General features: G+C 31.4%; 2 protein-coding genes across 2 annotated transcripts in view; both read right to left on the reverse strand.

The window, feature by feature from the left end:
• The window catches only part of LOC132725566 (uncharacterized), a 5,635-nt gene extending 4,545 nt beyond the window's left edge, over positions 1-1,090 (reverse strand). The window contains exon 1 of the mRNA XM_060710701.1: positions 685-1,090. Coding sequence (XP_060566684.1) covers positions 685-919 — 235 coding nt within the window. The 5' untranslated portion in view covers positions 920-1,090. The remainder of the gene's footprint in view (positions 1-684) is intronic.
• A 2,132-nt stretch (positions 1,091-3,222) lies between these two features.
• Positions 3,223-12,336, reverse strand: LOC132725567 (uncharacterized). Its single transcript, XM_060710702.1, has 7 exons — positions 11,762-12,336; positions 8,227-8,390; positions 7,591-7,702; positions 6,568-6,776; positions 6,171-6,333; positions 5,659-5,754; positions 3,223-3,655 (listed from the first exon to the last, which is right to left on the reverse strand). The coding sequence occupies exons 1-7, from the start codon at positions 12,275-12,277 to the stop codon at positions 3,560-3,562; spliced, it is 1,356 nt and encodes a 451-aa protein (XP_060566685.1). The 5' UTR covers positions 12,278-12,336; the 3' UTR covers positions 3,223-3,559.
• Between the last annotated feature and the right edge of the window lie 47,429 nt (positions 12,337-59,765).

Consider the following 59,765-nt stretch of genomic DNA (forward strand, 5'->3'; position numbering starts at 1 on the left):
ATAATGTATAATCTTTCAAGTTTAAAAAGAGCCTTTATCTTCAAAATCCATGTTAGAGTTAAGGGGCTTGGATTCAAATAAGTGAGTAAAGTTTCAACCCATCCCCTCAATAGTTTTGGAGACTCGCATGCAAAAACTTAACCAAAGTGTGACGGTGATGCCAAAGCCAGGTTGGGTACAATCTCTCTCCTATTCTTTGAATTCACGAGTTAAAAATCATGAAAACTTTTAAAATCATCGGGATGAATTATAGGAAATTCTAACACGACCCGAATTTTTCCCTATTGAACATAGAAGAACCGAAAGTGTGTGTTATTATGCTATAAAGTCACTGTTTGACGTTCTATATTTAGACATGTGACACAATCATTTTACACATGACGTAACCACTTAAAATGTAATGCGCTGACAATAAGTACGGAAACAAATCAGGTGCAATTTTGCTTAATATCAGGTACGGCAGAATTTATTTGTTGATGTCGTGTTAGAATCAAAATAATATATCCAAATCGGTGATTTATCGCTTGATAACATCACTGTTTGGAGTTCGGATGCGCATCATTATATCACTCAGGCTACGCCCTCGTGATATAATTCGTCGCAGCCGAACTCCAAACAGTGATGTTATTGAGCGATAAAATCACTGTTTGGGATATATTATTTCTTAAATAACAATATAATTACCTGGTTCATTGGTAAAGAAGGCTGGTACATAATGACATTCATCCAAAAGATCACAAAATTTGGCATAAAACAATCCATACCAGGCAACACCAGGTAACTCGAACCAGAAGTGAGTTGATGCTGCAACTGTATACATCACATTAGCAGGAAATAACAAAGCTAATGAGATTTTTTCATATCTTCCCATTTTGTGAAGTCTCAACATTAAGTTTGTTAAAACAGTTTGTAGAATCATTGCAAATTATGTCACATGGATGTGTGTTTAAACATCAACTTTCAACTGACAAAGAAAATTATATGTTGAATAATTGTTAATCACTTTATAAATCAACAAAAGACATCTGTTTCTTAAGTCATTGTCTTCATTTTAACTTCTTTCATCTATCACAACGTCAGAATCTAATATTATATTGGGTTGTAATAGAATGCGAAATGGACTCCATTTCGCGAAATGAACTTACCGCCTACGAAATGGACATTTGTTTGTTTAACCATGATGAGTAATATTATTTTTATTAATTTATGTTTAACATATGACATAAAACTACAGATTGAAACAGTTAAAATTACTATTTTCCTATTTTATAGTCATATTTCTGAAAATAATCTGGCCTCTACGAAATGGAGTTTTCGGCCACGAAATGTCCAGAGTTTTCGCTTACGGAATGGACATTTGCTTTACAAATTATGGTGTAACTGACATGTCACAAAGGGTATCTTTTCTATTCACTTACGTTTATTCTGGGACGACAAAAATATTTTTGTCCCAGGTTAAACATATGATATATAAAACAGAATCTTTCTATTTGAAAGACCATGTATAAAACACTGAACTATGTGGCATTATTATACGATTATACGATTATTTTCAAAATGTAAAAGCATAAATAATGAAAAAAATATTAACAAAATTGTTTAAATCGTAATTTTATGTCATATATCACTTGTTCATTATTAAAATAGTACACTTAAACCAAAATTAAAGAGACAAATGTCCATTTCGTAGTCGAAAAGTTCATTTCGCGAAATGGAGTCCATTTCGCATTCTATTACTACCGTATTATATTTAAAAATAAAAGTAAATACACTGAACATTACATTTGGTCGAAAATAACTGCTATCCGAATAATAACAAGTTTGCTAACACCTGACTTTAGTTCAAATAAGGCACAACAACCATATGTCAATAAATATCCGCTATGCTGACTGTATATAATTGGTTAATTTGTGAATTAATATGAATTTGTATCAACTAACAGCTGTTTCATTTTGATTAAATTCATTCGTTTGATACTGTTGTTGTTGTTGTAGGTTTCACGCTACTAAATATTTTTCTCGCGCGCACTATTAAACTCGTACTCAAATTAGGTCGCGTCCAGAATACCTTTGAAATCGATTTCTCCTCGTCTTGAGATATTCACTCCGTTTGAAAAATAGATAGACTCCTATATTATTAAATAACGTGAACGATATTATGCTTTTTTAAATTTCATTTTTCTTAGAATAACTAGATAACTATATAAGTACTCATTGGTACAATGAGCAATAAGACCTCAATTGTAAATGGTTTGATTATTATTTTACAATTTTTAAAACACCATATTACACGGAACATTTTTTTTTGCCGTGAAATAATTGTGTTATATAAAGGACATTTGCCTGGATCAGGTTAGGTGGTTTTGTTTGTTTCTTTTTTTACTCCTTAATTATATGCTTTAGTTCGTTTTTGTTTCAAAGTCGATGTTGTGTTAGCTGTTCATAATCGAGTTTAAGTTAGGTACATGTTTATTTAGTTATGTACATCTTGTATAATATTATTATTGTATGTCTGATAAGAACCATGATCGAAAATTACGTTATTTCTATTCTTTCTTTTTTTAAATGAAAAATAAAAATATTGATCACTACTATATATATCGCCTCTGTTAATATATTTCCCCCAGTTCATATCCCATCATATTCGCCAACTAAAATTAAAAGTCCATATGTGTAAATAATCACCATAATATCTTTGTAGATGTAAATTCTTAATTCTGTCAATATTTGACAAAAAAAAAAAAATTTTGTTTACTCGGAAATGCGTATAAATTCAACATAATTGTCTAAAAAGGAAATGTATAAAATGAATGAATATTAAGATAAAGGAAGGAAAGATAGCAATCTTTCGCTTCGTTTAATATAATTGTGTGTGTCGACAATTCATTTGAATAATGCTGAATTATTAGGATTTGTTCCTTGGCCGAAGTTCAAAATTAAGTTGATTAAGTCACATTGTCTTTCTGAAATCCATCTGTTTAAGCAAAAAAAAGGCTTTTCCAGTTTTTCATATTGGGAATGACAAAGCTAACTTTCATGTACAATCATTTTTGTAACGTAAATTTTCAATTTTATATGCATAGTACATATAATTGAAACAGTTTGTAAATTAAGACAGTTAATCAATGGGTGTACCTTATATATTTAGAAATACTGATGAATTAAACACTTTATAGGCCAAACATGTTATCTAGGTTAGGTTACAAACAGAGTGGAAACAGCTCGAGTTTTTCTACAAACTTTATTGTAAATATTTTGTAATGTACAGTTCTACGCTTACATACAGAAAATAAAAAACATATTTAAACGATATTGCAATAGTTAGTAAAGTAAAAATGTTCATACGTATTAAGTAATATTAAACACATATTAATAAATCAATTAACCATCATACGGATCCAGATCGAGTGACATCTAGACCATATGCTTAATTTGTATTAACAGCCCGATTTCCGAAATTTTTTGTAATGTACATTTTCAAAATCATTAGTGAGTCATTTTTGAAAATCTACCCGTCATGGGTGTTAACTAATACATATGACAACATATAATGACATATTTAAACATTATAGGGGCCGAGAATGTCATCGAGGCTGTCTGGACGTCGAATCAGTTCGAGTTTGTTTCCATTCACCAAAACTTCAGCCGGTCTTGCCTGAAAATACAACGAACTTGAAGTCTTCGAAAGGTTGTAATGAATAAATTAAAAATAGTACACCTAACAATGGATCAAACAAAAACATTTAATATAATCCTTTAACTTTAGATACACGAGTATACATTGTACATGTATAAGTACATGTTAGATCTGATCACGCCAAAATAAAAAACAAACATTTCAAATTATATCACTTTGGACAGATACATACACACGTTAGATTATATCACTCTAAATAAAAGTACACTTACTTAAGATCATATCTTTTAAGATAAACATGCAATTTACGTCAAATCACTCCTATTATAGGATCATTTCTTTCATGATAAAGTACACTTTACCTAGCTAATATCACTACATAGCTGTCAGTATACATATTAGGGTCATATCTTTCAAGATAAAAGTATACTATACGTTATATCACTCTAGCTGTACGTACACATAAGATCATATCTTTCAAAATAAAGTGCACTTTACGTCATATCACTCAAGATATTAAGTACACGTTAGATCTTGTCATTGTAAATAACAGTACAAACTACACTATATAACTCCAGATATAGAGTTCAAGTTAGGTTATATCACTTCAGATATAGAGTTAAAGTTAGGTTATATCACTTCAGATATAGAGTTCAAGTAAGGTTATATCACTTCAGATATAGAGTTCAAGTTAGGTTATATCACTTCAGATATAGAGTTCAAGAATGATTATATCACTCCAGATCAAGAGTTCAAATTAAGTTATATCACTTCAGATATAGAGTTCAAGTTAGATTATATCACTCCAGATATAGAGTTCAAGTTAGGTTATATCACTTCAGATATATAGTTCAAGTAAGATTATATCCCTCCAGATATAATGTACAAGTTAGGTTATATCACTTCAGATACGTAGCCATGGTCATCAGGGGCGTAGCCAGCTTTTTTCAACTTGTAGGCATATAAAAGGGGGTCTGGGGGCTTAGCCCCCATAGGCCAAAAACAAGTTCAGATTGAAAAGAGCAAAATGCGCGTTCCAAAGTATGTTCTAGGAAAAGTATCAAAGCAATGCTTTTAAACTACATGTATGAATTTGATTAAATGCAAATTTACTGGGGATGGTAAATCATGCACACATCCTTGATTATACTTAACGGCTTGAACACGCTACCAACACCTTCCTCGAATGTTTTTATTGTATTTTGGGACTTCTAAAAATGTCAATTTCTTGCCTACATGGGCTTATAGTAGCTACGCCACTGGTCATTCTTCAGACAGTCACTAAACTATAGCTATCCATAGATTTTGTCTCCGTTTGGAAATAAAATATTTTGTGCTTGCGTACACAAGACAGACAAAATAAATTACTTCTTTTGCTTCGCCGCACATACTAAGCCTAATAAGAGCGACACTGTAACAAACATTCAGTATTCAAATGGCATCACTGGCCATAAAATATTCTATTCGTTAGCTTGATTGGATACTTAAGCAGTCTGTATGATTCCTTTATGTTTTAATATGAGGTAATAAAGAAGAAGATTATTATAGTAAGAATACATGATTTCCATATTAACATTGACTTCTCGAGACAATTTACATTTTATCTGTTTTAGGTATACACATGTGATTTTAAGGTCTTCGGTCAAGAATAGACTCATATGACATGCATGACATCCGATGCACACCCATGCATACATATATAAGAGTCTGAAAGAAATTTTCGTGAGCCGACTTTCTTAAGCTTCACTGTGAATTCACCGTCTTTTATCAGAGATTTCTCCCGGTAAGTTACCTTAATGAATTCCCTTGTGGAAAAAAAATTTAAAAAAATAAAACATAAATAAATCGGAAAATATTCGTACCTAAGTGTCAAATTGGTCAATATAATTTATGAAATTTGCAAAACCTAAGGTATTTTACATGTACATATTTTCCCTTTTTTCTTTTGTTTTATTCTATATGCCAACTGGATTCTTTTGATTAAGTACATATAGGGTTTCAGGTTGAATTGAAATACATACCCTCATGTTATAGTTAGATCCCATTGATGAGCAGTATGCGCCCGCATCAAACACCGCCAGTGTGCAACCTTCGTGTGGCGTTGTCAAATATCGATCCTAAAATGAAAAAGTTCCTTCTAATGGTCAACATTTTAGAATTGCGCCGAATTAAATTAGTAAAATTAAGTCTAGACATCGCTACAGAAATAAACAATACATATTCAAGAACAGGTATTTTCTATAAAAAGATTTAATCAAAGTTATATACTCAAATACTTGTTAGATACATTGTGGGCCTCAGTGATCAAGCAACGTTTCTTAGTCTTAAACCACCCAACGTTAACTGCAGCAAGTTCGATTCCAGATGAAGACTGTAATTAACTGACGGTACAGACTTGGTGCTCGATCACTGTGAATACCGTGTAGCTAGTTACCCATCCACAAGTAGATATGCGCATAGTATATCAATTGATCCAGTGTAATTAATCAATTTCTTACTTTGCTGGTTACCCTAGTTCATAGTTCACTTTTACCTTTCCGAGAAAGTCGCCACTCTCGCAGACTGGTCCAACAACATCATATAACATTTTGTGAGCGTCCTCTACTTGTGATGGTTCACAGATATCGACATGATGGTAAGCACTGTATAACGCTGGCCTTATAACTTCAGTCATTGACCCGTCCACTACGATGTATCTACAAAACGTACAATAATATCATTTTGAAATATGATTTATTGCATCGAAACTGCGCGCGCAGAAGCTTTGCAACATGAAATGGAACCAGTGTCAGTATTTCAATGAACGGTTTGTGTCTTTCATTTCATTGTTAGCTCTTTATTATGGTGGGAAAACTTTCATCAACACTGTAAAAATATAAAGATATACAATGTATACTTCTTGCTTTCAAACAAATTCTAAGAATAATAACCGTTTTGGTTCACTTTTCTTGACTCCAAGAACTGAGGTAAGGAGAATACCAGCGTTGGCAATAAGTGATCGGCCAGGTTCGAGTATGAGGGAAATATCTTTATCCCCTAGTACTTCGTCAATGACCTTTACAACGTCTGCTGGTGTCGGTATTACGAGCGGTTTTGTTTCCATGCCGTTAATTGTTTCTGGATCCGTTGTCATAGCAATCTGTAATGGAACAGAATACCTCATTGTGATATGTCTTAAAGGTAGCAAATGTACATGTAATACATTTTTGAAAAAGATAAAAACAACAACACTTATTACCTCCAAAAAAGTAAATATAACCACGAAAGATCAAACAAGCCAAAAACAAATAAACCAGAAAAATAACAACATAAGTTAACAAAATCAAACAATGCTTATCGTTATAATTAAGCGTAGTGACTTGTAACCGATAAACTTGTTTTGTACCGAGTTGGCGACTAGAGTTCTCCTTTATATGTAAATTTGTGATATGGCATAAATAGATCCAGAACATGAAACATGAAAAGAAAATGCTATGTGGCTGGGCAATATGTTGACATTGCTGGTGGCTTCATACGAAGAAGTGCAAGGGGAAGGAACTCCAGACTAGAGGCTTCGTTCTTTGATCATTGTTCTCCCTTGTTGACATTTGAGCCGCGTCACGACAAAACCAACATAATGCGTTTGCGACCAGCATGGATCCAGACCAGCCTGCGCATCTGCGCAGTCTGATCAGGATCCATGCTGTTCGCTTACAAACCCTATAACAAGTAGAGAAACTGATAGCGAACAGCATGGATCCTGATCAGACTGCGCGGATCCATGCTGGTCGCAAACCCATTATGTTGGTTTTGTCATGACGCGGCTCATTTTATTTCATGTAATATTAGAAAATATGAAAATAGTTATTCTTCCACTTTATCAATGATGCAGTGCGTCTTTTAAACAGCATTTCGTCAATGCCATTGATTCCATGAAAAGGAAGCAAAATTCAATGTTTTTGCCAGTCACTCACATGCTTTGTGTAGTCTATGCCAAGTCCACCTCCTAGGTTGATGTACTTCATGTGTTCGAATCCCTCGTTCTTCAGATTAGAAAAAAGCTGCGACATCATCTCGGTGCACTCTCTAAAAATATAAATTGTAGTGATGTAGAAATACAACCGAATAAAACATGCAAAATAGCATAAATCACTTTTGTTCATTCAATTATGAAATATGTCAAATACCTACATATATTTTGTAGATTTGCCATGTTTTTTATCTTTGACCATGAATTGAATTGCAGAACAGAACAGAAAATTTATTACTTGGTTTAAGCATAACAAGCTAATCACCATATTACATATACAAATACAACATATAATACATAAATGACACATGGTATGAACATATTATTTTAAAGATACCTTAAAACATTATAAGTCACTGAAAATCGAACATCTCCGTTCCTTTATAGATAATTACGCAAAACTAAAACAACAATAATACATAAAATATAAACATTACTAAGTTTTCACTTTGTCTGTAATAATCCTCTGTCTATGAAATCCAACATATATTTTGCTTTAATTACAAATGTACTCAAATGATATTAATAACATAATTTTTTGTTAGGTTAGTAATTATATTCATGTTGTTCTTCATCTTACCGGAAAATTCCAATGTCTGTGATGGTTGACCCTAGATGGCAATGAATACCAACAAGTTGTAGCAAAGGTTCAGACTCGATCTCTCTGAGGACATCATTCAAGTCTTCTTTCTGAATACCGAATTTAGATCCCCCAATTCCTGTCGAGTTGTATTTGTGAACCATCTGGAAGTTAATAAATATACCTTGTAAAATTTCTTTTCTTTTCTTTTTATTTTTGCATATTTTACATTTTAATGTTTCGAAAAGAATGTGATCTATTTCATATGATTACCGTATTTCGCAATGCTTTCAGGCAAACGGTATGTTTTCATAATTTGTGAAAAACTTCTGTTAAGGTAAAAGTTTCCATTCCGATGAAAATTCAGACCATTTGCAAAATGCTTTAAAGCTCACTTATATCATTTAGTTATATCGTTAATATATTATAAGATTACCAGACTTTGACGTATTTTATCAAAATTGAACCTTTATGTTTTTTAACCAGTCGCATCTACTAACAAGCGTCATGGAATTATTTGAATAGCGCCTTGCTAATTTGAATAAGGACCACTTTGAAACAGTAACGATTGCAGTAATATATGCCAACGATTCTGATATACATGTATAAGCATTTTGTTGTGTGTTGTGGTAGCTTGTCTGATGTCAGTCTATGTTTTGCTTTGTGAATGAAACACTTGATACAAGGTTGCATAATTAAAATAGTAACAACCAAGCTAAGAATTGTAGAATTGGTAAAATAGGTTGATTGGAACATTAAAGACACATTAAGGTCCCGAAATGCTTACCTTTTTATTTCTTTTTTTATTTCTTAATTATTTTTCTTTTATCTTGTAACAGTTTCCTGGTTGTTACTCATTGGCCATATGGAAGACATATCTTTTGTTTCTTTGCTCCTTAGCAATTTGTAAAATAAACGTGATTTAATATAATTTTGTAGGGAAGTCAAAATACTACTTTGTTTACATTTTGCTACCTTTATGATGCATTACTACATGTTCAGGGTTATTTTTACTTTGTTTAACATGCTCTAAAACCATTTTTGAAACATTATTTAACAAGCTTGACATTTCTAATGAATAAAAAAATGATTGATTTCTATAGCATGTTGTGCCTTTAAAGGTCGCCCAACGAGTTCAAAATGTTGCAGACTCGGTTTAATTGAGTCTGTTCAGGTTAAAGCGCGCTGACCTACGTCTGTATTCGGTAAGATTTCCGTCTTTTTAAAATCGGGTATTGCATGCACAAACTTTGATACAGAGCATTTGTGATAACATTAAGTAAATTTCAAAGAAAATTTAAATAACATTAACACAACTATTGTTTAATTTTTATCTTTCGCCATCAGCTAGTATTTAAACAGCTATTGCATTCACTGGGATAAAAACGAATAACATGGTTATCATTCACAAGTGGTTTAGTGTAGCAGATTTATTAAAGTTGCAAAAAAAAGGAAAACGGAGTCCACTTAAGAACACTAAAAAGGCAAAATTGAACAGTTGAATTGAGACTGTTGGTAAGCTACTGTCCACGCCCCATACACCGGCTAAAGCGGTTTTCAACCGGCCATGCCACCTAGCACCGGCTGAAGCGCTATTCAACATCGTGCAAAAATTACGCCTACGCCCCAGTAGCACCGGTTTAAACGCTATTCAAAATTGTGTAAGCTACCGTCCACTCCCCCTGGCATCGGCGTAAGCTCTAATCAACATATTTATGCATTTGGAATTAAGAAATATTCGTAGCGATGAATGTGACGCTTAAACGAAAAAAATGGACAGAAAAGAAAACAAAATGGAATAATGAAATGGCAATAGATGTTTGAAAGCCTGTATTTCAGAGTGTACAGTAGTCCATTTTGTTCGCACTGATCTCTTTCGTAAAACTAAAAAATAGTAAAGTTAAATATGCAATATCTGTTGCATGAAATGAAACAGTTTCATAACGTGGTGTATAGGTACTATTACAGAATGCCGTTAGGGCCATCGCCTATGAATGTGTTGATTTAAAACGCGATAGTCGATAGTACGATGGTGAAAACGCGAAATCACGAAACTACGATGGTGAAAACGCGAAAGCACGATGATGAAAACGCGAAAGTACGATGATGAAACCGCGACAGTACGATACTACGATGATGAAAACGCGATAAACTATCGTGTTTTCACCATCGTACTGTCGCGTTTTCACCATCGTAGTTTCGTGATTTCGCGTTTTCATCATCGTACTGTCGAGTATCGTGTTTCAGATCAAACCATTCATAGGCGATGGCCCTAACGGCATTCCGGAATGCCGTTAGGGCCATCGCCTATGAATATGTAAATCTGAAACGCGATAGTCGATAGTACGATGGTGAAAACACGAAATCATGAAACTACGATGGTGAAAACGCGATAGTACGATGATGAAAACGCGATAGTACGATGATGAAATCACGACAGTACGATGGTGAAAACGCGATAGTACGATGATGAAAACACGACAGTACGATGATGAAAACGCGATAGTACGATGGTGAAAACGCGATAGTACGATGGTAAAAACGCGATAGTACGATGGTGAAAACGCGATAGTACGATGATGAAAACACGACAGTACGATGATGAAAACGCGAACTCACGAAACTACGATGGTGAAAACGCGACAGTACGATGGTGAAAACACGATAGTTTATCGCGCTTTCATCATCGTAGTATCGTACTGTCGCGTTTTCATCATCGTACTTTCGCGTTTTCATCATCGTGCTTTCGCGTTTTCACCATCGTAGTTTCGTGATTTCGCGTTTTCACCATCGTACTATCGACTATCGCGTTTCAGATCAACACATTCATAGGCAATGGCCCTAACGGCATTCCGTATACTATAGAATTCACACACTTACTATTTTGGTAGTATGAAGACAATATTTTATGAAAAGCGTATTTGCTCCTCTAGTTAGCATTTAAATAAGTGTCTTTATTTGTGCTCCACTTTGCCTTTGCACTTATTGAATAGAGTATACATTAACTGAAATTGGCCTATCGCTTACTTGGGTTCAATATGTAAGTATAACATATGGCGATTTATTTATATGTTAAGCTGTAACTGATGATACATTTTTTTATTTATATTACATGTAAGTCTATTATACTTGTATTTTTGCGGCATACAAGTTAACGATATCTACTTGTACTTTGCGATATTCACAACGTATAGCAATTATCTTTATTTCTTATTTAGATTGCCACTGAAATGTTCGATCAACAGATAAAAAGGTGCTTATAAATAAACATTAACATGTGATGGTGTACAATATTGATTTACATGCTATTGAACACTTTAATGATTTATTAGGTATAGGAATGTTTTACCACAATCAGGGATATAAATAGGCACTTGTCACAGTGCAATATATAAGGTATGCTATTGATCGGTTATTTCCAAGAAATTGACATTTGTAAATGCACTATGTACATGTATATTGTAATTGTTCATTGTCTCGTTTATAAAGCTGCAATAGTGAACACATATATCTGTTAAGCTGAAAGAACACTCACAGGATCTATGTTTGGGTTAATCCTCAGCAGAATCCTTGCTTTTTTCTGGAGTTTTCTACATACAGATGTCGTCTGCGTCGCGTTGAACATACCATCGATGTTGAGGAGACACCCATTGCGCACAGCAAGCTCAATTTCCCATAATTCCTTTCCATTACCATTCAGCACAATATTCTCAGGTTGGAAACCTAGCTTTAACGACAGTTCAAGTTCAAAGCCACTTACCAAAGTTAACGAACACCCAAGACTTTTAATAATCCTCACTAAACTTGGGTTAAAGTTCGCCTTCAAGGCGTAATTCAACTGGGTATTCCTTTTTAAAGCACTCAAGGCATTTTGGTAGCTGAGCACATTTTCTTCTATTTGTGACTTGCTATACACGAAAGCAGGCGTTACACGAGCTATTCCTTGATTTTTAAGCCACACTTTTATTTCACCTACAGATACATTTTCACAAAATAAAAACCCATTTTGATATTTAAACGCTTTAGAAAAATAATAATTTTCTTCCTGCATGATTATATAAGTTGGTCAATATCAACCATTAACGGTTATTTTAAATCATCAGCATGTTCAAAAACACGGTATGGAGTTCATACGTACTGTACAATGTATATAGTTGAAAAAAAACTATGTAAATCAATTCGTTATTGTAAAACGCCTGTGACAATGAAAAACATATTTAATATCGTTGTGAAAATGATATAAAACATGTAAAACAGCTTGAAACAGACATTAAACAAGCACGTGCACTCAAACGCAAGCATCAATGCGTTATATATAGACACAAAGGCAGAGAATATATACATATATATAGTATATTTAAACTTTCAAACTTTTCATGATCATATAAACATCTCGTGAGAAAATGGAGGTTTCATATATCTGACTTTCCTTCGATTTCGTGTACAAAATTTTAAGAACTTGGTAAATATTCATTCATTTATTTGAGACATAAGCAAAAATGTCAAATTATACCATTTCATAGTTTGTTTTATGCAAGCAAATGTTATAAATTATCATTTCATCATACAAAGAGATAAACCTTCCACAATTAAATGAATCATAGTTAAATCTTATATAATTATATATAGGGTATGTTTACGTTTGATGCCACACCACCAACGAGTTTCAAATCGCGTATTGATACCTTTACATGTACTTATATGCTGTCTGTCTCAAATTTGTATCACTTTTTATATTTTTAATGTTTGCCCGATAAAAATGCATAGTACACATTGTGTTAATGTAATTGAAACATACGCTAATTGAAAAACAAATAACTTTATCACTGACATTTCAAACCGAAATAACAGAGTAAAGTACAGATAACATTTCATGTTTGCGATTTTAAAAGGCGTATTATAGATATGCACACATCTGATAACCTGAAATACGTGCTTCCGGGATCGGCTCGAAATCATAACTAGGTCACCGATTTCTTCTTATAAATGTACACGCACACATAATTTGTTTGGCATTATGCCGTATGTAATTCGTTCAATATATACATGTATATGTGAGATTTATATGTTTTATATGATCCGCCCATTGATGTAAGTACGTCTACGTTAAAGTGGATTGGTCTAAACTAGGCAGATTTTCTATAAGTAAATTTCAAATATTGATACAAACAATAGAAATGTACCATTTGAACATTCTTAAAAATATTGCTAGACAAAAATGTATATAAATTTCTAAGCGATTAAATTTGAACATTTATATGATAAATAATAATATTTTGTTCTAAATCAATTTATAATCTGCTATAAATATATGTGACATCGGATCACATGTGTCCGTTTATGATTTTATTGGTTTGTAGTTATGTCTGATGTTTTAAGAAAATCTATCAATTTAATAAATCATTGTTTTATTATTGCCCTTCCATCATAGACCAATTCACTTTAATGTCATAAAGGTTAATGTCAGCATAAAGCTATTTGCCTCACTTATTGTACAGATATGATTTAAACCAGATCAAGTTATGCGATTGAAAGGAAGACCTAGTTTAAATGACATAATTATTGAAGCATGATCAACCTCATAACCAGTGAATGAGATATGTCCAGACACCGTTTCAGTTATGTATGTCATGTACTCGGGCTAACTTAACCTCAAGGTTAATGTGATCTGCCCTATAAAGATAATCGGTCATGTTGTATTACCCGTACTTAACCCTTATAAACTGCTAATTTTATAATGGATTTGAGCTATTTTGAATTTGGAAAAGTCCATTGAAGGTTTAAGACAAGTATCAAATATTAAAATTAAGTTACCAGACTGGTCAGACTATACGGACGTACAGACTGGTGCTGCAAAGGCTGATCCATCCTCGGTAACCCATGCGTATACTTCATTCGAATGTAGTCCAGCAAAATCAGTACCTGTAGGTTCCGACGATGAGACTGATCACGTGGTAAATTATTATCAGTCCTAGTTTGCTTCCTTACTTGTTAACAGTATATAAACATGTCTACTCCCTGTTAAGCAAGGCTCCAAGGGAGGTATAGTGATCGGAGGTTGAAGGTGCATGTACATGTAATTGCCAAACAGGGTGCACATTAGATTGTATAGGCTCGTAAGACAGGTTACAGTGATTTCGTTTAACTATTGTATTATTATCTCTACATAAAACAAACAGTAATGGTGTACATTTATTATCTTTATATATACAGTCTATGCAGAAAAATGAAACGGATTGAACGCCAACCCTGAACTATATTTCAGTTTAAACCGAAACAGTTGTAGAAACCTTAGTAACAAAATATTTCCATTCAAATAATCTGATTTTCTATTTAAAAACAAAAGAACCCCGACATTGCGACAAACAAACAAACTAAGAAACAACTATGATAAAATAGCTGAAGATGCATAACTCGAGCAACAACTAATATTGTTGATTAATGGAGTTGCGGCCCTTCCGTTATAGAACTGAATGCGTCCAGGCCTTTATACGAAGCTGCTTATGGCCACGTGTCTTTTTACGTAGATAAATGTGGGGAAAAACATTGTAGAAGATCCCTCACTTAAAACAAAATACTAATTCGTTGCTATGTCGGAGAAAATAAAGAAAAGTTCCTTATGGTGCAGAAAAATAAAAGAAAGTTTGTTAAATTCGCTTGTGCACAAATAATGTATTATTATAGCAAGAATATAATGGCGAGAACTTTATATATATTCTAATGACCAACAAGAAATGTATGTAATACATGTATATATTATAATGGCGAAAGACTAATATATATTGTAATGGCGAAAGACTTACATATACTCTAATGACGAGAATCTTATGTGTATTCTAATGGTCAGGGCCGTGTTTTATTGAGTTGCTCCACCAATTTGGTAATTATATGTGCTAAATGTATTTTACAGACATTTCATAGTTTTATCTTTACGTTTATATTTACTTATATACTATTCCGTATGAATTATTTTCAACACGCACAAATGATGAAAAATTCGCCTTTTTCTGTATTGAGTCCATATTTTGGTAATTGTGCGCCAGACGTATTGTAAAAATAGTCACCTCTAAATACCCATTACCGAAACGAGGAATGACACGAATTCGCCACACGATTCTAGATTCATTATTTATTAACTTTAAGGTGCAGCTTAAGAGTTCAGTGTCATAGACGACTTGGTTGTTTCCCTATTTGTTCTCCAATTTACAAACTCACGTGAAAACTAATAATTACAAAAATGGAATTAGAGACGGCGTGGAAGCAGTTTCTTTAAAGAGCATGGACAAGAATATGGGCATAAGTGAGAAAAGCTTTTACAAAAATGTAAAAGCTGTATAGTACTTAAGGACGGTATCGAGCCCTTCCATTTGAATAATTAAGCACATGTGCGCTCCATATCTCTTATCAAGAAGTTAGTGTCTGTAAATGGTTTTATAAACAGGCTTATTCAAGGAGCAGGTAGAGGATGTCATATTCAAGCATTGTTCGACGTGTTCAAGTGAAAAAATACATTTCCAAGAGGCTGTATTTTTCTGTTTAGTATGATGATATGACTGAAACATTCTAGTAGTTTCATAATACCATGCACTGTCGGAAAATGATACATCTAGACGATTCCATTTAGAGTGAGGCTGCGTCATACTCCTTACATAACTTTACTTAGAACGAAACTAAAATGGCGTAAATCTTTCGTATTCCTTTTTAAACGGCATATCAAGCTGTTTTCTTTCATATAACCTTACCTCAAGGCAAGAAAAAAATCCGAAAGATTTTTCCAGAGAAACATGTAAAAATGGTTAGAAATGAAAATCTTAAAGAACGGCCAAAATGTTACAGGCACTGTTACTTGACTTATTTCATTATTTCTGAAAAATTACTACATGTGTGATTTGAACCAAATAAAATGTGTGGCTATGTAAATGTTACGCAAGAAACAACGTAAAAATAAGTCTTTTTTGTCGAGTTGTATACATGGATAATAAAAAGCCATTTTATGTAAAGAAGGTAGGAATTGATTAACAAATAAAGATTTTTTATATATAATTTGGTCTATAAAATATTTATTTTCTCCCACGATTTTCTTTCAAACGTGCATCAGTGAGCAGTAAGTATGACATAAGTCGATTATGAGATTAAACCTGACAAAAATTATAAACCATTTTATTAGACAATGTGTCGATTCCTGTTCCGAAATTATTATTCAAGTCAACGTGAAGTTCTATTGGTAATCACAGATATCAATTCATCATGATTGAAAGGAAAATTGCTAAAATACAGATTATAAAAAGCATTTTTCATGTTGTGTCGTTATTATAACGCCGTTGAATAACATCCATCAATCTGAAAGTGATATGAGCAAAATTGCAATTCTCTCTGGTAATGAATTTCAAATCCATTTTTGGGGGACAATCTTAAATCATTAAAATTACCTTACTTCTAGTTATACATGTACTATTAATTTTTAACATAGTATGAGAAAATATTTCCAGACTGAACAATATATGAGCCGCGTCATGACAAAACCAACATAATGGGTTTGCGACCAGCATGGATCAAGACCAGCCTGCGCATCCGCGAAGTCTGATCAGGATCCATGCTGTTCGCTTAACAACCCTATTACAAATAGACAAACTGATAGCGAACAGCATGGATCCTGATCAGACTGCGCCGAAGCGCAGGCTGGTCTAGATCCATGATGGTCGCAAACGCACTATGTTGGTTTTGTCATGACGCAGCTCATATACAAATACCATGTAAAAATGAAAACACAGATTAACGAGGAAAGGTGGCCTTCAATAAACGCATCTTTCAACACAACCCAGCAACACAGGACCACCGGCACGGAACTCAGCAGGACACCAAATAAAAACGGGAAAGGGAACAAAGGAAAAGCAAGGACACGTAGTATTACATTTTCTTTCAAAATAGGAAACCATAGAAACCGACAAGGATATAAAAGGAGACAATTGATTAAAGAAAACCCAAAGAATCAAGATGCAGGGAAAGGGCCAGAGGATGATGCAGGTAAGGGGGACCTCAGGGGCATTTTCATGCATTATTTCAGGCACGACTGGACATTGTGGAACCACCAATCTAGCTGGATAGCTTCCTCACATGAAAGAATCTAAAAGAACCCATAGCGGCGGGAGACAAGTGGTTTGAAGGTAATGCTCTAAACAACTTGACCACGGACGCCCCTATTGCAGTGATAAAATGCAATTGTGTCAGCCTATTACCAATTTAAATATCTTTGTGCTGGTATAATATATTCAATTGACGTGGACCAATCTATACTTAAATTAAATTTCTTCTTAAAGTATCCTTTAAGTTTCGATAATGATACTGGTATTACCTAGTAAATTCATTATTTTCGAGAAACGATGGAAAGTTCTTTTTCTTTGACTTGTTCACCCTGAAAATTCAGTTCTAGTGAGCTATAAACTTCAATAAACGTCTCAAAGGGAGAAATGAGCCGTGTACAAAATTTCAATAAATTATGCTTGAAGAAGCAATGTTCAAATGCGGAGAAAATTCTGGCAGTAATAATGAAGGAAATGATTTCCGACTTCCGATTGCCGTCTACTTTATTGAGAAATCTTCAGTTACACATATCTTAAATGTTTGACCGAGAAGAAGAGTTCTTGTCGTAGTATAAGAATCGATATTATGGAGTGCAATTATATTATTCTGGAGACAGTAATCAGAACGTAATTAGAATCGAATTTCACTCAAAATGTCATTGGTTTATTGTTTCGGCAGAATATTTGCTTAGTATTCATAAGACATAAAGTTTAAAAGAAGATTTTGAAAATTGTGTCAACCACATGCAACGTAATGCATGTTTATAAGTGTAAGATATGTCAAAACTAAATTACCAGCTTTTTTAAATGAGAAGAACTGGATTGAAGAACAGTATGGCTTTTATGATTTATTTGTCTTAGATACACATAATAGTACATTATATAATTTGACAGAAACTGCGTGTTTAGGAAATATTTGGCGTGTCACTGTCACATTTCATCTTATCACTGGTGCGCCAAAATGTTATAGAAAGAGAAAGAACATTTAAACAGATAGGGATTTAAAAGCAAATAAGTTAGGAACATTTTAAAGTAATTACTGCACTGTTTTGTCAAAAAAAGACAACATCTTTCAAATCAGCCTACGGATTGTATATTTTAAAGAAAATATGAATTATGTTGTTTTTTCTTTGTTGTTGTTGTTTTTTTTTGGTCTAAAATACTTTAAAAAGGGCAGGCATTGAATCTGGCATTCATCTGCTTAAAATGGTTCACATGAAATGTTGTTTTTGTAGAATCAAATTTAATTTAATCTTTAAGTTTTAAGCTTCCATGAAGAATACCCATTTTCATGTTTGTTTTTAAATTGCTTTAGATATACATATTGTATGAGCGTTAAGTTCCTTTGCCCTCATAACTCCAATCTTAAAATAAATACTATCTCACATGAACAGGTACTGACAAATATCAATTTTAAGAATTTCAAAAGCTAAATAAAATATTACAAATTGATTTAAAACGTACTTCATCGTTTTGAATTTTTGTATTTTAAACGAGAATCAATCTAGATTAGTGACTTGACATCTAACATTTTCAAGCGCACCACTGACGTAATCAGATGTGACTTAGTCACGGCATTTTTCCATAACACGCACGTTTTTATTGTAGAAAATTCATCATAATCATTTGTCTACGCAAACGTAATGTAAGAATCGCATTTTCCTTGTTTTTCGTCGATAAATTATCTGTCATTTGAAATATTTTTAGGTACAACATTAGGTACTATTAGGTAGAAGTTATTCGTGACAAAAATATTATAATATCTCGACACTGTTCCAGATAAAGTTTGATAAATCTCTAGAATAGGGAATGTTTGAAAATAATTTATTTGTACTGTATTTGCAAAACAGACCAGCTGCTTCACTTTATTTCAAATTTCAAAACTGTTTCCTTTTATATATACATGTAGATATATATGACAGCTTTTGTTCGTATCGTGATTGTAGTTGACCAAAATAAAAATTAAAGTTTGATGTTATACATATAATAAGACTCAATTCTGACTTTCATACTTTGATTTAAAATTTAAAAAAAAGTTTATCAATTTATTTGTCACAATATTGTCTTCATGGTAATAGAACTGTTTCTCTTGAACTACCGCTTGTTGTCTACAGAAGAAAAGAAGAAAATAATAGCACACCGAATTCCTTTAAAATATTTAATATGACAGAAAAGCAATTTATAAACAATATTATGTTCCTTTCCTTGTCAAGAAATCACCAATTATGTAACTTTCAAGATAGATAAAATATTCAAGGCATGTAACATTGTTTCTCTGAAATCTATCATGCTATGAGCCAATTTGTTTGCTCTATTGTAAAGTAAAAATCAAAGGAAAGTGACTGAATCATTTGTTGAAATTTGAGTTCAAAAACAAGAAAGGAGAATGATGTTCGCGGCACTGATAACACGGCAACATCCAGACAGAAGGGACCACTGAAAAATGAAATAGGACAGAAACGGGACAAAAACTGAAAAGAACACAAGGAGAAAAGCAGAAGGGTTCTTATAATATAAGTAATAAATAATTGCAACATATTCTTCAAAAATTATATTCTGATATTAAACTAAAATATTGAAAAGACACTGAATAAAAAAAAGACTTCTTACCGCAAAATTTACACTGTGTTTATACAATATTCAAAAAGCTATAAAGGCATCGAATCGAATCGAGTCAGAAAACAGGAAAGCAGAGAAGGTCGAATCGATTAATAAATGCATTCACTGATCAACAAACACATAAAACAAAAAACCACTTTTATTGTCTGTTTTCATATTTTTCTTCAATTAATGGAAAAAACTAAGTAATACCAGGAGAAGACTTATACCACCAATTGATACAGTTCTCTATATGCCAAAAATCTTGGGGTAATGTCTGACCCCTGTGGCTCGAGTTGCAATTACATTTAAATATTTTGTTTTTCATCCTAGTGTTTCATTCAATTATGTAATTATATAACTAATGCCATTTATATCATAGAAAACATCATAAAGTTCATTAGCCGGTTTTATCGACATCGTCAAGGTTAAAAAAACGCAAAGGAGCGGACTTTAATTAAAATTGGTCTGACGTAAAACTTTTTATGCTGCGATATTTGATACTTGATGTTGTGTTTTTTCAGACAATTAAAACCACATCGGTGACATCTTATCCTGATAAACGCATGATAAATTTTCCATAACATGCAAGTCGATTCCATGTATTTCTTTCATTACAGTATTTATTATGAATTAAATCCATTGAGAACCAGAAAAATGACACTGCTGTCATTCTTTTCTAAAGTATTTCCGTCTTGTTACAAATTATTTTGAAAATGACAATTGCAACGTTTATTAAAAGGAATGACCCTTTCAAGGATTAATATCCCATTAATAATTGCTTAGTATTTGTTTTAAATTCTACATTATTTATAATTTGTATTTAGATTTTATTTCTTACATTTTACCTCCATTATTTAAATTACATTTTCATAATTTCGCATGTTAAGTCAGTGTAATTTAATCAACTTATTTAAAATAGAAACCTTATAGCACCCTAAAGCATATTATAAATTTGGTCTGGGTGAACCAGCCCGTCTATGAACGGCAGTGGACATAAACTGCCGATATTTTTTTCTAAGCACCGGCTGTACCAGAATTCAACATTTAATCGTGGAAAGATGTTAACGTAAAACAAATCACAAAGTCATATAGTTACATACAATTTCTTGATAATATATATAATATAAAACTCTTTTAATATATTAAATCAAAGGGAAATGAAAAAATATCATTTTTATTTTTTGACAATATTTTTATTTTACTTGTAAACAAAATAAATGTTATTTCAGAGTATCGTTTTGACCGGGCACACATAGTAATAACGAGTGATAAAATTTGTAGAGGAAAGGGGATGTGGGAATATAAGGAAGTACTTGGGGGAAAGAGGGACAACAATGGAAATTGAAGGCGAATGGGAGGAAATATAATGCTCAATTGTGTTGTTTTTTGTGTATCTCTAGTAAGACCGCTTAACAGAAAACGCATAGTCATCTGTGTATAAAATTTTCTGTCACTAATATGCATAGTTATTAAGAAAGTAGTTATATAAATATCCTCAATGAATGTATTTAAAGTAATATTTTTTGCATTTTGTTTTTAAATTACCAACAACACGGTGGTCCAGTGTGACTGTTCGTTCTCGAGGCTGTATTTCGTGCACGGCACCCCCCTAGATCTTTATATTCATATTTGATAGCAACAACGCTGGTGTTATTGCATATGAAATAAGTTTCTTTTTCCTTAAGCGTATTTACTTTAATTAAGCTCTTGGTTATATTCTTCTGCAATTGCTACTATACTATTGCAATGAGCAAATGTTTTTGTATTTTTTGCATTTCTATCTTCTCAAAAGACATTATTACTGAATGATTAATGTAGATCTGTATATGATAACATATCATTTTCTAGATATTTTTTCAGTCGTTTGATATAAGACATTTGCATTTAACAACTTCTTTCGGATTTTTACAATACATAATGTGACGTTAACAAAACTTTGATACATTTTTATCTGTGTACAAACTGGCAACTGACTTTTATCATGAACGATCTATACTCTAAAGATATGTCAATGACACCACATAGAACGCAAAAAGTACATAATGCTTCAAGTAAGGAGAATAACCAGACAGAAAATGTCGTTAATTGTCTTGAGGTATTACGGACTTAATATGCCAAGATTTCTATAAAAGACGGAAGTTGGTTTACCGGAAAAAGGATGCATATATGGAGATAATGGACATGAATTTCTTTGTTGTTTTTAAATAGCTTCATTTGTCAACACGTATTGCATAAACATAAGCACAAAACAAATAAGGTATAAGCAGACAAGTGTACCTGATTTGTATTGATTATTATTATTATTTCAACGACCATTCCGTTCAAAGTAAAATACGAGGGCTGATTGATAAATTTGCGATATAGGCATGGTGAAGTGTTTGACCAAAAGACCAAGTCGGCTGACGTTAATGTGCTGTTTATGTCGAGACACATTAATGGAAACAAGACTTTGACGTTTACACAACTTTGCGTTACCTTACAGTTTTGCAAAATCCGCGAATTTATCAATCGACAATCACACAGCAATAAAAATGAAAATCGAAAACAATCATAGTAATTTTAGTATAATAATTATTTTTTATTCGAATTAGAAGATAATTTATCAAATCAATGCATTCTTTTAGTTTTCTCATTCAAGATTTCTTTCGATTTTTTAAAGAGATGTAGGAGTATAATACGTTTTCTATATTTGTATAAAGTAAAATCATAATAAATCTCTCCTCTGAAACTAGAAATGTAGAATATTTCATGTGAGAAAAATGATTGATCGTGAAATATTGCTTCCGTAAATATGGACCGATAAGTTGAATTGAATAATAAACCCCTCATTGCCTTTCATTTCCTGTTTAAGATAGATGTTTGAGAATATCAGATTGATAAAATTGACGTCATTGTATGAATGACGGTAGCATATCATACAATTGCAAGTGACACTGATAAAAATGGCAGGATTTGACAAGGATTGTTAATTTAAAATGTACCGTTATGATGCTTTTTACCTCTAATTTCAGAACTGGAGATATATACCAGAAGAATTTCAGGTGCTACCATCTAGTGATAAAAAGCGAAAGCTTGATCGCCAGAAATTAAAGAAGCAAGTGACGCTTCGTAAAAGTCATAGCATTCTTGTGCTAACACCTGGCGGAGATATTTTAAAAATTAAAATTTGCAAAGATTTGCTTTTTACTTTTTTATGTTCAACTGTATCAAATAATTAAAACTGACCTCGAAAAAATCAAGGTCACCTCCTGTGACCCAATGTTATGATGATATTTTATGACTCGGAAAAAAATACAACAAATCAATATGATGAAAGTATTTAAGTAAATAAAAAACTTAATATCATTATCATAGATGATATAAATTACTTTAATGTTTTTTTAGTTTGTATAAGATTACCCCACCCACCATTTTCACAATGTTAATAAAAATATTTCAATATATGCATTCAATATTGATGGAATGTATTAAATTCATAAAACTTTAAAATTTGACATTTTTCACATGTACATAAACCATTATGAGTATTCTGTTTTAAATCATGTAACGTACGTCTTTCAGTTGAATAGTGGGATCTTCAGCAATGTAGAAATTTAGTATTACCCCACCCACTTACGTTTTTAATAAATTTAAGAAGGCAAAAGTAGTTTCTTTAAAAAAACAACTATTTGATTACTTTATGTTATTATAGGGATAGATTAAGCTATATTTTAATGCATATTGCACAGGAAACTGATTGGAAATTTGTATGTGTGTATTATTTTGAGTTCAAATAAGGAAATTAAATACAAAGATACCCATATATGTGATCTCAATTTTTGAAAACATTCCCCAACTAAGATTTTTCTAGACTTTTGATATGTTATACAATATAGGTCTGGGGTTTCAAAACACTCAAAACATTTTCTGTTGCAATTTGTTTGAGGTTTGGCTATATTTTGAACTAGAATGACTGGACTATCAGCCACAAGGGGGATTGTGGGCTGTGTATAGGCGAAGTGAATGCATCATTTGTGTACAGTGCAATCATCTTATTACACAAGTATAAATTGTGGTGTAGACAAGTGAACACATATCGCCTCAAATAATTAACTTTGTTTGTTTTAACTAACTAAACCTAAGTCAATTAGTAAAGATCCACTGCAGAACAATTATAGTTATTGTAGCATAAAACAGCATTGACTCTGTGACTTACCACTGAACCCGGTGCTTGGGGCGTGAAAGATGTTGCACTTTTCCATTTTCTCTCAAGAACAAACTCAATCAAATCGAGTCTGCAATTTTAATATTATTTTGTTGTTCTTGGTGCTTCCGAAGGACCACCTTTTTCCACGCCTTTTGGATAATATTCTTATTAAAATAACCAAGTATGGACAGAATCACTCCTGGGCTGCTACCAACATACTTACAAATACGTTAATGAGACGAATTGTTCGCTAAACTACGAATAAAAATGTTGTTCTCAAAATCGTTTATCAAACTTATAGAAATTTGTATTAAGCAACTATCCCACACAAACATTTTGAGGTTGGATATCTGTTTCACTACTAAATCCATTTACTTAGAGTAGATAGACAAACATGCATATATCATTCCTCATAACATCGTCATAGTTACGGTAAATGTCATTGACAACTCCTTTCAGGTCTTAACCCTAAGTAAGTGTCAAGGCCCAGATCAAAAATCAGTAAGATTCCAAAGAACTCCACTGTGAAATAGCTCCCATTTTTACTTACATATTCAGGTAATTATTAGAAACATGTATCCTGCCCGATGAATGGATACTGCAACTATAACATGAGTATACACCAACGTCAATATATCTAACTTGCATAATCTCTAAATTAGCGGAGCATACAACATGAAGACATACTTTCATAATCACAATATCCTCGGCGTTTTCGCACTAAACGTATTTGCGAAACTCAGTTGCTGAGTTTCGCCCAAGAAGTCTTTCACGCAAGGTTATGAACACCGGAAAGGAAACCCTCCAGACTGCCCTTATAAACTTCATGATAAAATTCTAAAATTGCAAAGTACCTAGAACTTAATTTTACAACACACTGTAACTGGACCAATATTATAAATAACCTTACCCCAAGGCAAGAAAAAAATCCGAAAGATTTTTTTCCAGAGAAACATGTTAAAATGGTTAGAAATGAAAATCTTAAAGAACGGCCAAAATGTTACAGGCACTGTTACTTGGACTTGCATTATTTCTGAAGAATTACTACATGTGTGATTTGAACCAGTCAAAATATGTGGCTAAGTAAATGTCACGCAAGAAACAACGTAAAATCTTTTTGTCGAGTTGTAAACATGGATAATAAAAAGCCATTTTATGTGAAGAAGGTAGGACTTGATTAACAAATAAAAATTTTTTACATATAATTTGGTCTATAAAATATCTTTTTCCCCTTTAAGTTTTATCCACGATTTTCTTTCCAACGTGCAACAGTGAGCAGTAAGTATAACATTAGTCAATTATGAGATTAAACCTGACAAAAATTATAAAGATTGACAAAATACCATTTTATTAGACAATGTATCGATTCGTGTTCCGAAATTATTATTCAAGTCAACGTCAAGTTCTATTGGTAATCACAGATATTAATTCATCATGACTGAAAGGGAAATTGCTAAAAATACAGATTATAAAAAGCATTTTTCATGATGTGTCGATATTATAACGCCGTTAAATAACATCCATCAATCTAGAAGTGATATGAGCAAAATTGCAATTCTCTCTGGTAATGAATTTCAACTCCATCTTTGGGGGACAATCCTAAATCATTAAAATTACCTAACTTCTAGTTATACATGTACTATTAATTTTTAGCATAGTATAAGAAAATATTTTCAGACTGAACAATATATTCATGCAAATACCATGTAAAAATGAAAACACAGATTAACGAGGAATGGTGGCATTCAATAAACGCATCCTCCAACACAACCCAGCAACACAGGACCACCGGCACGGAGCTCAGCAGGACACCAAATAAAAACGGAAAAGGAAACAAAGGAAAAGCAAGGACACGTAGTATTACAAGTCTTTCAAAATAGGAAACCATAGAAACCGAGAAGGATATAAAAGGAGACAATTGGTTAAAGAAAACCCAAAGAATCAAGATGCAGGGAAAGGGCCAGAGGATGATGCAGGTAGGGGGGCCTCAGGTGCATTTTCGAGCATTATTTCAGACACGATCGGACACTTCAAGTAGGAAACCACCAACTTAGCTGGATAAGGCTTCCATACATTGAATTTAAATCCAAAAAGAAACCCCATAGCGGCGAAAGACCAAAGTGGTTTGAAGATTTAATGAGACTTTAAACCACTCCAGGGCCACGGACGCCCCATTGCAGTTGATTAAAAATGCCAGTTTTGTTCAGCCTATTACCCCTTTTTAAATGGGTTTGTGCTTGGTATAATAATATTCAGAGGTAGTAGGAAGCAATTCTATACTTAAATTAAAAAAATTTTTGATAGTACCTTTTTAGTTTCATAATGATGCATGGTTCTTTAAGAAATGGTATTACCAAGTAAAACCCCTCTTTGTTTTCGAAGAAACGATTGGAAAAATTTTCCGTCTTTGAACTTGTTCCCCTGAAAAAATTTCAAGTGAGCTTTTAAAACGTTACAAAAACCGTCTCAATGGGGTTTGTGGAAATGACCTTTTACAAAAAAATTTCAATAAATTTATGCTTGAAGAAGCAATGTTCAAATGCGGAGAAAATTCTGGCAACAATAATGAAGGAAATGATTTCCGACTTCCGATTGCCGTCTACTTTATTGAGAAATCTTCAGTTACACAGACCTTAAATGTTTGACCGAGAAGAAGAGTTCTTGTCGTAGTATAAGAATCGATTAAATGACTGTCAAGCAAATTTAAGTAATTTAGGTTTTATTATTTACAGGGAATGATTTTAGAGTCGAGATATCACTAACTTGTAAACACACGTTGAACAATTTAATGATCATCCCTATCATTAATGTATTATTAGGAGATCATCGATTTCATTTCCATGTTATCCTTTACTGTCTCTATTTAATTATTTCAAATTTTAGCTAAAAATAAATTTTGTGTTCCTATGTAAACAAAATGCTAATATATCGATTTTGGTAAAGCGGTATCGGTCTGGTTGTATTTTCTTGTCCTTCGAAACCATTGATCCTGCAAGTAAGTGGTAAAATTTGGGTTCTCCTTTAGTCGGTGTAACGGAGTGTGTGAGATGCTGCAATTTACCATATTCATGCATGAACAGACTTAATCAACCCGGCCCTTCTAATTTCAGTTAATTTTTTTTTTCATAACCTCCAAGAGATCTCCCCTTTTTGTCCAGATTTTATTTTTCATTTATCATAATTTACCTTGTCTGTGAGAAAGATTAAATCTTACAAAATGTCTCAAATATATGTTATGTAATGTTGGTTCTCAGTTGTTTTTATATTATTTAAGATGATGTTATGGAGTGCAATTATATTCTTCTCGAGACAGTAATCAGAAGGTAATTAGAATCGAATTTCACTCAAAATGTCATTGATTTATTGTTTCGACAGAATATTTGCTAAAAGATATTAATAAAACATAAAGTTTAAAAGAAGATTTTGAAAATTGTGTCAACCACATGCAACGTTATTTATATTTATAAGTGTAAGATATGTCAAAACTAAATTACCAGCTTTTCTAAATGAGAAGAACTGGATTGAAGAACAGTATCGCTTTTATAATTTATTTGTCTTAGATAGACATAATTGTACATTATATAAATTTGCCGAAAACTGCGTGTTTAGGAAATAATTTCATGGCATTGTCACTGTCACATTAATCTTATCACTGGTGCGCCAAAATGTTATAGAAAGAGAAAGAACATTTAAAACAGATGGGGGATTTAAAAGGCAAATAAGATTAGGGAAACATTTTTAAGTAATCACTGCAATGTTTTGTCAAAAAAGACAACATCTTTCAAAACAGCCAACGGATTGTATATTTTAAAGAAAATATGAATTATTATGTTTGTTTGTTTGTTTGTTTTTTTGTTTGTTTTTTTTTGTGTCTAAAATACTTTTATACAGGGCAGACATTGACTTTGTCATTCATCTACTTAAAATTTTCACATAAAATGTTGTGTTTGTAGAATTGAATTGAATTTAATCTTTATGTTTTAATGAAGAATAACCATTTTCTTGTTTGTTTTAAATTGTTTTTATTTCCAGATGTCTTCAGATATACATATTGTATGAGCGTTAAGTTCCTTTGCCCTCATAACTCCAATCTTAAAATATAGTTATAAATAGTCAGTATCTCACATGAACAGGTACTGACAAATATTAATTTTAAGAATTTCAAAAGCTAAATAAAAAATGATCTAAAACGTACTTTTTGTATTTTAAACGAGAATCAATCTAGATAAGTGACTTGACATCTAACATTTTCAAGCGCACCACTGACGTAATCAGATGTGACTTAGTCACGGCATTTTTCCATAACACGCACATTTTTATTGTAGAAAAATTCATCATAATCATTCGTCTACGCAAACGTAATGTAAGAATCGCATTTTCCTTGTTTTTCGTCGATAAATTATCTGTATTTTAAATATTTTAGGTACAACATAAGGTACTATTAGGCAGAAGTTATTCGAGACAAAAATAGTTTAATCTCTCGACAGTGTTCAAGATAAAGTTTGATTAATCTCTAGAAAAAGAAATGTTTGAAAATAATTTATTTGTACTTGTATTTGCAAAAAAGACCAGCTGCTCCAATTTATTTCAAATTTCAAAAACTGTTTCTTTTTAAAATATATATATTGACAGCTTTTGTTCGTATCGTGATTGTAGTTGATCAAAAATAAAAATTTTAGTTTGATGTTATATAAAAAATAAGACTCAATTTTCACTTTCATACTTTGAAAAAAAATTATCAATTTATTTGTCACAATGTTGTCCTCATGATAATAAAACTGTTTCCCATTTAACTGCCGCTTGTTGTCTACAGAAGAAATGAAGAAAATAATAGCACACCAAATTCCTTTGAAATATCTAAAATGACAGAAAAGCAATTTATAGATAATTTTCTGTTCCTTTCTTTGTCAAGAAATGACCAATCAAGTTACATTCAAGACAGATAAAATGTTCCAGGCATGCGACATTGTTTCTCTAAAACCAATCATGCTTTGAGCAAATTTGTTTGCTCTATAGTACAGTCAAAATCAAAGCAAAGTGACTGAATCATTTGTTGAAATTTGAGTACAAAAACAAGAAAGGAGAACGATGTTCGCGGCACTGATCCCACGGCAACATCCAGACAGAAGGGACCACTGAAAAAGAAAACAGAAGGGCAGAAACGGGACAAAAACTGAAAAGAACACAAGGAGAAAAGCAAAAGGGTTCTTATAATATTAGTGATCAATAATTGAAACAGATTTTTAAAAATAATTTTATATTCTGATATTAAACTAAAATATTGAAAAGACACTGAATCAAAAAGGGACTTCTTACCGCAAAATTTAAACTGTTTCTTATACAATATTCGGTAACGAATCGAATCGAGTCAGAAAACTGTAAAGGACAAAATAGAAGCAGGGAAGGTCGAATCGATTAATAAATGCATTCCATAAACATATAAAACAAAAAACACTTTGATTGTCTGTAATACCAGGAGAAGACTTATACCACAAATTTATACAATTTTTCCTAGATGCAAAAAATATTGGGATAATGTCTGACCCCTATGGCTCGAGATACAAATACATTTAAATATTTTGTTTTTCATTCCAGTGTTTCATTAAATTATGTGACTATATAATTAATGTCATTTATGTCATAGAAAACATCATAAAGTTCATTAGCCGGTTTTATCGACATCGTCAAGGTTAAAAAAACTCGCAAAGGAGCGGTCTTTAATTAAAATTGGTCTGACGTAAAACTTTTTATGCTGCGATATTTGATATTTGATGTTGTGTTTTTCAGACAATTAAAACCACACCAGCGACATCTTATCCTGATAAAAGCATGATAAATTTTCCATAACATGCAAGTCGATTCCATGTATTTCTTTCATTATAGTATTTATTATGAATTTAATCCATTAAGAACCAGAAAAATGACACTGCTGTCATTCTTTTCTAAAGTATTTCCGTTTTGTTACAAATTATTTTGAAAATGACAATTGCAACGTTAATTAAAAGGAATGATCCTTTCGAGGATTAATATCCCATTAATAATTACTTAATATTTGTTTTAAATTCTACATTATTTAAAATTGGTATTTAGATTTTACTTCTTAGATTTTACCTCCATTATTTAAATTACATTTTCATAATTTCGCATGTTAAGGAGTGTAATTTAATCAACTTATTTAAAATAGAAACCATATGGTATCCTAAAGCATATTATAAATTTGGTCCCGCATATGAACGGCAGTAAAATCACGTTATTTTTTCTAAGCACCGGCTGTACCCGAATTCAACATTTAATCGTGGAAAGAGTGTTACTTTTCATGTTAACGTAAAACAAACCACAAAGTCATAAAGTTGCATACAATTTCTGGATAATATATATAACATAAAAATCTTTCAAAAGATTTAAGCAAATGGAAACGAAAAATATCATTTTTATTTTTGACAATTTTTTTTTGGATTTTACTTGTAAATATAATATTTGTTATTTCAGATTATCGTTTGGACCGGTAGCTTGCATTTACGACGGTCATTCACGAACATGCTCTATCAAACAAATCCTGCAAAAAGTTTAAAAGCAATGAATAATGTTATAAAATAAGTGACTGAGGATCAGCAATGGAGACAATCGTTTACATTCCTACATTAGCAGCCAATGGGGCAGCCGACTTTTATTTACCAAAGGCACATATCTTAATAACGAGTGATAAAATTTGTAGAGGAAAGAAGATGATGTACTTGGAGTAAAGAGGAACAACAATGGGAATGGAAGGGGAATGGGAGAAAATATAATGATCAATTGTGTTGTTTTTTTGTGTAACTATAGTAAGGCCGCATAACAGAAAACGCATAGTGGTCTGTGTATAAAATTTTCTGTCACTAATATGCATAGTTATCAAGAAAGTAGTTAACCATCAAACGTAAATATCCTCAATAAATGATTTTAAAGAATTATTTTTGTATTTTGTTTTTAAATTACCAACAGCACGGTGGTCCAGGGTGACTGTTCGTTCTTGGGGCTGCATTCCGTGAACGGCACCCCACCCTTGATCTATATACTTTTATTACCCTTCCAGATTTTTTCCGCCTTTTTGATTGGATATTGATCCCCCGAAAGAAATTGATATAACCGAGCCAGATGGGTAATATAAACACTAAATTTCCCCGTTTGGTACCCAACGTTGTAAACAACATGCGCGGAGATGATGCGCGTACGGTTCGATTTTGCGCGGTGTAAATTCCGATTTAAAAGCACTTTTTAACTGTCAAATGATAAATATTTACCAAAGTAGAGTTATGATACATATAACCATCAGTATCGAAAACAAATATGACCTTGTGAAAGCTTGATATTAATTACAAAAAAGTGCGTTCAATAGACTACTCCTTTTCTCTTGTTTACTTTTGTATGGTACGGGAAAAATACGTCATGTATTTATGTGACGTCATGTTGTGACGAAGAGGTATCCTAAAGGGAATCTTATTTCGACGTTTCATTTGAAACAGCAATGATTATTTAAAAAATCGTCTAAACTCGGCAGGGGAAGGGTAATAAAATTATTATTTTGGTTTTGGATTGATATATGTGGATATATTACCTGTCAAGATAAAATATCACCCTCGCCTGACGGCTCGGGTGATATAAAATCTTAACAGGTAATACATCCACATATATCACTCCAAAACCAAAATAACATATAATATTTTAATAGATACGGCGCTGGAATTATTACATATAAAATGATTTTCTTTTTCTTTAAGAGTATACTTTAATTAACCTCTTGGTTATATTCTTCTGCAATTATACTATTGCAATGAGCAGATATTTGTGTATTTTTGCATTTCTATCTTTTCAAAAGAACATTGGAAAGAACAAGTGGAAATAATTCTCTCGTGTTTTATTTCCTTTTTTTTGTCTATAACAGAATGTATAATGTAGAGCTGTTTATGATAGCATATCTTTTTTTATCTTATTTTTAGGGATTTCTTCAGTCGTTTGATAGAAAACATTTGCATTTACAACGTCTTTAGGATTTTTACAATACATAATGTGACACTAACGAGTATTTGATACATTTTTATTTGTGTACAAACTGGCAACTGGCTTTTATCATAAACGATCTATATTCTAGAGATATGTCAATGACACCATATAGAACGCAAAAAGTACAACATGATGCTTCAAATAAGGAGAATAACCAGATAGAAAATGTCGTTAATTGTCTTGATGTATTATGGACGTTTCATACCAAGATTTCTATAACAGACGGAAGTTTGTTTCCGGAAAAAGGATGCATATATGGAGAAAATGGGATTGATCTTCTTTGTTGTTTTTAAATAGCTTCATTTGTCACATCTATTGCATAAACATAGTAATCCGCGAATATATCAATCGACGATCGCACAGCAAACAAACAAACAAACAAAAAACTAAAAAAAAAACAATCGTTTCTCGTAAACACTAAAATAATCCGCAAATTTATCAATCGACACTCACATAAACATAGGCACAAAACAAATGAACTATGTTCAGAAGAGTGTATTTGTATTGAATGGTAATATTATTATTTCAACAACCATTCAATTTAAAAGTAAAATTCGAGGGCTGATTGATTAATTTACGTTCAAGGCATGGTTAAGTGTTTGACCAAGTTGGTCGACATTGACCAATCTTAATAATATTTAAGCTCTATTTCTGACCCCGAGAAAGTGTGTTATTTTTATTTGCTGTCTTTTTATTTATTTATTTATTTTGGTTTTCTATTCAAAATATCGCCAGTTAAGTATTCCGCGAATATATCAATCGACGATCGCACAGCAAGAAAAAAACAAAAACAAAATTAAAAAAACAACAAAAAAACAATCGTTTATCGTAAATACTAAAATAATCCGCACATTTATCAATCGACAATCACACAGCATCAAAAGATTAAAATCGAATGATAAATATTTGAAACAAATAGCTTTCAATATTATATATTTAGATATTTAATCCTTATTAGTAGATGATTTATCAAATCGGTGCATTATTTTGGTTTTCATATTCAAGATTTCTTTCGATTTTGTTAGTGAGATGTAGGAGGATAATTCGTTTTCTTTATTTGTATGCAGCAAAATCAATATATATTCTTCCTTCTGAAGCCAGAAATGTTGAATGTTTCATGTGAGAAAAAATGATTGATCATGAAATATTGCTGTTGTAAATATTGACGGTTAAGCTGAATTGAATAATAAACCCCTCATTGCCTTTCATTTCCTGTTTAAGATAGATATTTGAGAATATCATATTGATAAAGTCGACGTCATTGTATGAATGACGGTAGCATATCATACAATTGCAAATGGCACTAATTAGAAAAATAAAAACAGGATCTGATGAGGATTGATAATTTAAAATGTACTATTATGAACAAAATAAAAATTAGCGTTTTAATATGACATGTATGACAGTGTTCCGTTATTATAATGTTTGCAGTAAATGGCAATTAATTATTTTCCATTCCAACACTTCCTATTTTTCCTACACACATTTCAGCGAGAAAAATCCCCGCATTTACAATAATTTCACTTAAGCTCACCTTTTGATTACCAGTTGACCTCTCCTTTGCCCGTTTGCATGTTTCTGCCCCTTTGATGCTCATTTGGATGCCATTGCTTTTGGGTATTGTAGCTTGTGCGTTTCGGGAGTGTTCTTCTCTCATTTTAAGAAGGGTAGGAGGAAAAAATATTTCATACTCAAATATTTCTTATGCCTGAGTCATAAAATGGCGGGAGATAGCAAGTGTAAATGTTGTCCAGTTGTAGATATGGATGGACAGACAAATGTTTGTATGATAGTGTTACACTCGTATTGCTATTTCACAAGTATCGAAAAGGAAACTGAAAGATTTTTGTACATGTATTTTTAAACCTATATTGAGACAATTTTTCTCTTATTCCATTTTGATGTTTTCTATTGATATCTAGTTAAGGTAACTTTTAAAACAATTTGTGAGAAAAATATCAAAATTAAATTGTTTTATTTCAGTTTTTGTTCATATACGCCGATAAACCTTGTAGAAGAATTTCAGCTCGGGGCTTTCGAAACGTTTTATTACTTGTACAGTTTTGTGTAGACAAATACAACAAAATATGCAATAAGTACATAATGATCTTACTACCTTAAGAAGTTTTGCTTACATCAACGTCAATTTTGACGACGATTTCCCTATAGTTGATAAATGCCATGTTCATATCAATTATCTTAGTGCCAAAGGTATAATATGTATGCTATTTGGAACATGAAGTCTAATGTGCAAACCGACATCCGCAATGTTAATACATCGATATAAGACTTTTGGACGTACTTATTTGCATTTTATTTTTTCCTTGTGTGTTAACAGTGATTTTAACATGTCAGAAACATATCTATCAGAAAAAGAAATTGTGCATATGTCAGGAAGACATTCCATTAAAAATAAAAGAAAACTGTTTCCGGTTAAGTAAGACCCCGTTAAGTGCTTTGAAAAATTTTTAAGTTTAAAAAGAAAAAGTAATTTCTTTTTGACAATATGAAACATCAAAAAACATCTAAAGTTAATGTTTTCCATTATTAGAATGGTTACTGCATTAACAAATGAAAAACAAAGCAGATATAAAAACATCTTTTACGAGACAATAACTGAATGTTTTTTTTAGTAAATCAAACTTGAGATTCTGACTCTTAGAAAATGTAATTATAACTAAATATCTTAGTATCGGAATCAGGAAAAGATAACTACGCTGAATAGCTAAAACATGTGTATATGTTAAAAAGACATTACGTTAACATCCCTTTACTTAAGGGATGGATTTCTATCGACAATATTCATTTTATTTTGCATTGACTATTGCAAAAGAATATACATTATCTTTAAATTAGAAATTTTACTTGACATCAAAGACCGCAAATGCCTTTGACATTTTATATATGTCTGGCATTTAGAATTAATTCATTTGTCAAGCCTTTCTGTACAAATACAGAGGAAAGAAGATACTTCGCATTGTAAATAAAGCTTATAAAGCAAGTAAAATATATAATCAGCATGTTTACGAAGTGCTAGAGGACACTAATTGATTTCTAGATAAGAAGTCTTAAACAAATTATCATTGCAAGGACGTTATGAACTCTACAATGTTTCTGGTTACAATTCAATATTCTCTTAACATTTTACAGTTATATGAGCAGTGGAAAGAATAAGAACAGATGAAATAAAAAACTTTAAATTCAAATATATCATACAAATGCATTCTCTTTATTCTATATTCAGTTTACTGATGCACCACAGACACATACACACACACGCACACACGCACGCGCGCGCACACACGCACCCACGTGCACACACACACACCCACATATATATATGTATATATAAATTATATTATGTTTCTTAGCGTTTCAATCGCCGACACATGGATTATAAAAGATTTTTGCACATTTAAACTTTTGATTTCCATTGGATAATTGTGCGTATTTATTTTCTATATTCACGGCTGCTGTTAATATATCCATAAATTTTCATTGTTGTAGCTGTTTAAGAATTGTGAAGGATTATTAATTCTTTAAAATATTTTGGCAGAATACACATAGCTATTGTCATAAAACACATCCAAATTGTTGCCAAGAACATGTAAAAAATACTTAACAATGCAATATACGACTATATGGCATCATTTTGAGATTTTGAAAGTGACAGTCTGCACTCGCCGACGATTGGGTTTTTAAGCAGAAGTTAACAAATACATAATTGCATAAGATAAACCCGACCAAATATGCATTAGTTCCATTCATTCTTTTACTATACCCTTTATAACACAAAACATGTCCTTCAATTTATAAAAACTGATTCCCATAATTGTCGGATATCGATATCGACCATAATTTGTCTGCTGGTCTGGCGAATCTATAAAAAAGGAAATTAACGACAATAATTGGCACGATTTCCAACTTAAGTATAACTTACTAAGCGAACCTTATTCCTTTATGATACAAGTACTTTATTTATCATAATGGATAATTCGCCTTTTTATTTGATGATTTTGCCATAATCTACCAAATATGTGTATTTGTTCATATGGCTTATATACATTTAAAAACAAGAATTTTACCCAAGCATATAACACTATATTTTTACAATACAATTCAAAAATTCACTGTTTTACAGACAAAGAGAAATAGATTGGCATTTTCTTAAAAGCAAATAAAATATTTCCATTTCCATTAGTGTTTTCTTTTTCATTTCAAATTGTTTATATAATATTTATTTCACCTTTGTCGACAGAACTAAGTCAAGTACATGTATGTTTATTCTCTAAATTCGCAAAGACAATTTCGCAATCTGTATGCCGCTGTACTTTTAAAAACCAAACTGAAATTTAGTTTTGAAACGAAACATTATAACAATACTGAAATATCAGTTTTGAAATATCAGGGGGAATAAAGTTAAGTACGTGTAGTTATTTTTGTTTGATGTCAACGAAAGACACTAATAATACTGACTGAATTTTATAATAAAACATTAAATCTGTTGACGTTATTTGCATCATCACTCTGATTTTAACAATAATCACTCTTGACAATTCATTGTTAAAACTTGTTATTTCATTCAGAACAGAAATAAATAAAGTGTAGTAAAATTGTCAATATCGAATAGAAACCGGAAAAAATTATATACTGAAGAATTACTTTATCTATTTACTTAGAGACTATAACAGAAGGTTACTGAAAAAATATGGATTCTGCTATGATAATTTCATCTGGAATTCGCTTTGTATAACAATTGTTTTTAAAAAAAAAACACATCTTAAACCGAACAAACATGCTCTCCTTTTACTACCTCCTTGGAGTGTGACGATAGAACCTATTCACTTTTGTGCTAAATATGTTGGAAAAATGTTTTTATTTTTGTAATAAAACTGTCAATTAGATAATAAAGACAACTTGGAAAACCGTACTCAAATGCTTTTTCAAGCTTGTTTGTAAAAAGGAACATTTATGTAATACGTTTCTAAATTCATTTTTCGGAATATGTTTGTGTGGTTTATTACAAAAATTACAATGCTAACACTTAGTGATATCGTCCAATGCAGTCTACCTTTAGTTGTTTATAAATCTTTTTGTACCTCTTTTATCTTAATACGTAATAGTTTCTAACCTTTTAGAGCAAAGTAACGCGATTGCGATTATACATCTAATCTTTAAATATATTTCGTGCAAAACCATACTAAATGCAACAGATTAACGTTATCAAATATTATTCAAATTCAATTTTCAAATAGAAACTAAATAGGGACTGAAATATGTTAAGACATATTTAGACGACTCATGTGATGCAATTACGTCATAATGGCATGTCATTTCTATTTTCTGTCACAAGATAATTCCCATGTAAACAAAATTAATCATTACTGAGTGCATTAAGAATGTGTTGAATATAACGTCTATCACAATTTTGATAATAAAACAAATCGATCGGACTTATAATATTGTGTAAGGTTAAAGGTAAATATAATTTGAAAGGAATGATCGGTATTTTCAAAATATATAGATTAATAAGATAACAAAAGATCTTTTTTGTAAGTCTTATCTGATAAAAGTCATATATTGTGTCCTTAAAATAGTATATTGTAAAAATCTGTATGACCCCATCCGGATCGAGAAAGTAAAAAATCTTGCCGACGCATGTTTATGGGTGTCTTCTACCACCACTTCCTTAATTTAAGAATGTTTTCAAATGCTTAAACTGAGAATTTAGCAACACGTATGTGTAAGTAAGTGCATTTCCTGTCTTTAAGTACGTCTGAATTTGATGAAAGAATCTTACACTGGCTTCCAGTACAGACCGGAATATCTATCTCGAGGTCAACTGTTTACGGCGGTAACGAGACTCTGTCGAGTTTTCGCTAAACCGTCACCCGAGAGCTAGATATTCCGGTCTGTACCGGAAGCCGGCGTTTGATTCTTTTTCTTGCATATTATATATCGATTATTTTCAGAACAGAAATTACGAAAACTGATATTCTCATTACGCACTTTTCTCATGTAGAAGCGTATGAACTTCATAACCGTAGAATGACGTCATCCTTAGAACGAAATTCATTCATAAAAGGCGCGCGGCAATGACGTCATTTAAAGCACGCGACTTGTCTTACATGGGGGTGTAAGACAGGGTTTTCTAGCAACGGTGAAAACGGTGTACAATCCTGTCTGACATGTAAGAAAAAGTATATTGTAAACCGAGAAAAAAGAATGACTACTGAGCTGGCGATGGTCATTTTGTTCTGCCTGTTTTTTAATGTAACTTTGACAAGCAAACGATAAGACACATGTATATTGAAAATGAAACAGAAAAGGTAAAGTATGTTTTTCAAATTGTATAAATTGTTTAAATTAGAATAAGTTTTTGATGATCAGCAATGGCATCATATTCAATTTGTTTAAAATATTGCCGAATCGCTTCTAATATCCGAAAAAAGGAAAATGTAGAAGGTTTGGTCTTGTTTCTCTGAGCAAGAAAACTTTACATTCATAGGTCAGCACACCCATAGCTCATTAAAGATCCAACAGGTTCTGTGTTTGTCCAGTATTTTTCTCCCTAGCTATATACTATTAATACCGATGCATGATTCTCATTTTTTGAAAACTCGGCTTCTTTAAAAAAACAACAACAACAAAATTGAAAACTGATTTCAAGCACTGTTTTATACGATTTTTATTATTTCCGATTAGATAAAAAGTTGTGTACATTGTTAATGCTCCGACTGAATTTCATACATGAATTTTAGCTGAAGGATTAACACTGATTCGATATCTTGTCGTACACTCTCCTAACTTCGTCGTCATAAAAAAGTCTTGAAAGAGTAAATTTAAAATGTCAAATCCATTTTACAATTTGTGCCACAGACAGTTTTTGACGTACGGGGAATATAACTCATGAAATAATATAAATCACACAGAGAAAAGAACATTGGAACATTGTTGGTTAACTACCGATCGGAAATAAATACTGTTAAAAATAGTGCTAACATCAAATTATCCGTCGTAAATCTTCAGTTTGAGTGAGTTTTATACTTTATCCAAATAATCATTAAATAAATGGAGGCATGCAAAACCCTTTCAACAAATTTATCCTACAGGAGACTTTGTTTAAACGCAGCAAGACGCCTGGCAGAAATAATGCAGAAAATTATTTCTGACTTCCGATTGCTGTCTATTTTATTTAAGAATCTTGAATAGCACAGACATGAAATTATTGAAAAGATAAATGAAGGAACTGTCTGTCGTCACATTGTAGTGTCTCTGAGAATTAGATATCAAGCAGAATTAGATCCTTAAATTACCAAACCTGTCATAACTTTTCATACTTTCTAACTTTACACGAACAAAATATAACTGTCAAAATATTCCCCTCTTGACTGTCGTGGTCGTGGCAAAGGTTTGTGATAGAATTTGTCGAGTAAATTCACTCACATAATTTGTCTGTGTTCTATTCAAAAACACTGATCGATTAGTTAGGGAAATGAAATTGATTTCTAATATAACTCATTTTAATAAACTCGTACCGACTCAATTTAGGTTTAATTATAAAAGTGTTCTGCAATGTATGAAAAGTAATGTTTCACTGTGCCATTTAAACCAAAGCAAACAGACAAACAATTTTATAAAATGGTCTTATTTCTAAATGGTCGGGTAAGACGTTTGTTCCATTTTGGGACGGATCCCAAATTGCAAAAGAATACTTAACTAATGATTAAATGATACTAACTAACAATGTGTTTTCTTGTGTTTTCTTTTATGAATAATATCTTTAATTAAGGGATTAAATGAAAAAGTCCTATAAGTAAAACAAACAGTATCAAAATGATTGTTTCGTTCCAACTATATATGTTGTTTAATATTACAATAATTACTCATGATCTAAACAGTGGGGGAAATGGATGTATAGCTAATTTTGAGTGTAGAATTTATATATATATTTGTTTGTAACTGAAGTTTATTAATATGATAGCGAACTATATTAAGAAAATTACACGTCAACACCATGAATGTAATATTGTATCATTATTTTAAATTAAGTGTATGATTACACACTGAAAAATTCTAACAAAAGTAAAAACAAATTGTCATCAATTTGTTTTTATTTTCTCTTCTCTATGTTACCTAAAATAAAACTTACAGTAATGACAATTATAGTCTAACACTTAAGGCAGTTTCAAAAGATTTTGTTCCTTAAATGGTACATCTAAGAATAGCATTTCAAAAGCATTGTCAAGACCAGATGTTGCAACATTAAAATTTCAAACAAGCTTCAGTTCTCCTTTTGCTATAGTTATATTGAGGATGGTTGCATGTTAAAAATATTTCATACATCATCATATATCAAACGGTAAGGATTGAATTATGCATTATATCTCATTCCCGGGTTTAAGTTTGCTGTCTACATCGTATGTTATTAATTGATTTAGCAGATACATGTAATTGTGATTGTGGCATGCAAAGGTGACATCTTCATACGTGCTTTGTTGATAATTAGTTGACAAAACAAAATATTATTCCTTCTATAAAATGTTAAAACCATTCAATTCTTTAATTTATTTCAAATATTATCAATTTCAGTACGTAATTCTCCAATCGAGAAAATTTAATTCAAAAACATTTATTATGTAAAATAATGTGAGTTGGAGGTTTAATGGTAAGTATCATCTAAACGATTGTATGTATCTGAATTTAACCCTGTTTTTACATCAATGACAGGGTCTCTTTCAATTCAGTTTAGTAAATATCATCTAAAATGGTTCTCAGGCTTACGTTTGTCTCGTGGAAGATCAAGAAAATTACGTACATGCCTATTAACCCTGAGATTGCTGACATACACTGTTTGGTTTTAAGTCAGTACTTATTTTCAAATGTTCCATAAATGATGAATAATTTTGTCCAGAATGACGGATACACAAGTCGACTCAAGCTTGGTAAGGGTTACTAATAATGTGAATGCTACTTGGTTCATAGTCTTGTGAAGAAAATATCAAACGTTTTTCGACCACTTGCTTTTCTCTCATATAAATGTTTGATTGTTCTGTATATTCTTGTTTACGCAGAAATAGGATTTTATGACAGGTATATGTTCATTGTCTTTCAGACAATAATAATTTGATGTTAATTGACTAATCACTTAAATGACTAAATTTGACAGCGTGGTGCAAGTAACTTATTTACACCATAAAAAAATATCTAGGCGCCCATATATTAATATTACATTCTAAATTGAAAATAGAACTATGCAACCTTTCGAATCGTTTGTATTTTGCTAATAAAGAGAGAATATCTGGACGACGTCTTATCTAAAAATTATTGAATTTTTGTGCAACCTGCTATTTCCTTATTATTATAAGACCTTTCAGGAAATAGAATTGTTATTTTTTATGCCATGTCTGATCTCATTTTCATGAATGTATATATATGTATATATATGTTTTTGTTAAATATATTGTTATAATATTCTATTTGCAATGAAGTTATTTGTATTATGTTGTATTTATATTGCAAGTTACCAAAATTGTTGACTTTGTGAGTTTGGTAGTATTTCTTTTCTTGTAATGATAAAATCAAATTAGAATAAATTAATTCAAGTGAATTGTCTATCATTTTTACTAATCAGAAACATTGCAAAAATCGATTTGATATTTTCTTGATTTATTACTTTGCCAGTCAATGCACTGACCAACATCACAATTTATTTCCCGAAAAGTGATACTTCTTCCTGATACTTCTTCTTGTGATAACATCATTGATTGTAAAATGTCATCGATGGAAAAAGTCATTTTAAAGCTGAAAAGCAAAACCATCATTGTCATTCATTTCCTGTTTTCAGAAAGATGTATCGGAAAATCAGACAAATGTTGATGTCGTTATAAAAATGGCGACAGCATTTCTTTTTTTAAAGAACAAACTCACTTTTTCTGAAATGTAAAATATTAGATATTAGTATTTGCGCAGGATTCATTTTAAATGAAAACAGATTTTAGACAGTAAGAACATGTCAGATTTTAGTGAAGCGTTTTTTAAGTATCTCTTTTCATCATTGTCCGAAAATATTAGCCTGCCAATTTCGGATGATAGCGGTATTTTAGCAATATCGCCAGAGCGTCATTACCATGATTACTACATCTTATTACCGCTTAATAACAAGGCCAATATCTCAGTGGTAAAATGCAGCGTTCACACGCAAACGGTTCGAGAAAATACATTTCATGATATACTTTTTTCATTGATATGAATTTGAAATATCATAGCTCTAGCTTTCTTTATAATTACTAAAGTAAACAACGCTATTGCCATATACAGCATTATCGGAGATATAATGCAAGCTTGTTTTTATGAGTACAAAAATAATAACTGAATGATAACTGTCGTATTCTTTATGTTCTTATTAAATATTCACATCAAATAAAATAGTTAACTATATTGCTGCTTTTGAACAGAAATAAAAAACAAACTTAGGGTTATATCAATACTAAACAAAGAATCATACATGTGTACTGTCAATGCAACATAATTGTTTCATAATTATTGCCAACATTTGTTACAGTTTGAAATTTTAAGCAAAATAATCATGTTCGTTGTAGGGGTAACGCTTTGTTATCAAATAAAGCTGTATATGGGCACATTCATACAATCGTCAATCCAATGAGAATTTACATTTTTATAAGTGTTTATAAAAACCTTTTTATATGATATTTCACCGAGAGCAAGCAGTAGTCCTATGGTAGAAAGTACCCTTACAGACCGAGAGGTCCCGTATTCAAGTCACGAAACACAGCTTATTTACTAGAGCAATAAGATTTCATAATTTCAGTCAAACAAATCTGAAGGGCTATATTGATATATAGAGAAAAAGGCTCATTAAGGATTGGATTCGATATAGGGATTACTTATGGTAGTCTAGTGATCAAAGTTAATGCTTTGGGTTCTAGATTTTAACAAAGCATTTCTTATTTTCACTTCGCTGGTACGTGTGATGTAAATGCAGGTATATTTCTTTTCAGTTACTAATAATAAAGGCTAAATATCCAAGAGAATGACTGTTTGAAAATTTGTAATGTAAAATCTAAAAATTTAAATTGCTGAAACTAGCTGTTTTTAGATCATAGTTGTATTCCAACTTAGATATAAATATGCATGCAGGTATGTATTTTACCAGCACTAAACTATGACGCTAGCAAGCTCATAAACAGTCTTTATGTCTGTCATTTTCCTTTTTTTCAGAATAAAAGCTTCATGAAATTAAATTGTCAAACCTGTCTCGAGTGTAAACAAATTTCGATATATTTTTGTAATGACGCCGTTATTTCCGTTCTTTAGGATAGTCTTATATTGAAATAGACAGTTTGTTATCATTTCATTAAAATTTACATACTATTACTGATTGTTGTTGTAAATCAATATGGCTGAAATATAACAATCTATACGCATTAGGAAATATAATGTTAACTGAAAATATGCGATTATAATCTGCATGGAAAGTGCTATGTTTACTTCTAAAGTTTTGTCAATGATTTAAATTACAAGTATATTTAAGCAGCAACATTTAAACAGAAAGATATTTGTAATAGTTATTGACAAAAGAAAGCCCTCGGCCACTTACATTGTTAAATTTATAGATTTATTTGTAATAGAAGAATTCAAAGGTCAATTCTATCTCATCTCAGGACAGGAAAATAAAATGTCGGGCCATTGTTGAAAACAGGAAAACTAACTTAGAAAGGTTCTTGACAATATGACGAGGCAGGTAATTGACTGCTTCATTGATAAACATGTATTTAGATTTCATTTTCTGACCAGTGACAATCATTTCACAACTATTATATGAACCATCTCACTATGCTACAATTCATCAACAAGGTGAAATTCACATACATTTCATATGATATTGGAACATGCGCTTTTTACACAGTGTTGAAAGGTTGACCACTATTTGTCTATTATAATTTAAAAACAATAAACAGTTTCATTGCCTTGTAATGATATCATTTATCTTGCGCTTTGTTTCTTTATAGCAAATCATATAGATACCAAGCATGCTTCTTCATTTATTTGCAATGACAATTTAACAAAGATTTCCAGTTGAATATATTATTAAGCATCAATTTGTGTCCCCTGACATTTTGTCAACATGCAGACTATGTAGTGATGTCTTAAGTCATAAAATCATAAAAATAAGTTGTGAAAAAATGACGTCTTTATTACTTTGTTTTCACAATATCTGATGTATTTCATAAATATAATGAATGCAAAAGAGAATTTCTAAAATGTCAAACCCATTTGTCGGCTTTCCGATCATTAGCGTCTGACAGTATTCATGTCGGTGACAGTGTGAAACTACGTCGGTAGGAAGAGCAGATATCATTCCAAAGGTAACGTTTAAAACGCAGTAACACCATGTGGCTGACTTTTATCTTTCATTTTGTTATACTCAAGATGTCTTATCATGGAAATTACTACTCTATCTCATTCCTTATATATTCGAGGCGCACACGCACACATCTACCCACATGAGGACTTATACTTATTGAACTGCTATTGATTACTAGTATGCGCGTGTTCAATTTACACTACTATTTTAACTGTAAGCATACCTGTCATTCACTTGATAATTTTGATAGCTTTAAATCTTCATAAAAGTTTTGTTTTCAATACTTTTGTTCTGTGTTTAGTTGTGCGTGTTTGCAACCTTCTCAAAAGTATTATTTTTCATTTCATATTTCCCTTTAATTTGAAAATTAAAACCAAAACGTCTGAAGAAAACTTTTGTTTCTTTTAGTTGACATTTTTTCTGTATGATATTTGTTTTTATAAACGTATGATTTTTTATTTACCGACTACTAATCACTTCCTACACAAAAAAAGACGACAAACATTTGTATCTTTGAGACAACATTAATTTTAATAAGTATTTATTGTCTGTGATGCAAAACAATCGTCTGTTACAATAAAAATAAAACAATATTGTTATAGATTTTGGAAGAATATTGTGTATTATTTTATTTGCACAAAATGATTCAGTTTCAATGCTACTCTTTTTATTTTTCTTATTTTGATTAGATAGACATCGTTAGTGCATTCAGTCATTGAAACATATTATAGCACAATCATTGATTATAGATGATATCATAGATGATTTTCATGTCAGTTAGGCTACAAAAGTTAAAAATAATAAAGTGTTTGTTTCTGGTAAGAAAAGGCAGAATAAGGCTGTATATATCTAAACTTTAAGTTATTTGAGTTTTTTTTAGTGAAATATAAAAAGAAAAACGTCAAAATGATTTTATTATGTGTCAGTTTTGTCTTTTGGGACAGAAATAGGAAATAAAAGAAAAGCACGTGTTCAGTGCCCACGGGGGGGGGGATCACGTGACTTTGTATAGTAATACCCACGAGAAAATGGCAACTGCTGAGCCCCGGTAAGTACCTTATTATGTTAAATTAAGGTGACAAACGTTTCTTCAATCAAAACAAAACCTAGCGTATCATATGCGCGGTAATTGTCTTCAAATGACAATACAAAGTGCATTATCCTACGTTTTGTGGTTTTTGAGAACATGGTTTGAATTGTGTGAAAATGGCACATTCAGCGATAGTAATTCGCACGAAGCGATATAACTCGGTACCAAAATAAATGAAAATAAGCCTTCTTTTACTAGTATTTTAATAATAATTCATATTTTTTCATAATACATGTATTCATATATTCATATAATTTCATAAAAGGTTACTTAATTAAATAAAATATATGAGACATTGACATTGATACTCAACAATGTACGTTACACTTGGCCCCTTTTCACGTTAGACTGGACCTACATCCGTTATCTGTATAACTAGATATATAAAGAAATAACTGTGCAGAAGGAAATGTTACAATACCATCATTTACTTTTCAGTATCTGCAATTTGGACCAGAAACGCAAAGGAGAAGACATTCGCCATATCACATTGATATTTAATGCCATCATAGAACTAGTATACAAAGTTTTTATAAAATTTATTCTTTTATACACTGGCAGATTTTATAAATAAACCCATGAAGTTTTGTTAAAACGTTATGTATTACTATTCACTTATTTTCTTACCATGTGCAAAGGTGTTGCCTCGTAAACTCTTACTTTTTGTTTGTAATAGAGTTAGTAAATAAGATATTCAGGGCGTCCATGGCCGAGTGGTTAAAGTCCCTGATTTTTATACACATGCTTCTCACCGTCCCACCAGAGTCCTTGAATTATTTCATCAATCTAGGTAACAAAACGTCAGTGCTTTAACTCAGGTGTCCTGACATTGACGGTGTGATTTGAAACTCAGCATCTAAGATTGTTTATGTAAATAATTCTTTTTTACTCCACTTGCCTTAAGGTTTGATTTCAAATATTCGTTTTTCTTTAATCATAACTTGAATCACTGTATCATTGTTTTTTTTGTTGTTATTGCTTTTTGTTTTTGTTGTTTTTGTTTTTTTGTAAGAAGTTATTTTGTTTTGCGAATTCTTCACTATATATTCATAAATTAAGTAACATAGTGACTAATTGTAACAAATACCGCCATATAAAACATCAGCATTCAGTTAATAAACATCACCATACCAAATAAAAAGCAATTATATTTGTTCATCTTTTTTCTAATTACAGTAAAATGAGGGTCAAGACACACCTGACACTGCAGAGATCAACGAACTACTATCGCAACAGAAAAATAACACTGATAATATCAAATCCCATCAAAAGTTCATTCGATATGTTATAAAAAACAATTAAGCATTCGTCCTATAGACAAAAAGTGAAATATTTGATCTTGAATAATTGAAATAAGTATTTTCTATCTCTTTACATATGCACTTTAATTTTCTTTTAATGTATATGTATGCTAATGGAAACTGTGCGTGAAACTTACTATTTTGTTTTCGTGCAACTTATTATCCAGAAATTGTTCGTTTTACTTACTATACACTTGCAAAGAACATTTGTAGGCTACAGACCTTCGAAAATATATTTTATATGGACTTCTACGATAACAGATGTCAATAAATGTCAATAAAATGATTGATTTGGTGTCTTACGTACAGAAAGTAAGCTTATTTTCATTTATTTTGGTACCAAATTATATCGCTTCGTGCGAATTACTATCGCTGAATGTGCATTTTTCACACAATTCAAACAATGTTCTCAAAAACCACAAAACGTAGGATAATGCACTTTGTATTGTCATTTGAAGAAAATTACCGCGCATATGATACGCTAGGTTTTGTTTTGATTTAAGAAACGTTTGTCACCTTAATTTAACATAATAAGGTACTTACCGGGGCTCAGCAGTCGCCATTTTCTCGTGGGTATTACTATACAAAGTCACGTGATTCCCCCCGTGAGTGCCTGAAATACAATTACTTTCGCCTACTCCGACAAAAATTTTGTGTTAATAATTGATAGTGAATCTTAGTAGCTGATTGAAATAATAATGGCTTATCAAGCCTTATATCTTCATAATGTGGTTGTAGATGAAATATTACAAACAGAATCACTGTATGAATTATTGATTACAATTTAACCAATTTACATTTTTTTCTTGAATATTCTAGCATCAAGACGTGGAAAGCTTGACTGTAATTATCTCATCGAATAAGTTTCTTGTTCATTATAATTGGTATAATTACAGCTCTGCTCTGCTGGCTACATAAATTTGAAATATGAAAAGCAGAAAAAATCCATTTGGATATATGGTGTGATCCCGGCTTTAATATCATTATGTCAGCTTAAATATCGAATTGTTATTTACAATGTATTTGATTTAATACTCCAATGTTAAAATATTGAAACTGACATTAATGCACTGACCAACACGGACGTACTTATACAGTAATGTAGAGTAACTAGTATTTAGAAACCGAACACAGTTGATGCAACGGTACGCGTTGCTAAGCAGGGAAGTTTTGTAATAAAAAGTACTCTTTTTTGGAGCCCTAGGTGAGAAGCACATAGGTTCGGTTTTAATGCAGATTATTTGTTTGTTTGTTTTTGGGTTTTACGTTACATCGACACAGTATAGGTCATATCGCGACGTTCCAGCTTTACTGGTGGAGGAAGACCTCAGGTGCCCTTCCGTGTATTATTTCAGGCACAACGGGCACCTGAGTAGAACCACCGACATTCCGTAAGCTACCTGGATAGCTTCCTCACATGAAAGGATCCAAAGTCCCTGTCGGGATTCGAACCCACAGCGGTGAGTGGCGCAGATTAAACAATGCAAAATATGAAAGGCCATCTTTACTACAACATAAAGCATATATCGCTGGACCAGAAGCTTTTCTACCAGATGACAGCATGGCGAATGTGTTAATTTGTAGTGTATTTTTTTCTCTAAATAAACTCTTTTTAAAACCACTACTTTTCAGAGACCAGAGTAATTTACCTACACAAAATCAGCCAGTTCCATTTTTGGATATATAAGGCACGGGGCGGTAGCCTGTGTAACATGGCTACCTGATTAACTACGGAAATTCGTTATGGAAAATGGATTTCTTCGTTGTTGTTAAATTTGTAATTACTTGTCAAGTTACGACTTGAGTTTATCCTCTGTACTTTCATAAACTTTAAAGCAACATTTAATAGATATCTAAAACTATCCAAAAATGAGCATTTATATAGTTTAATAAACGGCAAAAACCTATTGGGCTGCTACTCGACGCCATGTTTGTTGATTTTCTGAGTTGATCTTCGAATGTATCCGAATGACCGAAAGGCGGATTTTCTTACACCTTTTACTTTCGATTTTGCCACATTGAGGCCAAAAATATTTAGGCTCATAAAACACATTTTGATCATCTGAACAATAAAATAGGAACGAGTATCGTTAAGAAACACCCTTTATTTATGGAATGTTACTAATCATATTTTTTATAAAATTTATTTAATGTTGCTTCAACAATTTCGCAATCAGCAGGAATCTTACTTTTTTCTATTCTCGTGTTTCAGCCATTAAAAAAGAAGAAGTGAATTTATTCTCATGAGTTTTGCCTTAATGTTGTTTTCGTCTGTTACAAAATGATGAATCTGATGTTTGGTCATTTGCACTTACCTCGTCGTTTTGATTTTTTTACAAATATATGACACTGACTACTCCCTTATTCATTTTACTGTATATATTTGCAGCAGTTTATCATCATATGTCAATTACGGCAAACAGAATACATAAAGCACAGCACGTTAGACGGATAACTACATATTACTTGTCGTTAATTGTCTTGATGTATCACGGACTGTATATTGATGCGTAGATTTCTACAGAAGGCCAAACTATACTTCTAAAAAAAGATACATATATGAATAGCATAAACATGGATTTTGTTTTTGTTTATGAATAGTAATACTTTTTCCAACGATAATGATATTTAATTATAAAATGATAGTGCTGATTGATAAAATTGCGGTTTACGTTTGTGAATATCTCAGTCGTTGACATAAAAACCTGGTCCGCCGACATTTACAAACATTGTTGGAAATACAGCTTAAAGTGGTAGTGAGGTAATGAGTGCCAGGTAATTCAAAGCAGCTAATTAATTCGTATTTTATAGTGTATTTTTTAATAAGACGACCTTAAAATACTAAAAGTAGCAGCTGCATTTATGCCTGATTATGCAGAGAAACATAAATCTTACGGAACGTCGGTGGTTCTACTCTGGTGCCCGTTTGTTCCTGAAAAAATGCACGGAGGGACACCTGAGGTCTTCCTCCATCAGAAAAGCTGGAACGTCGCCAAATGACCTATACTTTGTCGGTGTGACGTAAATTCCAAATCAAACAAAAAAGAAACACAAACGGAAACTTGACATTGACGTTTGAGAAAATCAGCATGGATAATGTTGACGTCAGCATGCTTAATTTTCAATAAATCATTAGTATTCAATGTGCCATTAATATTCATTGTCCAATGTAACTTCATAATATTTTAGGTCTATGTTAGCTGTGAACACATGTATCATGTGACTTATTTTTGTCAAATGTTTTCTATAAAAACTGTATTATAATGTAAAATTTGAAACTACAGTTGTATCATACTTCAAGTGAAGAAGATAACTGATCGTGAAATAATACTGTAGTAAATATGGACGCTTATGCTGAATTGATTAAATTGATCGAATTAACCTCTCGCTGCCTTTCATTTCCGTTTTAAGATAGTTGTTTGAGAATATCAGACATGTTTATTGATAAAGTCGACGTCATTGTATGAAATACGTAAGCATGTCATACAATTGCAAGTGTAAATAATTAAAATAATAAAAACAGGATTTGATAAGAATTGTTAATTTAAAATGTACTGTTATGAACAAGATAAAATTAACAAATTAACGTGTTGTTGATGACACATTGTTTCGTTTTCCAATGTTTGCAGTAAAAGGTAAATAATTATTCTCCTCCAACACTTCTGTTTCCTACATCCCTTCAAAAAAACTCCTGCACTTATAGCAATTAAATTCAAGCTCCCCTTTTAATTAAAAATTGGCCTCTCTGTTGCATGTATGAATGCTCCTGCCCTATTGGTGCTCATTTGTGTGCCGTTCCTTTTGGTTATTGCCCGTTACGATGTTCTCCCTTTTTATCTGTATTTTCCTATTCTAAATGTTTATTATGCTTCAAATATAAAATGGCGGGTGGTATTAAGTGTTAATTTTGTGTAATTGTAGATATAGACAGACAGACAAATATGACCAATCAATATGTGAAATATGAAGACTTTGTGATTAAAAGTAACTAAGATAATAAGCGGAAATCATATTACCATTCAAGGCCACTGTGAACCGTTGATTAGTATGTATTTTTCCGGAGAGAAACATTAAATAAGAATTTAAAAGTACTAATTAAACTAATGGTAATATGCAAACAATAAAAAGGTCTTTTCCATATTCAAACGTGTAGATTTTTATGCAGATCATATGTTTTAAGTAATGCAGTGCTCAATTTTGAAGAGCATGCATCATGTATAATAATAGTTTAACATGGGTGTGTGCTTAATACCAGGATTAATTTGATAATAACAAGTAACCTTGACATATGTATGTCTCAGGTCTGAAGTTCCTATTTTTGACACGTTCTAGTTTGTGGATGAAAAAAGAGACATTTACACGCTTTCTCTCTTCTTTCTTTCTTTCTTTCTTTCTTTCTTTCTTTTTTTCTTTCTTTCTTTCTTTCTTTCTTTCTTTCCTTCTTTCTTACTTTCCTTCTTTCTTTTTTTCTTTCGTTCTATCTATTTTTCTTCCTTTTTTCATTCTTTCTTTCTTTTTTAAATTTTAATTCTGTTTTAAAAAGGAATTCATTTGCTTTTGAACAGTTATTTCTTTACAGTGCATATTGTCTTTTAATTCTATGTTGTTTCTTTTTGATGACTTCTATTTGATATATATGGGCAACAATATAAACATTACAGTTTTTGTTCATATACTCCCACAAATTCAGTACAAGAATGTCAACTCCGGGCTAATAAAGCTTAATATTAAAAACATATTTTTCTTATCACACACGAAGCTTTCTATAGAAATATATAATGAAGATATGCAATGAATCCATCGAGGTCCCACTACCTGAAGAAGCTATTTCTATATCAACGTCAATTTTGATGAAGAATTATCTGTATTTTGTAAATATAATGTTTAAGTGAAAACAGTTAGTGCCAAAGTTTTGCATATCTAGGTATAATATGTTTGTTATTGAATTGTAACAATCATAACGTCTAATGTAAACTGACAGTCGAAATGTAAAAACATCAATACTAGACGTTCTGATTGCTGTTAATTTGCATTTCTCTTTTCTTTTTGTGTTTTACAATGCTTTTATCATGTCAGAAACAGATCTATCATTAAAAGAAAATCCCCTGAAAATGAAATAAAGCTCTTTCTTGTTAAGTCAGTAAGTAACCATTTACTGCTTTAAATTATCTTATATTTTCAACAAGTAAGAAACATTGAAAAGATAAATGAATGTTTCCATGATTGATATGGTCATTGCATTTTCAAATGAAAGACAAAAAGATATAAAAGGATATAAAACATGAACGCCAATATCTTCAAAATGACAATTATTCAAATTGTCGGTAAATCCAAAATTTGCATACATTAAAATGTAATTGTTTCAAAGGATCGGATTCAAATTAGGATCACAAAATTGTAATAAGAAATTGCGTACATTTTAATAAAACATTGCATTTACTAAAGCAGGTGTAACCTAAAACAAACCGGAACGTGTGTGTTAAGGCGCGTGTCACATCTGCAACAAGCACATTTACATAAAATAAATGTTATTATTCTTTGACTATTACTAAAAACAGACAACACTTATGTCTGACTCAGTTTTACAAGAAATAACAGTTATATTTGCAAATTTTGTTCGTTCTTAGTTCTTTTGTCAACATTCACACTTGTAAAATATTACGTAATACTAAACAGCATCGTACAAAAGATTCGGCTTTTTTTGCTGGTACGGTAAAACTTCTGTAGAGCAACATCGTTTGGGAGACAAACATGTCGTTGTTTATGAGAGAATTAAAGAATAATTTTAAGTGGTAATTTGTTGTTTTTGATGTCAACAAAATGCAATAACAATAATGACTGAATCAATTAATAAAACCTTGAATCTCTTTACGTAATTCACATTTTCACTCTGATTTAAACGATAATCACCTTTTGACAATTTATTGATAATTCAGAACTAAAATAAATAAAGTTGATAAAAAATGACAATATTAAATAGAAAGCAGATACAAGTGTATCCAATTATCATGAAAAGAATTATGTTTTTAGAATTTACTACGAGATAATAGTAGATTACTGAAAGCAAGTGAATTCTGTCACGATAATTTCACTAGAAAATCCATCGGGCATTCGCTGTGTAAAAACTATGAAAAAGACAGCATCAAAAACAAACATGTAAACAAACAAACATGCTCTATATTTATTGCTAGCTTTGTGTATGGCGTTATAAAATTTTAACAAACACACTACTGTGCTAGAAATGTTGGAAATAAGTTTTTTTATTCTAGCAAGAGAACTGATTGTCAAAAAATGAAAGTAAATTACATTTCAAATTTGTACTTGAAGATTTAGAGCTGATCGTTTAATTTAAAACGTTTTTGTTCTTAAGATCTTAAATGTATTCTTTGAAAAAAATGTAATTATACCATATATTTGGTGGTATCGTTATATGCAGTTTGTATCTCTTTCATTTCAATACGTCCTCCTTTGTAACCAATATAATGTCTCAAGAGAAAATAAACAATAACGCGATTGCGTTTGTCTTAGATTAATTATGATATTAGATCCGTCAAAAGATATTGCTGGCATGGTTACACAAGGAATCACACTAATGCAACATAATAACGTCATTAAACATTGTTCAAATCTTAAATTCAAATAGAAAACAAGAATGAATTGAATCTTGTTTTAAGCTATATTCAGAAGACTCATGCGGTGCAATTACGTAATATAGCGTGTCATTAACAAGATAATTCCCGTGTAAACAAAACTGATCATTACTGATTGCATTTAAAATGTGTCGATTATAACGTCTTTCCTGCAATCAAAAACCAGTTTGAGTGATTCAAACATTTTGAGTGGACTTATAATTATTGTGTTAGGATTTAATACTCAGACTGGACGATCAATATATAGATTAAAAAGATATCACCTATTCTCTTTTGTAGTTCTTAGCTTAAAAGCTTTATTAAGTTATCAATTGTGTCCTTAAATCAGTTTATTTTAAAATCCAGCACGGTCAAGTAAAAGAGAAACTAACAAACACGATTTGTTTGAAACTGTTTATTTTCCCAGCACTGTATTAAACAGAATACCTTCAAGTTTACATTAGCTTAAATTGTTAAATGTCTAAATTGAATTTTATTGTATACATTTTAGCTCAACGATAAATGGTGAGGTGATATGCTCTTTAACACTATTCTATATCCGTCGTCATAAATATGTCTTAATAATCTATTTTTATATTTGATGTCATGTGAGAAAGGCAGTATTGACGTAGAGGGAATGTAACTCATGAAATAGCATAATTCATCCCAGAAAAACTATCATTAAAGGTTAACTACCTTTATCGGAAATAAATAATGTTTTAAATTGGTGCTAATTTAGGTTTGAGTAAGTTAAAAACGTAAACAAGATAATCATTGATTATACAATAAGGCATGCAAAAACCTTTTAACTAATTCTCGGAGACAATGTTCAAACGCTACAAGACGCCTGAAATAATAATGCAGAAAATAATTTTTGACTCCCGATTGCCGTCTATTGGTTTATATATTTTTTAAGAATCTTGAGTAACATAGACGCTGAGATAAAACAGAATTTTGCATGAATTAATTGACAAGATAAATGAAGCAACTGTCAGACGCCCACATTTTTTTAGTGTTTTTGGGTGTAAGTTATCAAACAATATTCGATTCTTAAATTAAGAAGCCTGTTATTTTAGATTTATCTACTTTTTAACCTTACCAAACAAAACATAAACTTCAAATATTTCCTTCTTGATTGTCGTGATCTCGCAGTAAAGGTTTATGATAGATGTTGTCGAGTATATTCACTATAATAATATTTTCTGTTCAGTTACATCCACAATCTTGTCCAATTACTAAAGGAAATGCACTTGTATCTTCATCATTTAAAACATGTAATGTAGTAACTCATGGTTATAACTGTGCTTCGCGCTGTATGTTAAATAATATGTCAGGGTTCTTTTGAAAAGAAACAAATAAGTCAATAAATCTAAAATCATGTCAGGTTTTTTTTCTATATCGTCCTTAATATTTTAAAAATAATTTTTAAATTGTCAAGTTAGTGACCTGTTCTATCCAACTTGTAACAGAATTTTACCCAACAAATTGTACTTATTTTATTTCACCATGACAAAATAAAGTAAGTTAAACATGTGAAATTGGAATTAAAACCTTTCACACTTACAATTACATTTATAAATCATGTTTATCCTAGAAAAATGTCATACATTTTCATCTTGTGTGGGCTGTCATTTGATTTACTTTCAACAACAATGCCATGTGACACAAAATCTTGCGTGTTTCATGTTAATATGATATTGCCTATCATTGCTTTTCAAAATGTCATGACAATGTCATTGGACTCCTGAGCTTCATGTAACATAGACGGATTCCGGTTTCAAATATGTAACTAAACATTGGTACATGCTACCAATATTTTTCTTGTGAATATAAAAAAACTGCTATAAATAATTTAAAAAAAACAGTATCGGAATGATCGATTCGTTCCAACAATTTTAGAGCATTAGATTAAGCGGTATTTTATTCTCAACATTAAATGTATTGAATTCAATGATACAAAATGACTGGAAAATAAAGCAATACTAAGACGATGAATGGGCAACCCTTTAGATTTGCCACACAACATTTAGTACCTGTTGTGTTTGAAGGCAGATCCTAACCCTTCATGGAATTTTTCAAATCTATATATGTGGTTTAATATTACAATATGTTCTCATTATCTTAACAATAGAATGAATTGATGTATCTCCTATATGTGTATATAGAATTGAGAAATGTATTTATCTGATGGCTAACTAATTAAGAAAATTACACGTCAAAACCAGGGATGTTATATACATGTACTATCATCATCTTTAATAAAGTGTATGATTCGACACTAACATTCTAAAATGACTTCTTAATTAAACAGAAGCAAAAACAAATTATCATGATTTTTTTCTCCCTTTTTCTATCGATAATGTTACCTAAAATAAAAATTATTTTAACACTTAAGGCATTTTCTAACGATTTGGTTTCTGAAATGGTGCATCTATGAATAGCATTTTAAAAGCATTGTCAAAACCAGATGTTGCTTTATTTGAATTCTAAACAAGCTTCAGTTCTCCTTTTGTCCTAGCACAAAACAAACTAAGGGCTATATCATAACCGACCAAAGAATCATATACATGTGTACGATTAATATAGCGTCACTGTATCATGATTATTGACAACATTAGATTTTATCATCTTTTGAAAGTTTGACCAAACATTATAATTATGTTCGTCGTAGGCATATAAGGACTGTATCAGTTCAACTTTTATGTCAAATGTATACAGTCGAGAGAGAAGTAAAATTTTTAATACAAACTTAGTTGTTTATACAAGATAAAACTGTCAGCAAGAAGTAGTCAAGTAGTAGGGCGCACCCGTATAGACAAAGAGGTACCTGATAATGTGGTATTGGACCGTATTATGTTCTCTGTAAGCACCAAGGATTGAAATCGACAGAATTATTATAGTAGCCTAGTGATCAAAAGTAAATGCTTAAGAGTGCGTGAGCAAAAATGTGCATGCAATTTAGATTTTAACATGCTTTTTTCTTACACTAGTACATTTCATGTTAAAAACGGTATATTTCTATTTACTATCATCAAGAGGAATGGCTCTGCAAAATGGATATAAATGTAAAATTTAAAAATATATAAATTATATCTCTTTTTCAGACCATACATAAGATTCAAACTTCGTGAAAACACGGCTGGTGATATTAAAATGTACACATGTATAAACTAGCACTAAAGGAATTCACGTTTATGATGCTAGCAGGCTAATAAACACACTCTATTTCTGTCATGTTCCTTTTTCGAAATTACTCAAGAATATTAGATTGTCGAACCCGTCTCAAGTGTACACAATTTACAATACATTTTTGTAATGGCGCCATGATTTCCGTCTTTTAGGATTGTCTCATATTGTCTCATCCAGTTTGCTATTAGTTACATTGAAATTTACATACTATTACAGATTGTTGTTGCTAATGAATGCGAATGAAAAGTTAAACATTTAGGGACAGTTGGGAAGTATAATGTTTAAGGATTTGCATAGGGATGCAATTTTTTACCTATTGTTGGTTTGGGATGATCAAAATATTTTTAGAACCGCGTTGAAGGCCCAATGTTTTATACTGTTGCGTCCCGTGCGGATGGCTCTTTAATAACTGCTGTAGACTGTTATATGTTTTATTACTTAAGGCCGCTTCTCTATGCAATCTGTTCATGTACTTTTGTATAATAAGTCAGCTTTATAACAGCCTTGTGTTATTTTGCTTATGCAATTATAATAATTCACACCACAGACATAGACATATGCTGTATCATATATGCATTATTTAAATATGCCTACTTTGAATAATGCTTGATAATCAGACACATACAGACAGGATGCGATCACAAACAAATGCTTATTATTTAAGCACTTAAAATAAATAAGCCTATGCAAGACTCATTTACTGGTACCAATTAAGCAACTTTCAGCTTTTATGCGACTCAGAAAAACGGACTGACGGACATCAGACGACACATTTTGGACTCCGCAGTAAATTAAATAACTTCATGGAATTATAAGTAAAATAAACAAATAACGTAAGAATGTTCAAGTTTAACTATTTAAATTTATTTATGTAAACCCTTAACAATCAACCTTGCGCATTTGTAAAATCCGACAACAATTTTAATATGAAATATCTCGAATTTCAATATACGATCGTGCTTACAAAATTAACGTTAAGATATGACTCAGATCGGGGCTGGCGCTTGTGTTATAAACAATAAATAAACAGTTTTAGATATATTAATACTTAAACTTTAAAATGGAAAATGTTAAACAAAATAGAATTAATTTAACTCTCTTTTAATATAGATAATTCACCTAGGAAAATATACGCTAATTACTATTGCAAAACTTTTCCGGCATAGAATATTGACTTAAGTTTTATTTCTGACAATAGTTCTAATGTAAAAATAAAATAATTATTAAATTCTTGTTAAAGCTTCTTTAAGTAAATTTTGTACAGAAAAAATAAAATAAAGTTACTTTTCAATGTAAAATAATATTCTACTCTAATGAATACTGAGGTTCTCAGTTGCGGAGTCCTCGCTGCTAACAAAAATCTGCCTTTTATATACGTATTGCTAACAGTTTGCTAACGGTTTTCTAACAATATTTGAAACTTGTGAGTTTCTAACAAAATGCTAACAAAGGGGCACCGAAAGGGTTGCTAACATTGCTAACACTGCTAACGGATAATAAAGTACGAGTTAAAATCACACAACGCGCCATCAATTAAATTGACAGATCTAATATAAAAATAATAAGAATACACAATAACGAGGGATCGGTAAATGTGATGCAAAAATAAACAAACAAATTATTATTTTCGTATGCATAATTTAACGCTCCCATAGGTAACCTCACTTGATAAATAGAAATAAAACATGACGTAGTAATTACATGACGTCATCTAATCGTGCATAACCAACATGGCTGACGATAAACACTTCCGGGTTTTTGTAAACAGTAAAATTACCGATATTAGCGTAAGGGTAAGCTTTCAACATTAATTTACATTGACAATCAATAGTATTTAACATTTTCACAACATATAAACCGTATATAACAGAAAATAAATATGCATAGGTTAACTTGAAGGTAAATAAGGTCGGTGAAATGCGGTGCATCACAATACATTGCTTTACATAATACATTCATTGAATATTTTACATTTATTAGTTTAACATTACATACATTACATAACAATATACATAATTATACATATGTTGTTGTTGTGTAAGTAGATATTTTATATATAATTACATAAGCAAAACATAAACGTGACTCCTATTTAAAAAGAAGAGAAGATATGGTTAAACATAATAAAGTTATGTTCAGTAATTTATAAATAGAAAAGTGAAGACAAAATCTTTTTTTACCTAATAATGATAAATTAGCGCGAATAAAAAAGCAAACAAAATATCTGGTTGGTACAAAATACGGAAAGATTAAAATAGAAATAATTATTTGAAAGGCTGCTTTGGTAATATACACGTGATATAATCATCAGTCAGTTCTTAACATTATTTGAAAATTGTTGCATCAATTGTTGAAATCTTGGAGAGAATCATTTTAAAATGATAAGTTTTTTCTACGGTTATCCTTCAATTTTCTTTTTAACATTAGATAATTTGATAACATCTTTTTTAAAAAAAATATATAATAACATAAAACAAATAAGAGAATATATGGTACAATTTTATTTCTTGAATGAAAACACGACAAAAAATTGTCTTGGAACAAAATGTTTAAATAAACAGAAGCATAGGTTGGTTGCGAATTTGAGAAACACACCATACCTCATAACAGACAAATTCATAACAATTCTCCGCGAAAGATCCTCCCAGCCACTGACATTATTGTATGAATATATCTATTTGTAAAAGAACAACTCAAAGGTCCATTCCAGCACACATCATAACAGGAAAAATAAAATTTCCGACCATTGTTGACAATAAGAGAACTGATTGAAAGGTTCTTGACCATTTGGTGCGGCCTGTAATTGCTTTATTCATGTGTTAAGATTCCAGTTCCTGACCAAGGACAATCATTACACTTCTATTATATGAGCCATCCCTTTTTACTACAGTTCATCAGCAAGGTTACATACAACTATATGATATTAGAATACAGGCTTTTGGCAATGTTTTGGTTTTGCACCTGCATATATAAAATTGTATCATATATTCTCTTATTTGCAATTTGTTACCAGCATTCGTGAGTTCCATTAACCC

The sequence above is a fragment of the Ruditapes philippinarum genome, unplaced genomic scaffold, assembly GCF_026571515.1.
Source record: "Ruditapes philippinarum isolate M1 unplaced genomic scaffold, ASM2657151v2 ctg4328_1_1_1_1, whole genome shotgun sequence".
Lineage (NCBI taxonomy): Eukaryota > Metazoa > Mollusca > Bivalvia > Venerida > Veneridae > Ruditapes > Ruditapes philippinarum.

Bases quoted from the DNA above. Each gene is read 5' to 3' on its own strand.
- LOC132725567 (XM_060710702.1), bottom strand. From the start codon at position 12,277: ATGCAGGAAGAAAATTATTATTTTTCTAAAGCGTTTAAATATCAAAAT. The intron at 8,391-11,761 runs GTGAGTGTTCTT...ATTAACTTCCAG, and splicing joins TTAACCCAAACATAGATCCT to ATGGTTCACAAATACAACTC. The intron at 7,703-8,226 runs GTAAGATGAAGA...TTATATTTTTAG, and splicing joins ACAGACATTGGAATTTTCCG to AGAGTGCACCGAGATGATGT.